Here is a 72,089-nt window from a genome sequence, read left to right as displayed (position 1 = left end):
TAAAGTGAAGTGCAGAGTTCATCCATTAAGCAAATATATCTTGAATGCCTACAATAAATGTTCCATGAAGGGTGATTCTTAAGAGTGGGAGAGGTCAGGAAGGTTTCCTGTAGGATGTGGGACTTTAGCTGGGCTTTAAACAATTTGTAGGATTTGGTTAGGTAGAAAGGATACTGGACTTCATTTCAGATAAGGTTAATAGCAGAAGTGTGAGAAATATGATGGATTGAGAGTTTCCTGCCTAGTATGTGGTCATGCCTTGGGCTTTGCAAACACTTTTGGTTTAGCTTTCTCAAACCTTCTAGGTCACCTAACCCCCACAAAATCCAATAAAAAAAGGTTAGGATGATAATTATCAGGGAGCTCATCCAAATAAATGACATCCTACTCAACAAATCATTTCTGAGTGTGAAATATGCTATTGTTTAGTAAATACTTTCTGAATTGAATATATATTAACCAGGATAAGAGAAAACTATACTACAGAGACAAGTAACAAAATTTGAAATAGGGAATATACCAACCCTAGCAATGAGCCTAGATTTCAAATTTCTATTTCTAGTTTCAAAATTTAAAAGTTTCTAGTGGCTTACCTGAGGTATTTTCTGAGCATAATTAACACATGTCTCTTTGAATACAAGAGTTGGGTAAAAGAAGCAAGGTTCCTTGAGTCATGAATGAAGCACAGAGTCTCAGAACCTAAGGGTTAAAAGGGACATAAGAGGTTACCTAGAGAACCTATACCTAAATAAGAATCGATAATCATCAACTGGCCATCCAGACCTTGCTTGAAGCTTCAAATGCAAGGGTATCTACTCCGTTCCTAGTGAATGGGAGCCTTCTTCCTATACCAGTCTCTTTTACTTGGGAACACCCCATTAGGAACTTTTTCCTTATATCAAGTCTAAATGTGCTTCTTAAAATCTCTTCTCATAGTTTCTAGTTGGCCCCTCGGGGGCCAAGCAGAGCAAGGAACTTGGTGGAGTGGAAATGAAGGGAATCTTTGAGAAAGCAACCAGTCCAGTCTTTGAATTTGTGGTGGAGGAAGAAAGAAAAGCTAAGCACATACTGAGTTTGGGATGAATTGTTTTCAGTGTTCAGAGAAAAGTCAGGTGTGTTCTTATGGTCTAAAATCCTATAGGAAAAATCATTCCAAGAGTAATGGGAAACTCTTAAAAATCACCTTCTGAAGAAGCAAAGAAAACAATTCTGATGAAGAGGAAAGGGGTGAATTGTCTAATGAGACCAATGTGACTTCATAGAGAGCTCATGAATACAGTTCTAGACCTGAGGTCAAGAAAACCTGGGTTTCAATCCTACCTTAGATATTTAGTTCTTGTGTGACCATGGGCAAGTCACTTAACCTCTCTTTTCCTCAGTTTCCTTATCTGTAAAATAGTTATAACAATAAGGACTCACTCCATGGCATTGTTAGAGTAAAATTAGATAGTATTCATAAAACCCTTAATGAACCTTGAACTATTATACATATGCGAGCTATTATTATTATTGTTAGAAAGCAAAAGCAAGGTTAATCATAGAGGATGAGTAAACACAAGGGTAACATGTTGTTTTGGAGTCCCATTCATAGTGAGAGTAAGCCTTTTGTTAACCTTGATATTCTTAGCCAGTTTCAACTTTTTCTGAGACTTAGAATTCCTTGCATTTTTATTATTTGTGTAACTCTGCTTCATTTAAATCCAATTTATCATCAAATCAAGACATCGCTCCATGATATCATTGGTCCTCCTCAAGAATTAGGGACAAATGATTACAATAGCATTTTTATCCCCATTTTACAGTTGAGGAAACTGAGTCTGAGAGGTTAGGTGATTTGCTCAGGTACATACACACATTAAATATTTGAGAGCAGGCAGACTGAGTTTAATCTTGGGAATGTGAAAATAATAACATTCTAGGTTATGCCCCTTCCCAAGTAAGTCTGGGAACATTTGAATTTGGCTCTTTTCTAGGGTATTTGAGTTAGTTCACTCACTGGAAACCAATAAGCATTTTGAACATTGATATATTTAATAACAGGCTTGAATGTGAATGGTACTTGATCCAAATCCAGTAGCAAGTGACAAAATCACATTAGAAAGGAAGCCACTGAAATGTGTGTGGAGTTGGAACTTTTCTGAAGAAAATCATGTCATTGTCTGTGTTTGCCCCTATTATTCCATGCTTCTTGGTTTAGATTCCTCATGTAATCTCTCTGTGCTCTTCCTGCTTGGTCCAGGAACTTATCTTTTTCCAGGAATTCTGCATAGCTAAAGTCCTCTGCCCAGTTTCCTTGCTCTGTCATCTAATCTAGAGACTTCTGCTGCATGTATTGGCCATTTCAGGGGATGGAGATGCACTTTTCTCTTTTCTTCCCATTCTTTTTCCTAGCATTCTTTTTCAGGCATGTATCTTTGATCCACATCATTCTGACTAATGGAGTCCTTTCATAATGGTGTTTGTCCATGCACATTTCCTCTTTTATCTTGGTGCCCTATTAAAGCTCAGGGACCTACTGGTTGTAAAGTGTGCTTGATAGATTCCTAAAATACGACACTGACAACTGAATACAGTACTCCAAATACCTAGAGGTGGCCTGATCAAGACAGAGGATGACTCTCTAGGGGTTTCTGTGAACAGCTCAGACTAGCTCCTGAGAGCTGGTTGTTAAACAATTGCGAGCATGTCTCTGCATCCTCTCCATTCCTCGGGACATTATATTTTTATGACCATACCTTAAAATTTCTTAACTCCTTTTGAAAAGTTAAAGTGTGTTTTATAGATATATTTTTTAAAAATCCCCAGCCAGCACGTGGAAAATGGAGAATATAGGTATTGTTTACTCTGATTGGCTTTATTTGGAAATTCCCTAGGTGTTACTCCTCAAATAGTATCTCACCCTTTTCTTTATTCTCTTCCTTCCTTGCTTCTCTCTCCACCAACTGAATTATTTTTTTGATGTGACAAATGGAAGAAGACGAGTTAGGGGCTTCTTAAAAAGATTTTCTCCTCTTGAAGTGATTCTCAAACCAGAAAGCTTAAGAATCACTTCATGAAAGACTCGTCTAGGACTTAAAGAATAATGGCGATGGAATGCGAAAGATAAATCTGGGGCATGTGAATGATTACATCATGTCAGAGTTGGAAAGAACCTATAGGTCATAAGGTTATCAAATCATAGGACATGAAATGTTGTAGCTTAAAAGAACTTTTAAATTTCTTTAAATTGAAGCATCTCATTCTAAAGATGAAGAAACTGAGTTCCAGAAAACTCAAATTATTTACCCAAGATCACACAATAAGTTGTAAAGCAGAATACTTTACAGTATTTACAGTATATGAATTCTAATCCAGTGCTTTTTCCAAGAAGCTATTAACTAAGATTCAGTCATCAGCAGGGAAGATATCAAAGGACATTAGAACTAGTGAACTTGGGGTATAAGGTAGATGGTACAGACAACTCAAGATGCAAAGAGCATAAAGGGATCTGAAGTGAGAATGTTCACTCCTAAGAATGTCATAGGTATTCCCTTTTTTTAACCCTTATCTTCCACCTTGGAATTAATAATATATATATATTGGTTCAAAGGCAGAAGAGTGGTAAGGGCTAGGTGATGGGGGTTAAGAGACTTGCCCAGAGTCACACAGTTAGGAAGTGTCTGAGGTCAAATTTGAACCCAGGACCTCCTATCTCTGGGCCAGGCGCTTAATCTATTGAGTCACCTAGTTGCCCCTTTGTTTCTCTTGAATGAGAGTATTCAGTTACTGTTATGTTGCCCAGTGGCCCAGATCACTGGTCCTAAGAGATAGGAAGCAATTCATAAAGTGTAACTCGGATGTACTCTACGAGGCTGGACAGGCTTTCATAGTTTAATAATCATTATATTCCCTTCTATGAGGTGTCCTGGAGGAGTAGAATAGTCCAGGTTCTGGACAATTTGCCATCACTATACCATCTCATTACTAAGACTTTTTTTTCTATACATACCAAAGCACTCATATCCAAGCAGCCTTCTCTCAAACTCTTGAATATATAGTCTGGAGGATGTGCCTAACTAATCAATGAATGGCTCCTTTGATTGTACTTTAGGGAACTCTTCTTCAGCACTGTGAATGATAGCACTTTGGGCTCAGTTTATCTCCCTAACCCCACAAGGTCCCAAACTGCCAGCTCAGAGGAGTCAGATTTGAATCAGTAACGAGTGGATTTAGTGGTTCAATTGATCATCTTTTCAGTCAATAGACAAATGATCTTGTCTGGAGAATTGTAACACTAGAGTCCAATGTTGTGAATTGAGTATTTGGAAGAAAGTTGCATTATTTCAGACACTTCCTAGCTGTGTGACCCTGGGCAAGTCATTTAACTCCAATTATCTAGCCTTTACCACTATTTTTACCTTCACACCAATGCTTTGTATAGATTCTAAGACAGAAAGTAAGGGTTATTTTTTTAAAAAAGAACAGAAGAAAGTTGAACTAAATCTGGCATTTCAAGTAATCTCTCAGCAATGTTGTTATTATTTTTCACCGAGAAGATATTTCTTTGATGAATCTGACCTATGAAATTGCCTGAGTACTTTGAATATTTCTTTTAGGGAAATTCTTTCTTCATGATACTCCCTAAATTGTTGGAGAAGCTACTACTAAGATAGTATAGATATTTACTAAATCCCATATCCAGTTTTCTTCCCTAGTTCACGTCCTATGACTGACAGTCTACAAAATACTGAATATTAAAGTTTAGAACTGGGTTCTTCTCACCATTGCAATTCTAAAGAATAAAAGGGCAAATGTTATCCTTTTTTTGGTTTGTCTCAGTCATTTGGTTCTAGTGTCCTAATGGATTTGGCTGGGCATTTTGTCCCCTCGTGTTTAAAGCCATGTGTATGGAACCCTGTGGAAATTGAATCAATATGTTTCTGATTCTTTCATCGTTAACTCATCAGAAGATTGTTTTGTAAGAGCTTTTTGATGTCTGAGAAGACTATGAGCCTTTTCAAATGGAATTTCTTTGACAAATTTTATTATGATCAATAAAGAACAATAGATGTAGAGTCAGAAGACCTGGGTTCAAACTCCAGCACTGCTGGTTACCTCTTATGTTGAGCAGATTTCTTCATTTCTTTGGGGCTAAGACTTTTTATCAATAAAATTAGGAAATAGACTAGACCTAGGAGTTCTTAAACTAGGGCCCATGAACTTATTTTTAAATATATATTTTGATAACTATATTTGAATATAATTTCAAAATCCTATAAATTTGAAATTCTATGAATTTTATTTTAGGTATTTAAGACAATTATTCTGAGAAAGGATCCATAGGGTTCAGCAGCCTACCAAAGAGATCCATGACACACAGAGAAGGTTAAGGATGCCTGAATTAAGAAATATTCCAGGACCTTCCATTTTCCATTCTTCCAGTCAAGTGTTTATTAAGCAATTACTATGTGCCAGTCAGATAATTGAGGATACAAAGAAAGACAAAAAACAAAACAAGAAAAATACCTTTAAAAACAGACCCCATCTTCAAGGAGTTCATATTCTAATTGGAAAGACAACATGTAAATACCTAGGGAAATATAATGTATTTAGAGAGTACATGTCAGAGGGAAAGTCACTAAGAACTGTGGGAGTGGAAAAGAATAGAATGTGGTATTTGAGCTGAATCTTGAAGGAATGAAGAAGTAAGAGGTAGAGTTAATAAGGGAGAGCATTCCAGGATGATGGTCAGCCAGTGCAAAGACAAAGAGATGGGACATTGAATATTATAAGTGCAGAATAGTGAGTAGATTTACATAATTGTGAATAGAGACTCTAGAATGCATAGTGGAGAATAAAGTAGAAGACCAGAAAAGTAGGAAGAGGCCAAGATATGAGGACTTAAAATGTCAACGAGAGCTCTTGACCCTGTAGATTATAGGGCACCATTATAGTTTATTGAATAAGAGGGTGACAAAATCAACATTAGAAAAATCTCTTTGACAGCTGAATAAGGATTGATTAGTGTAGAAAGCTTTGATTAATTAGATCAATCAGGCTAGTTGATCAATTAGGAAGCTATTGCAATAACTGCAGTGAGAGATAAAGAGGGCCTGAATCAGGATGGTGGTTGTGTGAGTGGAAAGAAGAAAATGTATATAAGATATATAGTGAAGGCAAAAACAATGACAGATTTTGCAGTCTCTGAGTGAGAGTTAGGAGTCAAGGATGACACAGAATTCACAAGACAGAGTAACTGGGTGATTGGTGGTATCATAAACAGTAATTTGCAGTTTAAGAAAGGGGAAGGAGGTATGAGCAGAAGTATATTTTTATGTTTAACATATTTAAAATATTTAACAATTAGCTCTTGAAGAAGAAAAGTACACATAACAATAAAATTAGACAGTCAACAAAACAGCGATTCAAGCCCCAATATATAGTGTTTCCCAATTTATGCATTATAAATGCTCACAATGAAGATTTAACAATTGGCTCTATCAAGTTAGCATGAACTGGATCCAACACATCCCTAGGTTTGGGAGAAACATAATAAATTCTATTTTGTATATGTTGAGTTTGAGATACCTAGAGAATATCTAGTTGGAAAACTCCAAAAGAGAGTTGGGATAGTTCCTCATTAGGGAATAGATATAGATACAGAAATCTAGGAATTATTTTCAGGGATCTAACTTGTGTCTATATACACACACGCACACACATGCACACACACACCGTCACACACACACTCTTTCAGGGATCCATGATTTTATTGATGTACACTTCTTAACATTCTTCCTCTACCACTGCAAATTGCAACCTTTCATATGCAATGAAGTTTTTGTTTTCACATATATTTCTTCAAATTCTTCACAAATCTACCCAAGACATGAAAGTCTTTCCTCTAGGTCTTTTTAATATTTTGTGTATTCCACTGCATAGGATTTTATTCCTCACTTATCCGAACATGTCTGATTCTTCTTCTTTTTCCTGGTCATTTATGTTCTTGATGTCTTTTGCTCAACTTCTTATGTGTCTCATATCATCATTCATGATATGCTATTTTCATCCATTGTTATTTGAGTCACCCATTATTATGATACCTTGAAAGTGTAGAATACCATGATTCACAGACATATTGTATCACTGGCAAAATACTAGTATTAAAATTTTGAACTTTTGCAAAAGAGAACACCTTAAATGCCCTAATCAACTTCCTAAATGTGCTCAAGGCTTGACTCTTACTATTCATCCATTCATTCAAAAAGTTTTATTAAGCTGCCTTCTGTAAATATTATCCTAGTCATTAGAGATACAAAGATAAAAGTAAAATAATTTATGCTCTTAGGGGTGCTTGCATTCATTTTGGGGAAACATATATCTGGATAAGTAAATATAAAATATATACTAAGAAATTTCTGATGGGGCAAGGCATTAACTAAGAATCCAAACAGACCTTAAATAAGAGTTCATCCACAGTATAAGACTTGAAGCAAATAGGAATTCTATGAAGGAGGTGAAGAGAGAGCTCATTTTAATGGGTTAGATCATTGTCCAACTGAAACACTTCTCTGATATACATATTAATGAATTAACTCAATGGGTTGATCATTCTCTTGAATATCATAATATGGTATGCTTTAACTAATTGGTTTTTCTTGTTAAGATCAATAAGCCAGTCTCTTTTAAGTGACGCTGAGAAGGTCTTACAGAAAATATCCTTAACTTTTTTGTGTCAAAGATACCTTTGGCAATTTAGTGAAGCCCATGGATCCCTTCTCAGTATAAAAAACATTGGAATAAAAAGGAAACAAATTCAAATACATCTACGTATCTATGACAAATTCATGTGAAGAAACTACCATAAAATGTTATAGGGTTTGTATGCCTGTGAAAATGGGAGCACCAGCTCTTCTAATTGCAATCACTTTCCCACTAGATCATGCTGTTATATTGAAATGACTTGGAATGGCAATGACTTGGAGTCACTAGAACTAATTCTGGTTAGGACCCACACTTGGAGAGTTCATTGAACTTCTCAAAGCATCTTTCCTTATCTGAGTAATAAGGATAGTGAATGCTTCTAAGGTCTGGCATAGAGTAGGATCTGAGTATATTTCTGTTCCTTTTTCCTTCCCCTAGGATGACCTAGATTCAAGTTCCATATCGGTCACTGACTGTGTGACTTTCAAATAATTATTTAACTTCTATATGCCTCCAGACATCTTCCTGGGAATTTTCTGGGCTGTCATCTACAAGACTGATAGAATTGCCACACTTGGAATTCCCCAGACTGAGCAAATTACAATTCTTCACATCTTGATATTTGTATGAAGATAAGGAAGAAAAGCAAAGGTGACACTTAAGAAAGCTTAGTCTATAAATCCTAAATCATAAGGTAAAAAAAATAAAGAGAAAGAGGCAAATTCATTAATGATGAAAAATGTATTTTGTGAATATTGATTAAATAGGTTTACACTACCCATTTTAGTAACTTCTTTAGCAGCTTCAGGAGTGAATTACATATCTTTGGGTTGGCCCTCAATGTGGAATCATGATTGTACATGAATGCCAATTTATATTCAACACTAGCAACATTTTTCACGTTACATATTTTTAAAACGGGTTTCCCCCCTCTTAGTTAAACCACTGGGAAATTGATGATGTATAAAACCACTTAAAAAACACAAACCAAGATGATTGAAAAAAGGATGCCTTGCTGTAACATTTATATTCTACATGTTGATTCAGAAAAGATGGCCACTCATTGCTTTGTGTTTCCCTTGTCCAACACATAGAAATAAAATAATTGGTGTTTTTGAAGTATTACTAACTGTTGTTCTTGTTTTTTAATTATTCTTCCTTTAAAACTTAAATACAGCTCTGATCTTTTACTTTCTTAAGAACATTTTCTAGGAAAAATATCATTATGTACTAATATTACAAAGAAATTCTGGGTTTTTACTTGTAAGCACCAAAAAGGAAATTTACATGAAAAGGGAGGGGGGAGAGGGAGCAGGGAGAGGGAGGTTAAAGCTCCTTACTGGCTAATTAACCAATCAAAATGAAAAGATGAAAGCGTGAAGACCTCAAAGTCCTTGTGTTCTGGGAAAAAACATAGCCACAGAATAATAGTTATAATGAATTTCATCTAATGAAAACCAGAAACAATGACCAATGGAAAGAGTAAAAACAGTTTTTGGGCAAAGTAGGTCACATTGCCCTAGGACTGAAAAATTCATTTGGCTCTTATTCTTCTACTATTGCTACCAAAGCATCTGTGCTTTCCCAGTGGCCTTGGGAAAATAATTTCTTCTTGATCAGTGATTTGCACATCATTCAGATTACTTTAGATAGGAGCAGACTTAACTCATCTTTTTGTCTTTATAACTCTCCAACCTTGAAATTTGTACACCATTAGCAGGAGGAACCAGAATCTCCACATATATTACCATAACCACCAATTTCATCCCATGTGATCCTGCCCATTGGAAGCTCTGAGCATTCAATATAAAATATATGATTTATTTTATTTTAATTCCTTGTAGACAAGGATGAATTGTTTGTAGTAGGTACTCAATTAACATGGGTTGAAGTGAATTGAAATTCTTTGCATTGAAAATATGGGCATTTATGAAAACTCATATTGTAAAGTGTCCCTCATTGAGCTTCTCCTGTGTGCAATGCCTGGGAGACTTAGCTTTACTATCTTGATTTCCAGTGTGGCTGCTTTATGAAGATTTCATAGAATCTTCTTTATCTCATAGACATATAGGTTGACCTAACCTCTGCTGGTGGACTTTTATGTTGAATTGACATGTTGATCCTCCTGCATCCAGTCTTTCCCAGGTTTTATCTATCCCATATTGTCATCAGGATATTTTTTAAAGACTGTCTTGCTAATATTTCCCTACCCATAAGCCAAAGATCATAGCTTTAGAGCTAGAAGAGACCTTACAGATCATCTAGGCTAACTCCCTTATTTTGTAGATAAGGTTCAAAAATAATCTATGTAAGGACAGTCAAATAGTAAATATTAGAGTTAGGATTGAAATCCAGAACTGTTGGGCAAGAAAATGGCAAACCACTTCATTATTTTTGCTAAGAAAACCCAAATGCTGTCACAAAGAGTCAGACACAACTGAAAAATGACTAAGTAGGATAAGACGTTTATCCCTGCCTTCAAAGTCTTGTAGGGGAGATAAAATATGTGCACAAATGGCTCTGATACAAACTGGAATATGATGTCCACAAAAGAGAGGTACAAAGTGCTTTGAGAGACTAAATACTCTGAGCTGTGGTAGAAATGATGCTTACAATGGACTGGGGACCTTATTAGATGACAGAGACAGCTGGTGGCACAGATTGAGTGCTGGGCCTGGGATCAGGAAGACCTGAATTAAAATCAGGACACAGATCCTTAATAGCTGTGTTGTCCTGGATAAGTTATTTAATCTCTATTTGCCTCAGTTTCCTAATATGTAAAGTGGGGATAATAACACCTACCTCTCAGCATTGTTGCGGGGATCAAATAAGATAATATGTATAAAATGTGTTTAGCATAGTGCCTGATATCTAGTAAGCACTATATAATTGCTTATCATCTTCCTTTCCTTTTCCTGCTTCCTACTAGCATCTTCTAACCAAAATTTTATGATTTCAGTGGGAAGAATAATACTTTGGCCTGGTGTGGTTAGGGAAAAACTCAAAGAAGATGGAATTTAAGCTGGACTTTGAATCATGGGTAAATTGAGAGTGTGGGGAGAGTGATATCTGCCATCTAATTGGATTATTTTGAATCCAGAAATACTAGTAACAGTTCGGAGCTGTCCACAGCTGAAGCTCTTAGAAATGGGGTGGGGCTAGCTCAAAAACTATGTATTTCAGGCATTGTTTTGTCCCAAGATAATCAAATTGGAAAATATATTATTTGTTTGAATTCATAACTTTTCAGATACCTGGTTCCTTAGATGCTTGTCTTTTCTTAAAGCATACTTATTAGTTTTGCCTTTTGTATCCCCATGTTTCTATATTTCCAGATCTTGATTGCCTTATGGATTTAGATTTAGATTTAGAGGTAGAAATAAACCTAAAGATCATTTAACCCATTGCTCTGATTTTAAAGATAAGGAAACTGATTCCCAGAGTGACTTAGTGACTTGCACAAGGTCATACATCAATATATCTCAAAACATAGAGTTCTAGAACTTCATCTTGCTCTTACATATTATTAAGCACCCTTTGTCTGAAGACTAATCAGTAAGGGACAGTCCTCTGTCACCTGTGAAAGTCCATTCTAATACTTCAAAGTTTTGAAGTTTCACCAGTATGGATATTTCCAATACTGACATAAATTGCTCCCCATCTATTTCTTGATAAGTAGGCTGCTGGAATTTCTGCGACCAATTATTGATCACTACATGCTAGTTATGAGCTTTTTGGAATTTACCTAGACTGGTCCTTGGAAGATGACCACAAAGTCCATCACTTGGCCCACACTCAAAACCTTTCTAATTTAAGAGAATTGGTAGGAGCTTGTACTCTGCTTTCATAGCCTTTAAGAACCTAACATCACCTCTAAGCACAGTAAGTAGTAGAGTCTGGATTAAAACTCAGTTCCTCTGATTCCATACTACACACTCAGTTATCTTTCCACTACATTGGTGTTGGTGAACCTATGGCATTAGTGCCAGAGAGGGCAACTCCCCTCCCCATTTATACCATGCCTGAGGACATTTCTCTCATCACCCACCCCTCTGCACAGTAGCCCAATGGGAGTGCTTCCTCCCTCCCCTGTCTGGCATAAGGGAAAGGCTCATATGTGACATGAGGGTTGCAGTTTGAGCACTAGGTCTTTAAAAGGTTCACCGTCACTGCACTAGACCATATTAAATTAGCTTGTTGGTACCATTATTTGTGCTAATGTTGCTGCCATAGAATACCAGCAAGATTCCTTTTAGGTGTAAAGGGGGTGGGACTTAAAATTCCTAGACTATTTCTGTGCATGTATGTGGTAGGAGTGGGGAGAGGTAGGATGGTGGTGTGCCGAAGCAGTAATGGTAATAAATTTAGGCCAGCTCAGCATTTCAAAATGCAAAGAGACTGAAGCGTGGAAATTCAGCTCTGATGCTATTGTTCCAATTGCATTATATTCTTCTCTTTCAGTTACAGGCAGTTTCAACTTAATGGGGCACAGCTGCTTTGCAGTGGTATTATCCAATGGGAAGCTGCTTTGCAACAGGTTAGAGCCATAGGGAGTCTTCCAAATTTTTTTGGAATCAGTTTTCCAGCAAAGAAAGAAAAGTTCCACTATTGACTGTTTTACTTTTATGCCAAAACACTTATTTCAGTCTTAGACACCTAGAATTTCTTTCTGAGTCCACAACCTTTTCTCTCACACTCTCATTTTTGTATGGTTTGGTTCAAATTTGTCCAAATATGATGGAATATCCAAGAGTACTTGAGCTGAAGAGTTTCATATATCTTACCTAGTCCAACTGCCTTATTTTACAGATAAGGAACCTGAGGACTAGAGAGGTACAACTCGCTTGAAGTAATACATCTTGTTAATGACAGAGCTGGGGCTCAAACTTAGCCATCCTGTCCTAGAATCAAGTATTCTTTCCACCTTACTGTGAAATTCAAATCTAATAAGTTGGACTTCTTTGAGCATTTTCATTTGGATAGACTTCCTTGAAGAGAGTAGCCAATGTTACGATGCGGGCATGCTTTCAGCAGCATTGACCAGTGACAAGGATAAAATATACTAGGGGAAAGAAATCCAGTCTTTCAAAGGGGCTTTTACTAATTTCTAATTTTTCAATCATATCTTTATAGCCAACGAACTCCCTTTAAAGTGACATCACTCAAAGAAAACCTTTAATAGTCCTCCTTCCAAAAAAAAAAAAAAAAAGGAAAACAAGTTTGTGATGAATAGAAGTATTGCTTTTTAAACCTGGCCTGGTTGTAATGTGGGCAGAAGTGCATAGATTAATTTCCGCTCTTTTATATGTCAAGGGTCCATGATTTCATCAATGTGTGTTCTCTATTGAAACAGTGGAAGCTAACAAAGCTCCATCCCCACCCTGTCTGTCTTAATGGATGTCTTTATGAGGCAGCTTAAGTGGTGTAATTCATAGTCATTAACCTGGAGTCAGGAAGACCTGAGTTCAAATCCTGTTTGAGAAACATCCTGTTTGTGTGACCTTGAATAAACCATGTAACTTATCCCAATCTCAGTTTCTTCATCTGTAAAGGGGAAATAAAAATAGCGCCTATGTTCCTGTATTGTTATAAGGATCAAATGAGATAGCATAGAGCAGTTAAGTTGCACAGTTCATGGAGAGTCATGTCTGGAGATGGGAAGTCCTGGGTTCAGATTTGACCTCAGATACTTCCTAGCTATGTGACTCTGGGCAAGTAACTTAAACCACACTTACCATTCTTTTACCTTGGAACAAATACACAGTATGGCTAAGGGTTTAAAAAATAAAATAACATGTAAAATGCCTTGCAAACCATATTAATGCTTATTATAATTATTCCTGAAGAATCATTTCAAAGGTTATTTGATAATGAGTTTTTTATCACTTGCCTAGGTCAGTCCTACCTAGTATCTATTCCTTGGTTCAAATCTTTTTTTTTTCTTCCAAACCCTTTCCTTCCATTTCAGAATCAATACTGTGTATTAGTTCCAAGGCAGAAAAATAGTAAAGGCTAGGCAATGGGGGTTAAGTGACTTGCCCAGGTACTCGATAGCGTCTGAGGTCAGATTTGAATCCAGGACCTTTAGGCCTGGTTTCCAATTCACTTAGTCATCTAGGTGTTTCTAAGTTTAAATCTTCTCCAGTGTATTAGGCTCTGCCAGAACTTACAGTTCCCTGGAATTGTCTCTGAGAATCATAACAACAGCAGTGACAATAATAACAACTAGAACTTGTAATACTTTAAGCAAAACATATTATTATTATTGTGTTATGACATTTTATGCTCACAATTATGTTGTAAAGGAAGTGATATTATTTCTCTTATACAGATATGGAAACTGAGGCCAAGAGAGGTAAAGAGACTTGTCTAGGGCAACCTTTTTAAAGAGGGGGCCAAAGGAAAGGAAATCCTCATATGTCAGTCTGTTTCTAAGGCAACACTTTCGAAGTTTCATTGAATTGTATCCTACTCATTATATTTGTTAGATTAGGAATAATGTTGAGTGGCCAGATAGAACATTTCGGGGGGCTGCATCTGGCCCCTGGGCCATAGTTTGCCCATCACTAGTCTAGGGTCATATAACTAGTAAGTGTCTAAAAACTCTAGGTCTCTTCTTCAGCATAGTGAATTACCCTCATAGGCATTTTTTTTTGGTGGATGGGGATTGAAAGAGAAGAGGAAATATAATTTGTACAGTCCAGTAGCACACTAAATGAATTATGACATCAAAGCACTCTAAGGTCTAAGACTCATCAGTGAGCCAGGAGACCTTGGTTCTAATTCTGCTACCATACAGCTATGGGACTGAGGTTTCAAGCACACAGACTCCCACAATACTAGTGTGGTCTGAACCACATGCATATATAATTGGGAAATTTTTAATGAAATAAATTAAATTATGATAGAGCATAAATACGTTAATATGTGGTTTTCTAAGTCAATATGCAGCAGGTAGTCTTACTTCTGGTGAGTTTGACATTACTTCTTTAGAAAACTGGGTGCTAGTTGGCATAATGGATAGAGTGCTAGGCGTAGAGTCTGGAAGATCTGAGTCAAAATCCGGTCTCAGTTACTAGCTATATGACCCTTTGGCAAGTCACTTAGCCCTGTTTGCCTCTGTTTCCTCATCTGTAAAATGAGCTGGAGAAGGAAATGGCAAACATTACAGTATCTCTGCCAAGAAAACCCCAAATGGGGTCACAAAGAGCCAGACATGACTAAAAATGACTCAGTAGCAACAACTATAGAACATTGAACAAATTGCAACCTTTTTGGGTGTCAGTCTAAAACAAGAATGGATTGAGAGAAGGAACATTAAACTAGATGATCTTCCAGGCTTATTTTGTTTTGTTTTTAAGACTCCAGGATATTTTGATATCTAGTGGATAATTGGGATGGTGTTTTTCTATGAAAAGATACTATTTGCTCTCCTAAGGAGATACAGCTATAAAGAAAGATTGAACCAAAGACTGAAAGCATTCTAAGTTAATTTTTTTGTTTTTCTTTTTTTAAATCTTACCTTATGTCTTAGAATTGATATCAGTTCCAAGGCAGAAGAGCAATAAGAGAGAGGCAATTGGGGTTAAGTGACTTTCCCAGGATCACACAGCTGAGAAGTGTCTGAGATCAGATTTGAATGCAGACCTGCAATCTCTAGACCTGCTATTCTATCCACTGAGCCACCTAACTGTCTCCAAATTAAGGTTTACTGGATAGAATGAAATGGGCTTGATTTTTCTCTCTTCCAGACCAATTCCCTTTTTTTCACCTTTAGTCAAAACAGGAACTGATTTAATTTAAGAGTAGGCTCCATCTTAAACCTGGCTGTAAGAGAGAAACCTTCTTTGGTTTGGAAAGCAGAGAGTCAGAAGAAGACAAGGAAAGCCTGCTTTGGGATTTAAGATGTTTGTTACAATATGACACCTACACACAGCCTCCTCTCAGCATAGCATCACTTTTTCCAGAGAAGAGGCATGGTGTCACCTGTCTATTTTTTTTTAACTTCACCCAATGACCTTCAATTAAGCTCCTATAAAGAAAGGCTACCCAGATGTCTTCACAGCAAAGCTGAGACATAAGACAAATAGCCCTTTGAACTATTAGGAGATGACTCATAAAAAATGGGATTTACTGTGAAGGAGAAGGAGGCAGACAGACAGAACTATATTGAAGCCACATCAACAGCAGCTGAAGCCTCAGCTTTTCCAAACCCTCCCCTTGTAAACAGTGGAGTTGCTTCATTTCCAGTGAGTGAACCCTGGACACTTGTCTTGCATAGAATGCATGACAGCTAAGCCAAGCAGAGGCAGAATTTTACAGGTTCTCAGACGTGGAATCTCAATATTCCGAATGCTATCCTCCTCCCATTCCCTCTAGCTGAGAAGTGTGTCCTTGATTGATATGGGAGAGAATATAATATACTGTTCTGTTTCTTTAAAGAAAATGATCAATTTAAAACCCGAACCTTGACCTGAGCTACCATTGAGACTGAAAGATAAAGGGGACTGGGGAGTAGAGAAGCCTTGCCTAGGATTAGGGAAAGAAGTGTGTAAATCATATTACTTACTATAAGAAAAAGAGGGATTCTACTTCCTCCTTTGCTATGTACTCAGCTGGGTGTGTGTGGGCATGTGGGAGTTGGGGAGAGACAGTATGAGTGTGGTAATGGAGAAAGTAAGAGTGTATGCGTCTGCATGAGAGTGAGGGCATTCACAGTGTGTACTGATTTATGGATGAATGCAAAATGTGGGAGTCAGGAAATGTAAAGTGGAAATACTTGAGAGGGGCAGCTAGGTGGCTCAGTGGATTGAGAGAGGTCCTGGGTTCAAATCTAACCTCAGACACTCATTTAATCCCCATTGTCTGGCCCTCATTGCTCTTCTGCCTTGGAACCAATACACAGTATTGATTCTAAGATGGAAAGTAAAGGTTTAAAAAAAGAAGAAAAATAATAAAATACTTGAGGGGTGTGTAAGAGACTGAACTATATTTTTCTTAAAGGCTAAGTTCAACCTCTGATGGACCCCAACAATTGGCTAATCACCAGAAGGATGGTGACAAGATGAAGAGGTTTTTGGCCATAATAACTCTTGAAAACTATCTCTTGAAATAGACTGTGATTTGAATTGTTGGAGAGGATGCCCACAGTGATGAAAATCTCAGAACCTTGAATTTTTTTAATAAGGTAACTTTTTCTCTAGTTTTCTTTGGCTAGTCTTTGGGAAATAAGGTATTTTCTATAGAATGTCTGCATGTGAAATGGACACCTGTAGACTTTTAAATTGTTCCCATCTTCTTATGCTGGTTGCAGAAATGACTCAGAGGGAATTTCACTTTGAAGACAAGAAGATGAAAGCCAGGTGCCCTTTCAACCATGTGAATGAATCAATAAACACTTATTAAGTTCTTACTTTGTACCAGGCACCTGGATAAATGCTGGGGATACATAAAGAAGCAAAAGTCAATCCCTGCCTTCAAGGAGCTTATGATCTAATTGTTGAACACCAAGTACTCTACTTTTTTCTTTATTTCTTCTAGTCTTTGACCTTAGGCCCTGGATTTCTAGAAGCCAATTAATAAAGATTTTTAAAACACTTATTATATGCCAGGAACTGTGCTAGATTCTGGAAAATGGTAGACACTTAATCTTGTTTCAAAAATCCAATACTAAGGAGATGGAGAGACTCTCAACAATCCTAAAATAAGATCAAAGTAACTGTGTCCAACAATCATTATGATCTGATATCTAAATTAATAGAATGACAACCTTGTGCTCTCTTTAGTGACTCTTCTTTCCCTTCATTTCCTGGGACAAGTGGACTGATATGGAACTTAGCAAAGTACACACTCTCTCTGTTCCCTGCCTTCAAAACCTATACTCAGATTCTCTAGGACTTGCATTAAAAAGAATCAATGAATGAGTATTATGCTGTTCATGGACTCAAAGTAAATTTGGGGGAAAAATGGAAATCTGGTTGAAATGTGATCTGCGACCAGTTCTTTGAAGAAGTTATTGCTGAAGACAATAAGAAGTCTAATAAAAGACTATTTTGAACCCATAAGTGATGTGCTTTGATTAGGTCCCATATTTCCTTGGAGAAGATCTATCTTTAAAATAAACCCCAAAAGTGGAAAGTTGAACTCAGGAAAGTACTGTTTTCCCAGGTCAAGGTGGAGAAATCTCCCTCCTATAGGCTAACTAGGTACATTTTTCAGGGCTCAATACTGCATTGTCCTTGCTTCAGGTTCCCCTATAGGCCCAATGTGAATTGTCCCACTGCTTATTAGATTAAGGAAGTCTGGCTGCAAATTTTTCCATTAGTTATTTCTTTCTCCTTGTCCTATGAATGGGGAATAAAGACCATTTTGTCCACTATCTGACTCCTTTCTGGGTATCTGAAGCAGGATGGATATAACTGAGTGGGCTTTTCCCAATGACAATAGGTACCTGGGGCTAATATTCAAATATTAGACAGTTAAGAGTCACTTTGAGAAGACAGGACAATAATAGAAAAGTACTTGGGCACCTGTCTTATCTTCTGATGTCACTGCCTCAGGACAGCAAATGGAACAATTGAATCCTTATTTGAGGAGACAGGCTTCTCCTCCCACTTTTGTCCCAGTGAAATAATTATGTGAGACTCCCACATTCTGCTAATGTATAGAGGAACAGTAGATCAGGCCCCCAAAGCAGGTTTTTCCACCTCCCAGGGGGTAGCTGAAGGCAGTGACTGCTTTGCCACCTACACAGGGCATAGCTGGCATTGACTGGGGAAGAGAGAGCTCTGACATTGGCGGGGAACTCACAGCCCTGTTCCAGGCATCCTCAAGAGCAGGGATCGGCAACCTTTTTGGCGGTGAGAGCCATAAACGCCACATTTTTTAAAAATGTAATTTCGTGAGAGCTGTGCAGTGTTCACAGTGTGCGCTCCTGTAACAGCGCCTGAAAAAAAATGGAATTTATGGCTCCTGCAGAAAGAGCCATATCTGGCCCTCAAAAGAGCCCAATATGGCTCCAGAGCCTTATGTTGCTGACCCCTGCTCAAGAGAAAAGCAAATGCTTCCCAACTGAATCTTAGCTATATGCATATATGCGTGAATATACATGAGAGAGCACATGCCCAGGGAAGACTGGGGCCAGGAGCCAAACTATAAGCATAACAATGTGTGCACCCTGGCCAGCCATCCAAGATGGAAAGGCAATGCACTGCACCTTTGAACATCTCTGTGGATACTTGGAGCCTGGAGAATCAGTGGCCTCCTGCAAACAAGAGCTATCAAAGTTTGGTTTGCTTTTGGTTGGACAGTTTCTGTTTGTCTGCTGGAGTCAAAAAAAGGAGTCACTAGTTCTCATCTGTAAGATGGATAAAGAGGGTTGGACATCAGGGAGTTACCTACTGAGGCACTAGATCCTTCCCTGGCAGTAGCCTGCCAGGAATTTTTTTAGAAAAGATGGCAATTTAAAAGTGTGTATGTGCATACATACGAGAGCCGGTGAGCCTGTAATGAATAGATGCCAAAGAGGAATAGTAACCCTTTGCTTCATTTCCTTTGGAACAGCTCAGCTAATTAACAGTATCTCCAGAGCCTCATCCCTACATTAACACTCCATGTAGGCAAACGGGGTAAGGAAGAGCCAGGAGAGTCATGAACCCCCCCCCCCCCAAGGATGAGATTGGTTCCATGTCTGACCCCTTCTGGGGGAAATGTATAGGACCTTCCATATAGAAAAGGGTTTGATGGAAGCACCCAAATGCTTCAATCTCCTTCTGGCAGCCTCCCCTTAGTCTTTCTCAATTTGAATTTTGACTTTTGAAGGAAGAAAGTTAAATTTAGGGGATGGAGGAGATTGCAGGGGAAACACATAGAGGATTGGGGTATTTTTTTAGCTTTGTTTCCAAATACAAGCCGTACACTCTCCTTCTAGTGCTCACCCACACTGGCAACCTCACAGCTTGAGAGCTGTCCAAAAAAGTGGCAGATCTTGGCTGAAACACACAGTCTTAATGTTTGTTTCTCGTTTGGAGTTAAACCCAGTTTATTACAATTCTCAGTGTGAAACGACTCAGCCTGCCAGACCAGGGTTCCATGGCTACCTTGTTGCGTCAAAGGCAGGACAGCACAGAAACGGAAACTTCAGGCGGGTGAATGTTGCCATCGTGTTGTAAATTGTGTCTGCCTTTGCTTTCCTTTGGGGCCCTATTCAGAAAAGGCCTGGTTTATTTTAGAAAAGAAAACAGCTAATGAGAAACTGAGTTTAAAAATAAAACACTGCCCTCTTCCTTTGATGGAATAATAATAAATGGGGTGCTAATCCCGAGTGAGGAGAAGCTTACTGTGGAGGATAGAACTTTGGCCTTGTAGTGGGGAAGACCTGGGTTCCAATCATACCTCTGACAGGTACTCACTGTGTGAGCTGTCACTTAGCCTTAAAATGCACTAGGCATATTTATAAGCCTACAAACTCCAGAAGAATTGTTCATTCATAGCCATGGAGAATTCTTCCACATCCATGAGGAGTTCCTAGAATTGATGAAATCAGGAGAGTTGACCTCCCCTTCCCCAAATGATGCTCCATGCCAAAGTAGAAAAGAAATACCCGAATAATTAAGCTACATTTTTAGAAAACTTTTGTTTACCTAATCAATCATTAATTGACTGAAAATTTCCTTAATATGCTGGTAAATTTTCCTCCTAGGTATCTTCCTAAGCTCTGCTTACTCACAAAGTGGTAATATATTTCTAGGACAATTATTTCTGGTACAGTCAAGGGAACCTCTTAGGATAGACTAAAAATATACAGACACAAAATAAACTCAATGAAATATAGACCAAACGTACTGACCAAAAGATTCCTGAAAATCTAAAAATCAATAATGTCTATTTTAAGTGTTTTTGCACATAGTAGGTACTTTAATAAACTTGCTTATGTTGATTTAATTTTGGAATCATAAGGTAAAAGAGGTCATAGAGATTGAGTCTGACCTTGGTTTTTTTGTTTGTTTGTTTGTTTGTTTGTTTGTTTTAAACTCTTACCTTCCATCTTGGAATCGATTCTATGTATTGGTTCCAAGGCAGAAGAGTGGTAAGGGTAGGCAATGGGGGGTCAAGTGACTTTCCCAGGCTCACACAGCTGGGAAGTGTCTGAGGCCAGATTTGAACCTAGGACCTCCCATCTCTAGGCCTGGTTCTCAATCCACTGAGCTACCCAGCTGCCCCCTGACCTTCTTGTTTTACAGTAGAAGAAACTGAGGCGCTTTCAATGGTGCCTTCACTGACTTTGTGGTCTATTATTCTGACTTTTATCTAGAAAAACAGACTCAAAATTCCAAGTAAAAATTCATTTAATTGTATGTGACTTGCCTATTGGTAGCCTCAATTTTTAAAATTAAATTTTATTTTTTTCAAATGAAGATCTGCCTTTTCTTCTTCCCACTTTCTCACTTTTCCCCTTTCTCTGCTTCACGCCACTGAGAAATCAAGAAAAATAAAATTCCCTGTTATAAAAATGTGTAGTCAAGCAAAACAAATTCATGCATTGGTTATTTCCAAAAAGAATGTCTCAATTTCTATTCTGAGTCCGTCACCTTTTTACCTGGAGGTGGATGGCTTATTTCATCATGAATTTTCTGGAATTATGGTTGGACATTGGGTTGACAAGAATTCCAAAGACTATCTCTCTTATTATCTCATACTTTCCATCTTAGTAACTACTCTAAGACAGAAGGGCAGGGGATAGGCAAAGTAGGTTAAGTGGCTTGCCCAGAGTCACACAGCTAGGTATAATAATTAAAAGGTGGCCTGGAGGCTAAGTGCCAGAGTTATAGGATACCTAGGAAATCTTGGACAAGTCATTGCATTAGGCCTCAGTTTGTTTTTTTTTTTCATTCATTTCATTGATAAGCTTAATGTTCTTTCTAGTTCTTAGCTGTAAGAATTTGAACCAACAATAATCATATAAGATCTCATAAATTCCATATCTACATAATGGTATATACATATATACTTATATAATGGTTCAGGTTGGGTATAGGAGATATAAAACCCTATATATTCTCCTCCCCTAATTTTGAATTCAGAGTTATTTAGATCATAGTTTCTATAGTTTAAGAATACGTAACTGAAGAATGTTGCTGGCTCTGGGGTGTGTTTTTACGATTGCCCTAATTTGAAATGACAATAACTAGATTGTTAGTCTGTTAAAATATTTCATGAACAAGCCTATCCCCAGATTCCAATAGACAGTACTATTTTCTTGGTCATCTCTACTTTGCGCTGTCTCCACTCTGGCCATTGTCCTTATCTCTCTCCTTTAGCCCAATCCTGAACTCTGCTTGTAGAATGCCAGGATCTGGGAGGTGAGTTTTGCCTCATCTGCCCTGGAAACATGCTGCACTACTTTCTGAACATCTTCTTGCCTTCCTCTCTGCCCCTTTTACTTTCTTCCTCTCCTTTTTTTGTGATATCTTTCTCTATTATAATTTAAACTTCTTAAGATTATATTGCCTGATTGTATTGGTATCCCCAGGGCATATACAATGCTTAGCTCTCAATAAGAGCTTAATAAACACGTAATCTCTATCTATCTGCTCCAGTTAGAAAGCAGGTTGGCAAAATATGTTTTGTGCCAATGTATAGGGGCTGAGGTCGACATGATAATCACGAATAAATAAAGAGTTTGCATTCTGTTGGTTTCTTTCTCCAGCCATCCTGTATACTTAAAACAATTAAACTAAGAGCTAGTGAACTGATTAAGAATATGGAACTGAAATTTTTTAACATTGAAACCTTGTTTATTGAACCTATAAATGGGGTTTATGTTCCCAACGTTAAGGGCTGCTTTTGGGTTTATCAGTCATCAGTAATACAAGTAAATTAGGATTATTGTATATTAACCAGTAATAGAATTTAGGCATAAAACTATACACAGACTACACAATACATATACACAAATACATATAATATATATATTTATGTGTGTGTGTGTGTGTGTGTGTGTGCATACTTGTCTGTGTGTCTATGTATCCAGAAACAAAAGATACTATGAGTCCAGGGTCTTTCCATACTTCAAGATCAAAATTCAATAAAGAATCTAAAAGTCAAAACTGAAAGAAACTTCAGGTTTCACTTAGTCCAACTACCTGCACAGGAATATTTCTTTTTTATTATTAGTTTATTGATTATAATAATAAATTATTTTAAATCCAATAATATACAATTCATTTATTATATTAATATTTATTAATTATAACAATTATAATAACAAATAATTATTATATTTAACATTATAATACTATTATTTATTATTATTATTAGTCCAACCACTCACACAAGAATATTTCTTTTTTTCTTTTTCTTTTTAAACTCTTACCTTCCATCTTAGACTTGATACTATGTATTGGTTCCAAGGCAGAAGAGAAGTAAGGGCTGGGCAATGGGAGTTAAGTGACTTGCCCAAAGTCACATAAGGAATATTTCTGCTAGAGTGTACTTCAAATTTTTCAGTCTAAAAAGCTTTGGTCCTTGAATTTAGTGTTCTCATATACACATGAATTTATAAATAAGACTATTATTATAAACTCAGAATGAGTGAGACATTGCGGTAATTCAGGAAAAATAGTTGTTGTATTTGAATGGCCAGAGCTTTCTAGTTCAAAAGCTGAGTTTGGTATAGTCCTTTGGAAAGTCAATAACTCTCAGAATTAATCAGCTGGATCATCTCTCCTATAAAAGTTATAAAATTTTCATAATGTTAACCTAATTGTGGAGGTGGGACAGTTGAACTATGAGACAGAAAATATCAACTTGATGCCTTATAGGTATCAGATCAAAATGAGCAGAGAGAGCACAACCATTTGGACTGGTGTCTAGACTGCCTTACTGTATTATAATATTAGAATTGGAAGGAAGAGAACAAGAGTACAGGGAACCCCCTTGTCTATTTTTAGCTAAACAAATCAAGAACTTAAAGTATCCCTAAGTAGGGGTACTTTAAGTTCTTGATTTGTTTGTAAGTCACTTACTAGAAGAGTAAGCTCACACCTCCAAAGGTCACTGCACCCCCCCCCCCCTTGGGCAGTGATAGGCAAATTGAAAGACTGTGATTGGTTTCCATAAAGTGGGGGAATGACAGGAAGTGGCATCAAGAAAACTGCTTTAAAAAGGCCAGCTCGAGGATTCAGTGAGTCTCTCTGCTGTTGGTGAGCCTGACTGGAGGAGGAGACTTTCCCTGGATCCTGTGTTGGCTTGCCGAGGTGAGTGGAGTGATTCCTTCCTTGGTTCTTTGGTGAGGAGACCCTCTTTGCTCATTGACACTTCAGTGGCACACTCCCTTCAGTGTGAGTTCTGGTGAGATTCTTTGGTGGTCTTAGCCTCATGTGCACTGAAAGTTCTCAGAGGATTCTTCAGCTTCTCCTGGCTCTTCAGATATTGGCTTCCTAAATAGAACTTTGGATTCTGGTGAGATTCACTTTCAGATTTGCATTTGGGGTCTAGAGATATTAGGATTAAACTTAAAGTATTTTGTAGCTAGGTAGTATTTTCTGTCTCTTTATCTACATTTTTCCACTTTTATTCTTTCCACCTCTTTGTAAATAAAACCCCTAAAAGTCATTTTGAATTAAGCTGTAATATTTTTAAATCGGTGACCACAATATTACTTTAAGAATTCCCATATTTAACATAAAACCTAAATTTAAATTCTTATAATGTGATTATCTGGGTGGCTTTCCTTTATGTCTGAGTTTTAGGTTTCTCTGTTGTCTGGATACTCCTGGGAAAATTTTGATCATTAGGGTATATGGTGAATTGCCCTGAGTCTAGGTCACAGAAAACATTGAAAGGTTTGTTTAAGCACTGCTCTGAACCATGAGATCAGTGACAACTTCATTGACTACATCATTTGAGCCCTTACCTATTTTCTGGGGAATAGATGTGTCAGAAGTTATGGGATCTTGGCACTCAAAGTTCCCAGAAGCCAGACACATAATATGAAATGTTGATTCTTACCTTTTCCTTTGCTTCTTTCTCTTTAAATATTTAAAGAATAAAATTGACTATCACGGAATACAGGGAATGGAAGTTAAACTGTTGACTACATCTACTCAAACCACATCACCAAGTCCATTCATTTTGAGATGTTTGGCCATATGTAGAATAATCATGCAAATGATCAATTCAGCCCAAATCACTCAATTTATTTAATGTTTTGATGCCACAAGGATAGTTTATGAAAATTCTTTTGTCTTGCATCCATACTCCTAGTTGTTACTTCTGTACATGTTTGAAGACAGTTTATAGCATTCATTGAGAGGATTTGACAGTATTATTGTTGGTTTGTTGTTTCAGTCCTTTCTGACTCTTCTTGACCCCATTTAGGTTTTTCTTGGCAAAGATAATGGAATCATTTGCAACTTCTTTCTCTACCTCATTTTGCAGATGAATACCTCAGGAAAAAAGGGTTATTTGACTTGTGTGGGGTCATACAGCTAGTAACTGAAGCTGGATTAGAACTAAAAAAGATAAGTCTTCTGACTACAGACCGACATTCTATCCACTGAGTCAACTATTTTTATTTATTATTTATTATTATTTTCTGTCTCATATTTTATTTATAACACTTTGACTATAATAATGAAATAATGCCCTTTTCCCTTTTATAGTTGCTTTTTTTTATTATCACAGGGTAAGGAATTATATCACTATTTTAGCTTAGCTTTTATGATGATGATTTTGATGATTATAAAAAAAGGGAATTAATTGCTACCAGTATCTTTGAATATTTGTCCATTATTTGGAAAAGTCACCCCTTCTTCCTTTTTCCTGAAATGTAGCTCTTCTTTAGTTAGATTTTTAGGGAATAAAATGTGTGGAAACTAGTCTTCACTATTAATTTTTTTTAACTTATGAGAGTACTATTAGACTTTTTTCTAGGCTAAACATTGTAGAGTTCACAACTTTTAATTCTCAGTATATAATCCTACAAATTAGGTAGCTTTATTGCATTTTTCCATCTTTGTTTCCAAGCTAGAAAGAATAGTGAAATTCAGGAGCTAATAAATGAGAGAAAATTACATTGAATAGAAAAAAAGTATAGCCCTCTAAATATCACTAAGCTTCCTTCAAAGAACAGTGTAGGCTATATTTCTTGCACAAGACCTTTCCTGATTCTCTACAGTTTTTTTAGCATTTATTTCCTCTTGAAATTATCTCATATTCTTTTTTAAGTAGTTTGGAATCATTTACTCATGTATGCACTATCACCATAGTGGAGCGTATGGGGTGTTTGGGAGGACTAGTATCTCTTGTGTGTGGGCTTGCTCACACTTTTGGAGTCCAACTCTCAACTGTAGTTCCAAGAATCTGTAGTATGCACAGTTGTCACAATCTGGTAAAACCATCTTAGCAGATGGACTAAACCAAATGGAGGGTAACCAACAAGCCTCAGACTTCTCAGAGAGTTAAGAAGAATGTGAAGACTTCTCAACATATCCTTTTGATGCTATAACCTAGTGATGAACTCTACCCTACTAAATTTGTATAATACATCTGAGCTTGGATTTAGCTCTTTTCATTGATCTCTTAACCTCTCCATTTGCCATTGAAACCTTTTCACAAGCTTCATGGTGAAGCCTTTTCTGTCCTATCTTAAGGTTGTTTTTGTATTCCAACCCAAATTTGGAATGTTACCTTATATCCATTTCATATGTATTCTGGGTAAACTTAAATGTATTTATGCAGTTTCTCTCATTGAAATATAAGCTCCTTAAGGGCAAAGAATGTCTTCACACCCCTAGCCATTAGCAAGCACCTAAACCATAACAAATGCTTTATTATTTATTTTTTTTCAGTCTAGCAAGTCCCACTCTTCTAGACCTTATTTGGAGTTTTCTTGGTAAAGATATTGGAGTGGGTTGCCATTTCTTTCTCTAGGTCACTTTATAGATGAGGAAACTGAGGCAAACAGGATTAGGTGACTTGCTCAAGATCACTGAATTTAAACTCAGGTCTTCTTAACTCAAGGTCCAGTGTTTAATAAATGCTATTTTTGATTAATAGGTATTTAATAAATGCTTATTAAGTTAGTTATCTTATTAATTCTTATTGCCTTTTGATGATTCTGGAAATCAATAATAAAAGTTCAGTCTTTGAAGTCAGAGAAGCTGAATTCAAATTCCCACTCTGTCTCTTACAAATAGGTCCCATTAGTACAAATAACGAATTTTCTGAAGTGATCAAATTATTCAAATTCATAAACATATTTCCATTGGGCTGGAAGCAATTAACATATTTTACATAATTATAACTTCAAATAAGACAAATTCAAATACATGCAACCATGTCAGGATATTCACTATTCACATTAATTGGGAGTTAACTATATAACCATCATGACTTTAGGCAAGTCACTTTGACCACTCCTTGCCTCAGTTTTCTCTTCTGGTAAAATGAGAAGGTTTGTTGAGATAGTATAAAATCCCTTGAAGCTCTTTGTCTGTGATTCTATAATCATATTTCTGTCTTACAGAAAAGAAGAGTTCAATATCCCATGATGAATACTCCTGGAGTTCAGATAAAATCCATTTCTCTTGATTTCTATGCAGTGTTTGAGAGTAAGAAAAGGAAGATAATTATTTTCCTTATTCTTTTTTTTTTTTGGGGGGGGGGAGCATGTTATGTAGACAGAACATTACACCTAACCCAACTTAGTTGCAAAACCTGAAGAATTTCAACAAAATTCTCACTGATAATATCAGCCTAGTAAAGGAGAGATCAAAGAATGGAAGCCCCAAATGAGGAGGCTCCTCCTTTTGTTTATCTTATTGCAAGCCAGTGTTCTCTCATAGTTTCAGCATTTGGTTAATAGTAACAATAACATAACTATTTGACATTTAGATATCAATTTAAAGTTTGTGAAGCACTCTGCATACTTGCTCTATTATTTATCTGAGAAAATCAGGAGAGCTTCTCTCTGAACTTTTAAAGTAGGGCAAAGATTGCTGCTACTTCTCTTGTCATGAAACCTATGGAGTCATTCTGGTGAATGGACCTGGAATTATCAGGGTGTGATATTGGAAATCTGGGAGTCCTTGAACTAATTTTGAGGTCTCTGATCTAAACTTCCTGTAGACATTTAGGACTCTTTCAAAACTACATTTCCCATGATTCCTCTTGCATAATGAGGTGGACAGGAAGTGTGATAACACAGACAGAGGTATAAAGACTCAGGACTTGATTGGTACGCTCTCTTTCCTGCTGAAGCAGCTTGGTGGGTGGAGGTATGGCTAGGCATTTTAACTAAATCTTAATAGGCACATGGCTTCATTTTTCTAAATGGCTTTCAATAAACCTTTTGAAACCATGATATTTTTAATTCTGACCCTCTATATTTTACTTGTAACAAAGGTGAGATAGGGTAGGAGAAGAGTTCCTTTAAGAAAATCTAATCACTTCAAGAAAATCTCTCTCTCAAGAAATAGATTATTTAAGAGAGATGATTTGTGTTATGAAAGATTCTTTGCTTCACAAAGCATTGACAAGTGGCCCTCTGGAATTAGGGAGCTCTCTCATAGGAAAAATGGCATATAATTCAATATACAAGAAATATTTGAATGTAACTTTTTGAATGACATCTATGGTGTTAACTAAGTTAGGCTCTCAATGAGATTTGCTTTTTCCATTTTTATATAAAGTCTGTGAAAATAATATATATTCATTACTATCTTTGGTTAACAAGTTAATGGAGAGTTCAAAAGAATTCTCTCACAATGTTGAATGTATTTTTATTCATTTTATAAATACTGGGGAGACTGTCCTATAAATGCAGTACCTAGAGATAAAATAAAAGCAGAGGAAGTTATCCTGAGTAAAATTTCCATGATTGTTTGAATTTTTAATTTTAAGCAAGTCAGTTACAAAGTTACAAACTTGTTTTCAGATCACCAAACACTTTTTTTTTTGTCTTTGAGGACAAGCTATTACTTCTCTTCTAAATTTTCTCTAAGATAAAGATCAGTAATTTCCAGGTTCACTTGGCATTGTCTTTAATCCCTTCACATCCATCAATCAAAATATATTTATTAAGCACCTTCTATTTACCAGGTATTAAGAACTCTAAGATCACAAGAAAGAATTCCTTCATTTAAGGAGTTTGTAATCTCTCTGGGGAGGAAACATGTACATGTGTCATTGTATACAGAATAAATACCATCCTGGCTATCCTTCTCTGGTTATCCTTCAATTTGACTATGCTCTCTCTCCAATATGTAGTTCCCAAAATTGAAGACAATAAGTACTCCACATTCCATCTGACCAAGATCAAGTTATAGCAGAACTATTTCCACAATTATTCTCAACACAGTGCCTTTCTTATTGCAGTCTAATATCAGTCCCATTAGCTCTTCTGTTTACTTTTATTATTTTGTGCCAACTTCCTCATCTGCAAAATGGAGACCATGACCTATGTTCTTGTGTCATATTAATGAATCTTGTAAGAATCAATAACATAAGAGAGGGAAAACAATATTGCTATTGGAGGAAGAAAGCTAAATTCTTTTACCTGGGTGGTTTTTTCAAAATTATTTTTTGTTTAGTTCTGCTGTTTTATAAAAAGTTTAGGGAACTCGGTGTGCAAAACCTCTCCATCATTACAAGTCATCATTACTTTTGTAATTTATAGTCTCACAAAATCACTTGGAACATTGAGAAGTTAAGTGTGGGGACAGCTAGGTGGCTCAGTGGAATGAGATCCAGATCTAGAGCCTAGAGTTCCCGGGTTTAAATCTGGTCTTAGACACTTCCCAGCTGTTTGACCCTGGGCAAGTCATTTAATCCCCATTGTTTAGCCCTTACTGCTCTTCTGTCATGGAACCAAAAATAGTATTGATTCCAAAACTGAAGTTAAGGGAAGAGAGAGAGAGAGAGAGAGAGAGAGAGAGAGAGAGAGAGAGAGAGAGAGAGAGAGAGAGAGAGAGAGAGAAGTGACTTTCCCCTACTCCCATATCTAAAATGTATCAAAGGTAACATTTGAATCAAGGTATTCTTTATGTTCGACACAGTTCTGAAATGGGCCCGAGGTACTGAAGATATTCAAGTGTAAATGGTTGGAGAATTGACTGTGTTCCGGACTAGACTAGCAGAAGGTGCAGAAGTTCAGGGCTGTCTGAATTCTCTAGTCTCTCTGGAAGGAGCTGGGCATTTTCTTCTTTAGGTTGCAGGACCAGGGGAACTCATCTGTACTGCCCAAAGATCAGGCAGCAGATAACCTCCCAGAAAAGACATGATAATAGAGGCCTAAAGGGAAAGAGCTGGTTTCATCCCAAGCTTGTGGAGAAGGTACTCTTTCCATAGAAGCTAGAACACAAAAATTATAAACAGGCAATAGCTCCAGGAAGGATGTGTCCCTTCTACCAAATTATGATTAATGACCTGCAAATAAAATAATAATGACTTGGTGTTTATACAGTGTCTTATATTAAGGACAACTGAACAATTGAATCCTGCCCATTATACCTCAGGGTCTAATTTGCAGCACTTTGCATAAGGATTACTGTCTTTTGTTCTCAATGGTACTATTGGAACATAGAAGGGGGGTGGGTGGGAAATAAATCTCCCTTTCACTTGGAAGCATCTGTATTTTAGAGAAAGTTCCACAATAGGGCAAATTCATGTAATTCATTATTATTTTCATATTAGTACTTGGTAGTTGTGCATTGTTTTACTTTCAAGGAATTGGAAGTCAGAATTGAAGGCCCTTTGTGTGTTTGCACTCAACAGAGAGAAGAGCCTATTCACTAGCCAATGGACCACAGAGCAGTCCTATGCCAGGATGATCATCCATTGGGCATTATTGCTTCATTTGAGGTGTGGCTCTGGTCAGCAACAGCCCTCATTGAGTATTATCTCAGGTCTGGAGCAGTGGCCACTTGGATACTGTGTCTACTGACTGACAGCATCCTAAAGATTTTGTAACCACGATTTCTCTTCTGAAGCCTACGATGCTAGATAATAGTGAAATTCAAAGAAGGATGAACAAAACTAATTTCAGGCAGATTTTTTTTTCAGCTAAATTTTTGGTATATATGGGGAGTGAGTTGGTGTAAACTTTTTAAGAGTTTAAAAAATGATTAATTTTAAATTTAAATTAATTAAAATTAGTTTTTAAATTGGCTTATATTTATTTCTAGTATCAACTCTATTGCTTATAGTCAAGTGGATTTGAACAGAGCACTTATCTCCTCTGAGACCAAGCTTCTTCATTTGTAAAATGGGGATATTTAATACTGCTTACAGGGCAATTGTGAGGCCCAGATGAGATAATACATGTGAAATTTCTTTGTAATCATAAAATATTATGGAAAAAGGGGTTATTCTGTGACAATGGATGCTCGGGCAGGAGTCTTAGTTTCCCCAAGACCTCTGTCATCTGTGCTTAAGGAGGTATATTAATCCTGTTGGGTCAGGAAGGAAGAAGTTAGCATAAATGAAGGGGAGAACCTGTCTAGTCATTCTCCAGAGAGCAGAAAATAAAATCAATCTGTAAAATGAGCTTGTCCCTGAGGGGATGGGCAGGCAGGGGAGTACCAATCACTAGTGATCTTAGTCTTGGCCTTTCATCGGAGCTTTTCCCTCACAGTTGCCTGGTACAATGACCCCAGCTTTACTGCCAGACCTTAGCTGGGTCGTGCCCCAACTCACGCTCTACTAGACTATATGCTAGCATGTATAGTAATCACAAAAGAGACAACACCATTCTGTGGGGACAGTAACCATCATGTATAGTTTCTGACTTTGTATGTGGTTCTGCCTAATCTACCATTTCTCCTCTATATTGTGAAGAAGGTCCACAAGGACACTTCTCATGCCTTTAAAATAACCCATTCCTTCTCTAGAATCCTGGGGAGTGAGGAAGGAAACAAGAGAGTATTAAGCACCCACCAACTAGGTACTGTACACTGTTCCAAAGTCCAGACCCACTGGGGGTCCACAGAGAGGCATTAATGTAGAAGTCAGTGAAGGCTTTTAAAACAGCACATTTGAGCAATGATAGATGGGTTTCCAAAGGGTTTATATGTATTTTTTCTCATTTGAGGTAAGGATAAATAGACTCATTTTTCTGGGGGGTTTTTGGGGTGTGTGTGGGGGGAGTCCAGGGTAGCGGGTAGACATGATTTCAATTGGTTTTAGGGAACTCCTGGTGACGAAATGACCTTTTTCCATAGAGAATGCAACAATTTGGAAACTTTCCATCATAAAGTGTTGCTTCCTGGAGGACAATGAGTTTAAGTGACTTTCTCAGAGCTACACAGCCAGTATGTATTAGAAACCTGACCTGAATACAGATATTCTTAACTCTAAACCCCACTAGTTATCCACTACCAATCCCACCTCCATCCCAAGTTTCTCCTATCTCCATTTTTACACATTTGGAAACTAAGTTTCAGAGATACTCGGTGATTTGCCCACATAGTAACTAAGCAGTTAGTCCAACAGTAACAAAAGCATTGGTACACATCGAGATAGTGAAATAAAATATTAAACAATTAGAATGCTGCAAGAACTAAGAGTTACACATACAAAGGATACAAAGGATGCAAATACAAGGAAACAAAATAGTCCATCCTCTAGAAGTGTATGTTTTAATGAGGGAAGGTGACACATAAGAGGGAGTTGGAGAGGGAAGGTGGAAGGGAGGGTTTGAAGCCAAATGCATGCAAGTTGTGAAGAAGGGCTGACAACATACAATAAAAGCTCATCAATCAAAACTACTAGGTTAGGAATGTGGAATCAGTGTTGGTGGAAATGAGAATGATGACAGAGTGTGGTCCGCATGGTAGGGAGATAGCCTGGAATTATTATTGTTACTGAGTTGTTTGAGTCTGTCTGATCCTTTGTGATCCAATTTGGGGTTTTCTTGACGAGGAAGCTGGGAAAGGGATGCCCAAAGTGCTAAGTGACTTGCCCAAGGCTGTATAGTTATCTAAGATCTGATTTGAATTTACAAAGATGAGTCTTCCTAATTTCAATCATGGTGCCCTATCCATTCTGCCCAGAAGTGTTATTGTGAGTATTTATTAGTTATGTGTATACTCAGAGAGTTAATATTAATTGTATACTCATAAAGTACATTATATTTCCCAGACTAAAAAAATTAAACAGCTAAAATTAAAATAAAAAATACAATCAAAAAATATAAGACATATAATACCAATTTTTTGAGTTGTTGAAGTATGATGTAGCATGATTTTCTGACATATTAATATCCCATCTTGAATATACTTTTCTATTAAACCCTTACCTTCTGTCTTAGAATCTATACTAAGTATCCCTTCCAAAGCAGAAGAACAATGAAGGCTACGCAAAGGGTGGGTAAATGCCTTGGTCAGGGTCACACAGTGAGGATATGTCTGAGGTAAGATTTGAACTCAAATCCTCCTTTCTCCAAGCCTGGTCCTCTGTCCACTGAATCACCTAGCTGTGCAAACACTTTTTTTAATTTTTATTGTCATTCAAAACACTTCCATATTGATCATTGTTGTAAGAGCACACTCATACATAACCAAAACCCCAAAATAAAACCATAAATATGCTGATGTGAAAGACAACTCCAACAGTTCTTTCTCTGGAGGTGGATAGCATTCCCTATTTTAAGTCTTTCAGGATTGTCTCAGATAATTGCATTGCTGAGAGTAGCCATGTTTTCACATACAATCATCATATAATATTGCTGTTACTGTGTATAATTATCTGAGACTCGATTTGTTCTCCCAGTCTTGCTTATTTTGCTCTGCATAAAAATTCCTGCAGATTTCTCCAGCTTTTTCTGAAATCATCTTTGTGCAAACACTTTTGAAGATGTCATCTGTGATGTAAAACCAAGCCCTCAAATCTACACCTGTAAATGGTGACTGATATATGCACAAACTATGTCAGTGTTCTCAAATGATACAGATTCTACAGGTGGAAGAGACCAAAAAACCTGCTTTTGGGAGAGAGCCACAACAATGGGTAATGGAAGTTCTTTGGATAGATTCTGAAGCCTGTGTAGACATTCTATAACTTGCTTTGGTCTGCTAATCATGTGGTTAGGAGAATACTTCAGCTGGCACTTTCAAAGAGTCTTAGCTAGCTTTGACCTCATTATCTTTCCTTTGATGGATCTCCCTTTGGGTTGATCTCTCTCACTGATGGAAAATGGTGAGAGATAATGCCATGACAGGGACTGATGTGTTTCTGTAAAAATGGAGCTTGGTCCCTTGGCTTAAATATTTGTTGTTTTCCTTTCAGGTAAAGAAGATTAATCTGGAGGTTCCATTCTTGTGAATTTTGAAAGGTCAAGAGAGTGAGTCTCTAGGAGTCCAGGTTTCCAGGAATCTGCGTTCATGCTGGATCTTTCATGCCCTAAGGATCAAAGAGTGTGACCTTTGGAACTTAGTCTAGTAGTAAGTGGTTGAGACAATCTTGCAGCCAAAGATGCTACCCCTAAACATGAAGTTTGGTGGTAACAAAGAATATGTAGCAGCCATGCTAGGTCTGAGCTCATTCTTTCCTGGGATGGAGGTAGTATGAGGAAAGAGTACCTTTAGGAGATTGGGGAGGAATGTTTATATTTTTTGTCTCACTATATCTTTTAATAAATGCATCTATAAAAGTTAATTGGGGCAGCTGGGTAGCTCAGTGGAGTGAGAGTCAGGCCTAGAGACAGGAGGTCCTAGGTTCAAACCCAGCCTCAGCCACTTCCCAGCTGTGTGACCCTGGGCAAGTCACTTGACCCCCATTGCCCACCCTTACCAATCTTCCACCTATGAGACAATACACCGAAGTACAAGGGTTAAAAAAAAAGTTAATTGATGTTAAATGGTTAAATAGAACTGGGGTTGGGGAGTATATGACCTGAGGAGGTCTGAACCAATAGCATTAGAGAAGATATATCTTAAGCCTACATTCCCAGGAGCCTGACAGACAAATATAATCAGCCTTCTTCTGGAATCATGAGCCAGAGAATATGCTTACTCCACAGAACATGGGGACTCTTAATGAGTCTGCAAGAGAATACGCAATGCTTGTTAAGGGCTCAAGTCAAATCAGCTTAGAGTTTAGGCGAAAGGATCATATTTATATAGGATCATATTTACTGTTCATTTGTTTCAGTCATGTCTGACTCTTCTTGACCCCATTTGTGATTTTCTTGTCAAAGATATTGAAATGGTTTGCCATTTCCTTCTCAAGCTCAATTTATAGATGAGGAAACTGAGGTAAACAGAGTTAAACGACTTGTCCAGGTTCACATATCTAATAAGTGTCTGAGGCTGAATTTGAGCTCTTCCTGACTTCAAGCCCAGTGCTCTATCTGCTGTGCCACCTATTTGTATAAGTCGTATAATGCAAAAGAACACTGGAGCTAGGATGCCAGGGAGCTGAGTTTGATTTCCAGGTCAGTCACTATCTACCTTTATTACTTTGATCAAATCACTTAGCCTTTCTGGGCCTCATGTAATAGATAGAAGCATATCTGGAGTTCAAGTCCAGTCTCTGATGAAATTTATATGTGTGACCTTCTGCAAGTCAAGTACCCCCATCAACTTTCTATGACATGCTACAAATAGGTAGCAGCCATTGGGTCAAAATATACATAAAGCACAGATGGACGGGTAGACAATTCAACTCATTTTAACAGCCTACTAAGATCTGGGGATCCAAAGACATAAACCCTATAACCCCTGCCCACCAGTAGCCTGCATTCTATTTCAGGGCAGAAGAAAGGAAGCATGATGGCTGTGGAATATGCTGTTAAAGATCTTGGCTCTTAATTTCTTTAAGGTCTTTCAATGTCCTTATTTCTTTGGAAAGGATAAAAAGAGAAAGAGAAAGAGAAAGGATATAGACCATCCCCCTTCCTTCCTCTCGACTCTCTGATGCAGTTTATTTGTAATTGGGCAAGGGGGTGTCTAGGTCAGTGTGACAGCCAATGTGGAGGGCTATTACAACACATTACATAAATAACCCTACATAATTGCTACCATCCATCAATTTGTTGAGATTAGTGGTGATAGACACTGCCAGTTTCTTGGAATGAAAACTATAGCAGAGCACAGCCCATACCGTCATGTTCACTAATCAATGCCAGTTTTTAAAGTCCTTTTTTTTCCAAAGGAGAGTAAAATTGTTCTTCTACAATTGTAGCCATTGGTTCATTTGCCAATTAAACCTCTGATATTATTTCCTTGTGTTTTACTTCCATGTTTTTGGAGTGCCTTTTACCCTGTCCTGCCCCTTTAAAACCCTAAATGCTATAAATCAAGAATAGAGTTCTCTTCTCTGCTTTCTCTTTTGCAGCTTATATGGAGCATGTGCTGACATAGCAACCCAGGCCAATTATGTTTTCTGACAAATATACCATTCTAATACAGAGTCACATCAAAGGATCCTTATTATCATCATTGTAATTCTTCCAACAGTAACTCCCCAGAGAAAGAAGAAAGTCAAACTTAAATGATGTCTACCCAGCCATCACGAAAGGAAGTTGAGACTTTGCACATTTCTCATTAATTTGATTAGTGGAGGCAAGCTAAACTAGAGAATTCAGGTTCCCAAGTGGTTTGGAGGGCCTGCAATTTTTGAATTGTCTGTCTACAGTGATCAACATAGTTAAACCATGTCTCCATTCTCCAATTCATTCTGTGGTTCATGAGCAGTCAGAAAGTGGGTTGGAAAAATAGAGTCAACTTTATTATAGTATGAAAAGTGAACAATTGAATGAAATTCTGCAATTTATGAATAATTTTCATCTTCAGTTTTTGCTTCCCCACTAGTTCCTCCCTTTATGCCCACAGTCCTGAACTTCTATAAACGTGATTTCCTATCTTGAAATGCCTTTTCCTTGAATTAACCATCCACTCTACCTGTTGTCCTATAATACTTCCTCTTTTGTGGCTAAACTTGTAGGAAAATTAATCTACACTATCCACTTCTACTGTCATAGCACCCTCTCATTCCTCACCATTTTATATTCTATTATCTATCCTCATTGCTTTTTCTGAAGCAACTAGAGGTCTCTAAGGTTGTTAGTTGCCTATTAGTAGTCAAATCAAGTCTTGAATCCTCCTTTGATTTTCTGTAGATTTTTTTGAGACTAAGAGTCTGGAAAGTTGGGTTTGAATTCTGCTTCCTACATGAATTTTATGACTATAGGTATGTTGGTCCACTTCTCTGAATATCAGTTTACCCATTTATAAAGCAAGGATAATGATATATATATATATATATATATTTATATATGTATAGATAGTGATGTAAAAGTAAACAAAATATTGGTTTGTGAGAATGAATTGAGATAATGTACAGAAAGCACTTCATGTATACTTATGTCCCAATCAATGTGAGTAATAAAACCCTTGAAGTAGTTATATTATTCTAATTCATTCTGCATATTTCCATCGGACTAGAACCAATGACCATATTTTATATGATTATGACTTCAAATAATCCAAATTCAAATTCATGTGACCACTTCAGGGGATACATTATATACATGAAGAGGGAGTTAGGTGTAACTTAAAGTTTTATGGGGGGGGGGTTCAAGAAGTATTAGTACAGTTTTAAATGTCAACGGCTTAAATCTAAACTAAGTCTTTTGGAACATTCTATATAATATGAGTCATTATTGTCATTAGTTGCTTTGAATACTAGCTATTGTGATTAATATCATCTTCTTCCTGACCCTTATGCATCAGTGTCCATCACACATACCCCAAACTGAACTTATCATCTTCTTTCCCTAAACCTGACCTTTTCTCTTCCCAACATCCATATTTGTGTTTGGTTGAACCACTCTCCTAGATATCAAGATTCAGAAGGTAAGAATTATCATTAATTCTTTCTTCTCCTTCACCTCTCTGCTATAATTCATTGTTAAGCCTCATTGATGTCCTCCATAAAATGTCTCATATCTATCTATTCTTCTCCACTGTTACCAACCTAGTTCAAAACTTTAAGTTACACGAAACTCTCTATTAATGTACATAATGTATCCCCTGAAGTAGTCACATGAATTCAAATTTGGATTATTTGAAGTCATAATCATATAAAATATGGTCATTGGTTCCAGTCCAATGGAAATATGCAGAATGAATTAGAATAATACAACTACTTCAGGGGTTTCATTACTCACATTGATTGGGATATAAGTATACATGAAGTGCTTTCTGTTCATTATCTCAGTTTATTCTTACAAACTAATATTTCATCACCTCTTTCCTGAACTCTTGTATAGCTTTCTAGATGGTTCCTTTACTATTCAATAAATCAGTTGCCGTTATAAGTAATCATTTTGCATCAGACATTGTGCCAGATGATTGAGATTTCCAAGAAAAAAATAAAAAAAAACAAGAAAAAAAACAGTCTGTCCTCAAGGAGAACATTCTCATTTTTCTAGACATGAGCAATAATTTATAAAAATTCACAGAGGCAGGGAGGTTGGAACACCTCATTTGAATAATGCTTTATAGTTCAATTTAACTGGAATACATTTGATAAGAGACTGAATTTTAAGTTTTCATTGTGCTCGATGATGTTGGTAAATTTATGATAAAAACTAAAAGTTCCAGTTTATTTCTGGTTTGAACTGAAAGTTGTGTTTCACATTATTTATGGGCCATTACTTCATATTGGAATGGCCTCAGCTCTATGGGCAAGTCAACTGGATGGAACTCCAATTTGGGTTGCTTTGATTTGATGGTGTGTTCCAGACAAAGCTGAGATTAATACTGCTCCCCATAATATATTTGATCACCTGTGGAAAGGTCATCTTTTCCCACTGGAATTGTATCTTTTGGTGGGAACTACTTGTGAATTAACTACAGCTGAATTCACAGCTTTCCTTCCCAGATTTGCCAAGTTCCCGAAGAGATTACGTAGACCACTCTATTAGTCACAAATACTTTTGTGGATAATTAGTAGGAAATGAAAGGGTCCAGGGTAGTTTTTGTCTTCCTAGAAATCCTTAGAAGTTCTTTGGGAGAAAAGGGAAGGAAAAATCTTTAAATTCTCAAGCTGAACAACATTGCTATTTTTCATGTAAAATTGCTGGTTAGAAACAGGCTATAAAATGTGTTATGTTCACCAAATTATCATTTGGGACAATAAATATCATATGCAACTTTTTTTCTGGGTAATGTAAGGTACTGTTGCTAGTGGTGTTCCTTCTTGAAGTGGACAAGGGTGTGACTTAAAGGGATAGTCAGGTTATGTTCTACAGCCCTTTCCACTTTGATTGCATGTTATAGTAATAATACCTTACATAGCAGCATGCCTTTTCAAAGCACTTTTATGTAGAATATTTCATTTAATTATTACCACAGCACTTTCAATCATCATCACTATCCCCATTTTTCTAAGGAAGAGACTGAGACTAAGAGAAGTTAAATATTTTGTCCAGGCTTATATAACTAGTGAACTGAAGAGCTGGGGCTAGAGTTCAAGTCTTTTGGCTTCTGGTTTCTTCCTCTTCCTTGTATACCAAATAAAGCTCAAAGTTGCCAGAAGAAATAAGAGTTCTTAGAAACAACAATTCTAGTACTCAATAGGAACCCCACAAAATGGTCCCCTCAAACTAACTTTTAAAGATAGTTATAGATGAGGGATTATGATGGTGAGACTTCAGGGAGAGATCTTGGACCTTGAGATAAGGCATCCTGGGAGAGATACCTTGAGATACTGCGTTGAAATTCATCTGGGTAGTTACCAAATGGGAGGTGGAGAATGTGGGGAGGAAGTATTTGTTTAAATGAAAATTTCTTGCTCACTAAATTTAGCATTCCCTACATTCTGAAGAGTTACTATTACAATCATCATCTCCTAATTTTGGTGGGATGCATAGTGTCACTTGTCTCAATCTAAGGTTCTTCTTGGACAATGGGCTTTATCCACTCTAACTCCAGCTCTTACCCAGTCAAAAACTGATTGAATGAGGCATTAAACCCCTACAAATTATTACCCTGGGGGGCAGCTGGGTATCTCAGTGGATTGAGAGTCAGGCCTAGAGACAGGAGGTCCTAGGTTCAAAGCCAGCCTCAGACACTTCCCAGCTGTGTGATCCTGGGCAAGTCACTTGACCCCCATTTCCCACCCTTACCACTCTTCCACCTATGAGCTAATACACAGAAGTTAAGGGTTTAACAAAAATTATTACCCTACTTAGTGCAGGCTCACATACTCACAGAGAGAGGAGTACCCTCATTTCAATCCAATACCCTTTCCCTTTTAAAACAACAACAAAAAAGGTGTCTAGTATTTGCAAACCTCTATGCTAAGAGTAAAAAAGAAAATTCACAGTGTCTGCCCATAGAAGTTTATAGTCTATCAGGAAATGTACTATAACTTGCTCAAATGAATGTAAAACTAAATAGAGTAGGCTGAGAGTGAGATATTAAAAGTCCTTTAAGAAAATTTGAGGACTACCCTTACCACTCTTCTGCCATTGGCTCCAAGGCAGAAAGTAGGGGTTTAAAAAAAAAAGAAAAATTGAGGAGTGAAGCAATTCCAATTGAGGATCAGAAGTCATTGTTGAATTTGACCTACAGATCAATGACCACTGATGACCCTCAGCAGTGAGGTCATTAGCCATTACTTAGGGATTCTTCTGTTATATGTCGTTCTTGCAATCACCAGGAAGTGCTTCTATCTACACATCTCACCACACTTTAAAAAAGTTATTTAGAATAGAGTTAGATCTATCAGAGGAAGCAGATATGTTCATGGTCTATAAGGAAGTAAAGAGAAAAAAGGAAAAGTAAGCAACATGGCCAATTGTCTTAACAGTGAAAATTTTCTGAGCTTCAGACTTTTAAGACCAGCCCATGTTAGTAACCGCATTTTAACTGACTTTCCTCTCTTCACTCCATTTTTGAACCAGCCTACCTTCCTCTCTAGTCTCCTCTTGTCATCCTTTCCTCCTCTCTCCTTTCCTCTCCTTCTCAATACTTATTATCATCATAAATTATTATATAAAAAGTCCTAAAACTCCTTATCCAGCAGTTTAAATCAGAATTTTTATACCCAGGATAAATTTAATAGAGGAGAGAGAAGACCCAGAGAACAGTCCATCCCCATAGAGTCTAGCCCATACTCTCAACATTGTTGAAAATCCCTGATTCTTTAACCCCCGGGGAAAGTGGCAGAGCAGAGGCTGAAATCATACTCCAATTTGAGGCTATTGGCAAGATATACTAAAAGTGAATTGTCTCATAGTGACAAGATGGGACTTTGGAAGTATCATCTTGGGGCTTGGTGATAGAGCAGTGGTGGTTTTACCATATGACTATGGGCAAAAGACCAGAAAATTATTGCTAGGGATAATTCCCCCTATTTCCACCATGTCAGTCTCCTTGGCAAAAGGTCCCACCATCCCTTCATGAACTTAGTGCATTTATTATTGGAGGTATAAAGATAAAAAGCAAAGCAAAACAAAAAAAAATCCTAGTACAGCTCCTAACCTCCGGGAGCATCAATTATAAGTGATTTTATGTCAGCTACATCTATAAATATGACTGAAGCCTGGGTGATCCCGTCATTTTAGTGAGCTTTAATGATCACTGCAAAAAGACACGTGAGCACTTCAACAACAGCCACCAGTACATATTGCAAGTGGTATAAATGCTTAATTGGCCCTGGAGTGATATGTGTCTTCAGCCAAGAGGAGAAGTAACCTGAAACTAGCATTGGGTGGACTGGTTCTATTTCTATCTCATTGAGAGCAAATGGAACAAAAACAAAGCAAAGATAACTCCTATAACTGAAGAGAGATGGACAGAAAATGATTTGTTTTTTATCCTTTTTTTCCTTCTTAACTTATCTTCTTCTATAGATGATATGCCTAATCTCAGACTCCCAGACAAGGCTTTAAAATTAAGTTGTAATTCATTTTCATTTCTCTGATCTTCAAAAGGATTGGGTGTGTGAGACAACTCAGCACACATCCATCACCACTTTTGGAAAAACACTTAATCTCGCCCTTTGCTCCATTTGCATCTAGGAGAGCTCAGTGACTATGCTGACAAGGGAAAGGCCTCAAGGTCTTCTTCCTCACTGAGGCTATATGGTCCCCAAGAAATAGGCCTCAATCCTGGTCATTTTTTATTAATTTTTTTCCCATTTCAAGTTTAGAGAGTCTATAGAGTCTCTGATATTGGTTGGATGAGTGAGAGACAGAAATCCAGGCATCATAAAACAGACTAGATGTTGCAGCCAGGATGAGGAGCTATCGTAAGGAGTGACCTTTGGGGCATTGGAGGCACTCACCTGGCAGTCAGGCAGCATACAGACATGAAATCGGTGGGAGCAATACTAAGTAAGAACTAAGCTAAGTTTTGAGTGTATACTACTTTCCAGAGACCAAGGTGATGTTAGGGAGAGTAGGCCTTGGTAGTATCATGGAAAGTACTTTGTTCATTTGTTCTTGCTCTCTCTGTGAAGTAAATATGCCTTTGAAAAAGCTTAATAAATCAGATCTTGTCCATAATACATTCAACTACTTTGATTTCTCACTTATTTCTTCAGAATATGAGTGAGATCAGAATAACTCCATATTGTACATAAATATCTGTCTTTGTGAATTTCCAGCTCTGTTGAGTAACTCAAAAGCTCAGATGCATTTATTTGCTTGTAAACTTCTGGGTAACATTTAACCCATGACTCTACGTGGTCTATTCCATATGTGGAATTAATTTGGTGTGTTAAAAAAGTTCCCAGTAGGATATGCTTATATTTAGTGGGAGAGCATGAAATTCAGCTCCAATTTCTGACCCTGGATCACATAGCATGGGATCCTCCTAATCAGTGTGTATCAGCATTAGGCCTTTGGATCTGCTTTAGAATCCTCACATCTGCATCATTTTATTAGAGTTCCATTATTGTTTTGGTATGAAAGGAACATGGGGTAATCTGGTGAGGCTAGGAACCATGATAAAGCTGTAACTTGAATGACACTTGACTCCCAAGAATAACGTGCTTTTGTGGCCTTGTACTTAGTCTTCAAGTACCTGGATTACATATTGACCAGCTTTAGTGCTATTGCAGGTCAAGGTGAAAGCTGACTCATCTGGAGATTAAGGAAAAGAAAGCATCCCAGAAACCTGGGTCACTAGAGCTTTTGAACTCTTGGGCAAGTGAGATGTTAAAATGCACCATCCCTTTCTCCCCTTGACAATCAATATTAAAGAGCTTCTGATTTCAGAAACATTCCAAAAGAATTGCTATATCATTGAGGCTGAAGGGAATGAAGACCTCTTCCTAGCGGAGGGGAGAAAAGGAGAAGCACTTAAGAGTCAGAGCATGGCAGATTGGAGAGATGGAAGGGATCTAGAGGTTGTTTGGTTCAACCTCCTTATTGTGCCTATGAGGAAACTGAGGCTCAGACAAGTAAAAAAATATTTATTTGAGGTCACACAGGCAGCATATGGCAGAGCCCGGGTCTTTACTATTAGCTCTGCTGATGGCTGAATGTATTGTTCCTACATAATGCAGGCTATGGCTCCTAAAAATGATTTTTTAAATGTTGCAACACACTAAGGACAGAGATATCCATTTTTAGTTATTTCCTCCTCTTTTCTCTGATCCTACACTGAGCCACTTCTTATAAATGATTCCAGGCTTCAAATTAAGATTTCTATGATGCTCTCAATATATAGTTTATGGTCCTAGAGATAAAATGGTACACAAGCCAAAGGGCAGATGGAGAAGCAGAACAATCTGGTTCTGTGATTCATGTGGTGAACTGTTCTTGTCCACTGGATCCCCAATTCCCTGGAGTACTTGACAAAGTATCTGCATGCTCTTAGAGAAATTAGGAATCCTTTAGTGGTAGTACAGAGAGTAGTCTGAACAGAGGTGCAGCTACAACAGGAGAGGGAGTGCTCTCTCCTCCAGAAAGTATGGTTTATGAATTGGGTGGGGGGAAGTTAGTCCCTCACAGAAGAGCAGGGGTATGCTAGAAAAAGCTTGAACCAAGTCAGATGATGAGAGCTGATTCTTAAATTATTCTTGTGAGCATTTGAACCTTGGAAAGTAGGACCCACAACAAATCAAGGCTTAATTTATTGTTCCATTGATTTTCTAGACTTAAGAATATGATGGAGAAAATATTAATAATGCAGACTAAACTGAAAAGTATACATTTCTCACTCCCCCAATTCCCCAGAGCTGGCTGTTAAAAATTTACAAACCCACTCCTGAAGAGGGGTGTCTTAGGGGCAGGACTTTAAGGGTAATAACTTGGGTCTGGGTGAAGGAGTGTGGTTATACCACCATACAAACAGTTCCTAAGGGGACAATGAGGCATGAGACTTGTGAAGGGATGGCAGTCTACTTCTGCAGGAAGGAAATGTGCCTGCCCCAGATGGTTGAACCCTGGAGCAAAGGCCCAGTCAGCTGCCCTGGTTATGGCCTGGACACTCCCACATTGTGACATTTTGGTTGGGCAACCAAAACGAGCACTTCTAAAAATGCTCTAAGCACAAATCTTGTTACAGAGGAGATGCTGATCATGGGAAATAGCATTTCTGAATAAGACACATTGAATATTTAGAATGTGTGTGGATTTGTTTAGATATAAAGTCCTCACCTGTACAAATGTATTTTATATGTGTTAATTATGACAAATGGCAGCTTGGCTCTGTTGTTGTGTTCTTTTCTTGCTAATGACAAAAGCCATAGCTTAAAGAACTAGAAGGGATTTTCCCCTACTCGAGCAAGATTAATTAATTCAGTTTAGCAAATATTTATAGGTAAAGTCCTGAAAAAACAAACAAACAACTCTTCTCTATCTGGAAAAGTGGATATATTATTATTTTAATCACTAATAGTAACAATGGCAATAATTTACATTTATATGGTGACAAAGTAAGAGTGACCACTGGGGTTTGGGGTGTATTGTGAGATAGTAGGATAGTTTCTGAGTCTTGAAGGCATAGGCTTCTTTCTCCTGATTGAGCCCCAACATTGATACTTTCTTGTAGCGTTTTCCTTGACAAATCACTTAATGTCACAGCCTCACCTTCATTGTCTGTGAAAAGGGGATAATCATGGTTGCACTTATATCTGAATGGCATGTTGGGAGCAATGCGATTGGCAGATCTAACCATAATTCACTTGACCCACACAAACTTTTTTTTTTTTTAACAAAGTAGATCTGATATGATTATCCTTATTTTAGGAATGTGGAAATTGAGGCTTTGAGAAGAAAAATATCTTGCTTAAGAGAACTGGTTTCCTAATTGAGGAATACACACATACACACACACACACATCCCATACCAATACTGCTTTTTTTCAGTGCATTCATGTAGATCAGTCCTTGAAATATTTGAGGAAGAAAGAGTTAACAGATGTTTCTGGTGGAGTATATGTTCTCCCAAGAGCCATATATGATATAAAGATCATATATATGCATAATACATATAAAATAAAGATAAAGATAATAACATAAAGATAAAGAATTGTTCTCAGGGTCAGCAGAGATTTTAATACATATTGGCTTTGTGATCCCTAGGCAAGTCACTTAATTTGTCACCTCCACTAGGCAATGATCTAAGACTGAGTTACAGAACAGGTACTACCCTGCATTGGTAGAAGGAATTTCCTCACGGGGAGTTCCCTGAGCCAGTGAAGTCTCAGTCCAAAAAGAATGAACTACAATAAACTATGACCAACTTTATAAGCATTTTCCTGGTTTGCTGCTTTGTATAAGGACTGCAGAAAATGCATAAGAAGTATAAAAATGAAACATAAGAAAGTTCATGATAAAGAAATGCATAGTGAGATGGTATTTAAAAAAACCCATCAGAGAATTCTATAATCATAGGGAATGGGCCTTTGATGCCAAGGAAATGAAAAGTTTCTTTGGAACACTTGTAAGAGAGAGACCAAAAGAAGCCGAGAAAGAACTCCAGGAAGTTAGTGGTAACTCAGTGGATGACTAAATAACTTTCCCAAAGTCCTCCTGGTACTCCTTTTGCAACACTTAAGAAGAAAAAAAATTGACTTTGTGGTGAAGCTGCCTCCAAAACCAGTCAAAAAATAAAATTGGTCATTCTCGCTTCCAGGATCTGGGTAATTCCAGCAGCTGCAGACAAACTCAAAATGAGACAGAGGAAAAAATACACACACACACACACACACACACACACACACACACACACACACACACACATGCAACCTGAAAAACAAAATAAAATAAAATTCCAGGCTTTATCCAGACCTTCTATATTTGGTAGAAATTTTCCATCTTGGAACTTGGCTTCCATAGTGTGTTCGATGCTTCTGCAGGTTTTCTGACTGGGGGAGTCTCCCCAGGCTTCCACCAAGCACAGGAAAATGTCTCAAAGGCTTTAAAGTGTGAAGATAATCTTGGAAGACAAGTGTGAATGTAGCTCCCTCACCACAAGGAATTTGGGCCTGTCCAAAATCAGAGGGGGCTTAGGAGACTGATTACCATTTGGAGAGATTGCAGTTTACTCTGAAATAATACCCCTGAGACTCCTGACAGCTTTGCAACAGCTGTTTTCCAGCCCAACCTGCTGCCCACACCACACCCCTCAGATTTCTTCCCCTTCTCTTTTCAGATGGATTTAGATCTGTTTGAGAGGAATGGAAGACCAATGATTTCTAGGAGGAAAATGGAACCCACAAGACCTTAAACTTCCTCTTTCCCAAAGGAGTCCCAGGCTTGTTAGAAGATGAGATTGATATGTCCTTTTATTTCTCTTTGAGTTCTTTGTGGGCTAATTTATAAATTCAACAAAGCTCCAGTGTGGAGGAAGGAAATGTAAAGTCTCCTCCACTGTCTCTCCCCTCAAGAGAATATTCCTAGAACACACACTAGTTATCCTGGAGAAAAGAAGGTCAATGGGGGAATATACTATCACTGATCAAGTACTTAAAGGGTTAATAAAAATATCTCCCATTTAAATAGACTTTATGTTAGAAAAGCACTTTTCACATGCCTTCTTTTAATTCTCATAATAATACTAAGGGACAGTTTCTATTATACCTGTTTTACAGATCCTAAGAATCATAGGAATTAAGTGATTTGTCCAACGCCACATTACATAGATAGTAAACTTGAGCGTTCAGATTGTTGTATTCTTTGTATTTGGATCCCTAACAACTAGCACAATGGATGACACAACGTATTGAATAAATATGTTTGATTGATTGATAGGGACTGAAGCAGTATTTGAACCGAGGTCTTCCTAACTTTATGTCCAACTCTCCATGACTATCATGTGCTGCTTCTCAAGTTGTTTTACAGATGTTATCTAGTTATTGTATATACCCTTTCAGGATTAAAGGAAAGAGACTCAGAGTGCTTCATGAGAAAAGAAGATTGATTAAAAGGATAGACTTACGAAATTTTCTTGAAGGGAAATCCTTAGTATGGATTTTGGAGGAAGGATGTGGACTTTTCTTTTCTCTGGAAAGCTTAAAGAATAAAATGAGGAACTCGCTCTCCTTTGCCCCCTTTCCTCCCCAACCTCATAATGTCAGGGTGATGCACTCCAAAGGCTGTCAGAGATAGGGAAGTTAAGTAGTTGCGTTTCAGGCTTAACATTTGGAATTTGGGCTTAAGCTATTTAGAATTAGAATTTTGTAAACCCTTTAATTTTTTTTTTAAGAAAATCTTTCAGTGTGAGGGAAGGAGAAAAAGGTAAGTTGGAAAACCTAAGCAAGAAGTGGAGGGCTGTTGATATTGGACAGAAATCTTCATTGGAAACTTTGTTAAATGGGACAAAATAGGTTGAGGAGTCATAAAAAATAGGTTCTGTATTTTTATGAGTAGGAATACACTAGAGTGGAAACAGCTCCATGTTTTTCTGGTTTGAAAGCTCCCAAAATTCTATTTGGAGAGATTGTGTAGGTGGTGAGGAAATGGTTGTGTCTTTGACCTTTCTTCCCCAGATTCCCCAGTTCCTTTACTCTGCCCTCTTGTAAGCTTGATGGGTCCAGAGATGGGCAGCAGCATATTCTTCTTCTTTAGAACCTACTGCCTCATCCTTGACCTCACTCCAGGTAGCCAGAAGGAAAGTAATTAGGGGAGGGGAGAGGTTGCATCTCCTCTCATTCCCCCTAACTTGATCCTGCATTGCTCTTAATGGGCTTCTGCTCTTGGGTAAGGATCCTTAATATAGTGATCCCTCACCTATCAGGGGAGTTGCATTCAGAGACCCCCGTGATATGTGGAAATCCATGAATTTTTTATACAATATATATATATACATACATATATATATGTATGTATATATATATATATATACCTGATACAATGAAGTCAGGATAAGTGAACCCTGATATAGTGAGGGATGACTGTACATCTAAATGCCAGCTCAAGTCTCTGAGTGATAAGGAGATGATAAAATATGGAGCAGGATTGTCACTGTTCTTCCCCACAACTGTCCCACTGGAAAGAGAAGGAAGCTCACTATGTTGTTTGTAGGATAAAAGGTGGGGTATGCTCAGCTGGAGGAAGCATCATGATGAAAATATAAAAGTAGAACAACCAGTAGATCATTAACACACACACACACACACACACACACACACACACACACATTTCTACAGGATATCAAGGATGCTGACACTTTCTTAATCAATAGGAAAGAATCACAGTTTGACAGATGAGATCTTGTAAATTTCTCTTTGACTAAGGGCTTCAGAACTAAGACCAAGAAAACTGAGTTCCTTTCTCCATCTTATAGGATTTGGGGAAAGTCAGAAAATATATCCAATCTTCTCATTTTGCAGTTCTGCAAAGGACTTCAGAATCCATTTAATCCAGCTCCCTCATTTTACAGATGAGGAAACTGAGCTCAGAGAGATTACCTAGATCAAAGTCACACAGGTAGTCAGCGCCCCAACTCAAACTCAGGTCATCTGACTCCATTCCAGTCCTCTATAAATTATACAATCTTGTTTATTCCATTCACTTTTTCATGAGAGAAATGTTTTCCCCTATTATAGAGAGAGCATCCTTCCATCCTTCTGAACTTCATTCTAAAGTTTGATGAGGATGAGTGGTATGGCTCTGAATAGATGAGGGACATACTACTACTAGCTCTTGTTCTATGAGAACAAGACCATCCTCTCTAATAAAATGTCTTCACTGACTGACATCTGATTATTTCCCATCAGATATTTCATAGACATCTAGAGCTCAGCATATACAAAGTAGAACTCATTATCTTTTTTCCTAAACTTGTTCCTCTTCTTAACTTTCTATTTCTGGGAAGAATATGAGTTCAAGTGAAAGGATCTTCAATACAAAAAGCATTTTTCAGCACCTACAACCTTTTAAAAGCTTTTATTTTCTATCTTAAAATCCATAATAAATATTGGTTCCAAGGCAGAAGAGGCAATACATGACTTATCCAGGGTCACAGAGCTAATAGGTGTCTGAGGCCGAACTTGAATCCAGGTCTTCTTGAATCCAAACTTGACTCTCTATCTACTGAGTTTAGCTGTCCCAAGTACCTACTATGTTTAAGGTAGTATGTTAGGACGTAGGGCTAAAGAAATCAAAATGAAAATTAGCTGCTGCCTCAAGAAACTTGCATTTTATTTGGAAGGACAAGGGTGTCAGTATCCTTCTGTTTGCCCAAGGTGACAGCCTTAGACTACTCCTTAACTTCTTCATCCACTCCTATATCCAATTAGTTGCCAACTCTTACTGCCTTCACCTTCACAATATTTATCTGGTGCCCTTTTTCTATTCGAACAATACCCTCTTAATTGAGTCCCTTATCACCTATTGCCTTCACTATTGCAATAGTTTTCAACTATTTAAAAAAAAACACCACCACCTTATTTTTTATCTTAGTAACAAATCTGAGAAAGAAGGGCAAGGGCTAGGCAAATAGGGTTAAGTGACTTGCCCAGGGTCACACAGCTAGGAGGTGTCTGAGGTCAGATTTGAACCTAGGTCCTCCCAACCCCAGGCATGGTATTCTATCTAATGTGCCATTTAGCTGTCCCTGAAATAACTTTCTAATTAGACTCCCTGATTTCAGTTTCTTCCCTTTCCAATCATTCTTCCAAACCTCTGCCAAAATCTTCCTAAAGTATGTCTGAACTTGTCACTTTCCACCTAAAGGGCTATAGTAATTCTTCATTTACTCTAGAACAGGAGATCTCAAACTTTTTTGGAGGGGAGTTAGAGGAATAAAAAGGGGAAGATCATATTAAATTAAAAAGGTTTTGTACAAACAAAAACAATGCAATCAAAATCAGAAGGGAAACAACAAACTGGGAAAAATCTTTATAACAAAAAATTCTGACAGAGTTGTAATTATTCAAATATACAAGGAACTAAATCAGTTGTATAAAAAATCAAGCCATCCCCCAATTGATAAATGGGCAAGAGACATGAATAGGCAATTTTCAGATAAAGAAATCAAAAGTATCAATAAGCACATGAGAAAGTATTCTAAATCTCTAATAATTAGAGAAATGCAAATCAAAACTCTGAGGTATCACCTCACACCTAGCAGATTGGCTAAAATGAGAGCAGTGGAGAGTAATGAATGTTGGAGGGGATGTGGCCAAATTGGGACATTAATGCGTTGCTGGTGGAGTTGTGAACTGATCCAACCATTCTGGATGGCAATTTAGAATTGTGCCCAAAGAGCAATAAAAGAATGCTTGCCCTTTGATCTAGTCATACCATTGTTGGGTTTGTACCCCAAAGAGATCATAGATAAACAGACTTGTACAAAAATATTTATAGCCATACTCTTTGTGGTGGCAAAAAACTGGAAAATGAGGATATGCCCTTCAACTGGAGAATAGCTGAACGAACTGTGGTATATGCTGGTGATAGAATACTACTGTGCTCAAAGGAATAATAAACTGGAGGAATTCCATGTGAACTGGAATGACCTCCAGGAATTGATGCAGAGTGAAAGGAGCAGAGCCAGAAGAACATTGTACACAGAGACTGATACACTGCAGTAAAATCGAATTTAATGGACTTCTGTACTGGCAGCAATGCAATGACCGAGGACAATTCTGAGGGATTTATGGAAAAGAACGCTACAACATTCAGAGGAAGAACTACAGGAGTGGAAACACAGAAGAAAAACAACTGCTTGAACACTTGGGTTGATGTGGACATGATTGGGGATGTAGACACGAAAGGACCACACCAATGCAACTATCAATATTATGTAAATAAGTCTGGATTGATGACACATGTTAAAACCAGTAGAAATGCCCGTTGACTATGGGGGGGGGAGTTTGAGGGGGTGAAGGGGAAAGTAAATACATGAATCATGTAACCACGGAAAATTTTTCTTAAAAAATTTGATAAAAATTAAAAATATTAAAAAAGGGGAAGGAAGAAAAAATTTATTAAGTGCTTATTATGTGTCAGGCACTTTGCTAAGGCTTTACATATATGATCTCATTTTATCCTGAGAAAAACCCTGAGACATATTATTAAAATTCCTATTTTGGGGGGCAGCTGGGTAGCTCAGTGGAGTGAGAGTCAGGCCTAGAGACAGAAGGTCCTAGGTTCAAACCTGGCCTCAGCCACTTCCCAGCTGTGTGACCCTGGGCAAGTCACTTGACCCCCATTGCCCACCCTTACCAATCTTCCACCTATGAGACAATACACCAAAGTAGAAGGGTTTAAAAAATAAAAAAAAAGAAAAAAAATTCCTATTTTGTAGTTGAGGAAAATGAGGCAAACCTGTCTAGGATCACTGACACACTTAGTAAGTATCGGAAGCCTGCTTTGAACTTGGATCTTTTGACTCCAGGTCAGGTGCTCTATCAATTGTCCCACTCTTAAGAATTGTTTTTACACATAACCCTAAAGAGCTTTAGTTTATGTGGATTATATACATATATATATATGCATATATATATATATAATGTGGATTATATGTCTACTTAATAGACATTAACTATGTCTATTAGAAATTAAATTACAACTGAGAGCATTTAAAAACATTTATTAATTGATCTAAAAATAATAACAACCCATAACATGCTGAAAACATATTTTTATGAAGAGTTACTCTATTTTCCAAAACAAAAACAATTTAGTAAAAAGAATGTCATTGTTTTACATATTTTTTGCAAATCTTTCTAATGTCTGGCTTAATAGAAGACAGCTGGGTTATCTATCCTATTCTACATTTAATCTGTCATGATATGTTGTTTTGGTAGAAGTACATGAAGAAACTCTGGTTACACAGATATATAATTAGAAAAGGGATGAGTATTTTAATGGTAACCTCTTTGTATTTGTCTGAAAATAATTTTTGCCTCACTGCCCCTCTGAAAGTATCCTGTGGACCTCTCGGGGTCCAAAGACCACACTTTGATAATCATTGTAAACTTCTTTGTTTGGCATTTAAAAATTCTTCCCACTTTGGATCAAGGCAAACTTTCCTGATTTATTTCATATTACTCACCTTCATATGCTCCAGGTAAATCGGTCTATTTGCCATTCCACAATACTCTTACCTCTTGCCTCTTTGGCTTTGTCCAGGTTACATGATACCTGGAATATAGTCTCTACTTCTAACTCTTAGAAATCTTAGCATCTTCTTCATGTCTCAGCTCAGGTGCCTCCTCCTAGAGAAAAATTGTTTAGTCTCCTGATATGTGCGGTATTCTCACTCCCCTAAATTATATTATCCACATTTATCTGTGTTTCATTGGTATATTTCTCAAATAAAATGCAAGTTCCTTAAGGATATAAGTTACTTTTTTTTTTTTTTTTAATTTTAAACCCTTAACTTCTGTCTATTGACTTATAGGTGGAAGAGTGGTAAGGGTAGGTAATGGGGGTCAAGTGACTTGCCCAGGGTCACACAGCTGGGAAGTGTCTGAGGCCGGATTTGAACCTAGGACCTCCCGTCTCTAGGCCTGGCTCTCAATCCACTGAGCCACCCAGCTGCCACCTATAAGTTACTTTTTATTCTGGTTTCTCTAACTTTAGCTCCTAACAGAATACCTTAAATATAGTAGGTGCTTAATAAATGCTTGTTATGGATTTAAAGATCTCTTGAATTGAAGAGGCAGCAATGATGGTTCATGGAAATAGAATAGGATTAAGCCATAGCAAAACTTATCTACTCTAGAATAATACTGGCAAGTCCAGTCAAAATCATCAAAATCTCTGGAGACATGGAAAAAGCAGTGGAGCAGAAGAAGTCAGCTCTGCCACCAAGTTGCTTTGTGACCTGGGAAAAATCATTTCCTTTTTCTGGGCTTGTTTTCTTCTCTGCAAAATAAAGGGATGAAACTAAATGATCTCAAATTCATCTTGCAGTTAAAATATTCTATGGCTTTATTTATTCATTCATCCATCAAATAAATAATTAATTTAAATTACCATATATTACTTTCAACTATATTGGTTGCCTGCATTAAGTTTTAAAAAGTTTGGTCAATAGGGGACTTTGAGGATGTTTTTTAAAAGGCATGTAAGAAAGATGTACAACTAATCCATGATTGATTCGGATACAAATGAATACTTGTAGAAAGTAGCAAAATGATTGGTTCTCATTAGAGGTTTAAGTAGATTAGACAATTCTTTATGATTTTATTGACATTATCAATCTACCTAGATAATTTTTTTTACTTATCTTTCAGTCTAACCTCTGTGGTAAACAGCAAAAATTCCAAATTAATGAAGACCTAACTAATAAAGTTAAAAAAATTTTTTTTAAATGAACAAGCATTTATTTTCTCTCCCTCTTGTCCTTGAAGCTTTGCTGTTTAAGATACTTTGGCAGATATTGAATTCGTCCCAATAAAAATGCTTCCTTCAGAAGGAATCACTAAACTGTCTGAGGGACTAGTAGAGTCACATACAGACTGACTGATCATTCATTCGTGCCTGACTCTTCATGACGCCATGGACCCTAGCACATCAATGCTACCCATGGGCTTTTCTTGTAAAGATGCTGGAATGGTTTGCTATTTCCTTCTTCCTTGGATTAAAGTAAAGAGAAGGTTTAGTGACTTGCCTAGAATCACACAGCTAAGAAGGATTTGAACTCAAATCTTCCTGACTCTAGGCCCAGTGCCCTTTCCATTGTGCCATCTAGTTGCCTCCCACATACAGATAGCATATTTGTATCATGCCTCAAATGAGCATTAGACAGAAACATTTCTTTTAAGACAATAGGCAATGCACCAAACCAAGTGTCCAGGCCAGTGAATTCTGTATTAAATGTGAGGGAAGTTTGTAGTACTAGAACTAGCTCAATGAATAATAAAGAATTAATATCCTAAGACTGATCATCACAAAGGAAGTGGAAAGAGAATGCTGCATCTCATCCTTGGCAACTGTTGCTAACAAGCAATAGAAGTGTAGATGAATCAATCCTAAGATGTTCATGGCAGCAATCCATTATATTTGCATAGTTTTACCATTGTCAAAGTACTTCCACATACATCATCTTTTTTTAAAAAAAATCTCATCAGCTCTCATGGATTCAATTATTGTCTTGATACTGATGAATCATAAATTTCTGCATCCAGCCTTAATTTCTCTCCTGAGCATCAGATCCACATCACCAAATGCTGGCAGGACATCACAAGCTAGACATCCTTTATAAGGATCTAAAACTTAACTTTTACCCCCTAAAATTCTCTCTCTCTCTCTCTCTCTCTCTCTCTCTCTCTCTCTCTCTCTCTCTCTCTCTCTCTCTCTCTCTCTCTCTCTCTCCTTTCTTCTTAGAAGAAATGTTATGTATTGGTTCTAGGCAGAAAAGCAGTTAAGGATTAGGNTGTATAAGAGACAGCTCTCTCTCTCTCTCTCTCTCTCTCTCTCTCTCTCTCTCTCTCTCTCTCCTTTCTTCTTAGAAGAAATGTTATGTATTGGTTCTAGGCAGAAAAGCAGTTAAGGATTAGGCAATGGGAGTTAAGTGATTTGCCCAGGGTCACACAGCTAGGAAGTCTCTGAGGCCAAATTTGAACCCAGGATCTCATGTCTTTAGGCTTGGCTCGCTATCCACTGAGCAACCTAGGTGATCCCCATTATCTTCTCTCTTAAACCTACCCTTCTTCAAAACTTATTTCTATCAAAGGCCCATCATTCTAGGCACCCAAGCTTACAATCTTACATCTTTGCCTCTTGATCTACTTCATATCCAACCATCTGACTAATCTTGCCTTGTCTCCTTCTCTATTATCGATTTTATTTTTCCTCTTCTGTTTACTTTCACAGCCATTATTATAGCTCAAGCCCTTGCCATTTCTTATCTGGGTTATTTCAAAAAGTCAAGTGTCTCTTCTTGTCAACACATCTTCCATACAATTGCCATTGTCTGACCATACCACTCCTGTTCTCAAGAAGTTTTAGTGGTTTCACATTGCTCTCAGGATTAAATATATACTCCTTTGCTTGACATTTAAAGCCTTTTATGATCTTACTTGAGTTGACCTTCCCAGGCTTATTTCAAATTATTCATTGACTGGAACTTTTCCCTATTCCTTACAGAGAAATTGGTCTACTCACTGTTGCTCATACATTACGTTATTTGTTCTACCTCCATATGGTTGTGAGGCTGTGCCTCATGCTTGGAATTCTGAACCAGCTCCTCTTCACCTCTTGGAACCTCTAGCTTCCTTCAATGATTAGTTCAAGTGCTTATCCTATGTGATAATTAGAATTGTTAAGGTTTCCCAAGTTGTTTTAAAGTTTATAATGTATATACTTTCTATTTACTTATCTGAATAAATGTTGAATACTGCCTTCCCTCATTCAATCACCACCTTCTCCTTCTTGCACAAGAAATCAATGGTCTTGTGTGGAGGCAGCACATTGACTCTAGAGTAGTGATGGCAAAACCATGGCATGGGTGCCAAAGACAGCACGCAGAGCACTCTCTGTGGGCACATGGCCACCCTCCCTGCCCTCCCCCAACCAGAGTTCATTACTAGAAAGGCAGAGGGACCTGCATTGGGCTGCTTTCCTCCCCCTCTCTCTGTGCCTGATGACATTTTTTTTCACATTTCTGCCCCTCTGCTCAGCAGCCCAGTGGAAGCACAGGAGAGGTAAGGTGGGTGGCTCTCAAGTGGCTGAGCTGGAGGGGAGTGGGCTGCTCAGGCCACTCCTCCCCCCCCTCCCCCCACACTCACTGAGGACATTCCTCACTTCACCTTCCCCTCTGTCCAGCAGCTGAATTGAAGTGCTTTTATCCTTCCCTGGGAGGGGTAAGGTGGGCAGGGTGTACCTGGCACTTGGTGGGGAGAGGAACACAGCACGCAGTCTCTGGGGGGGTGGGGTATGGCACTCAGTCTGGGGGGGGGTAGGGTGGGGGCAGAGTTCAACATTTCATCTCTAAAAGGTTCGCCACCTCTGCTCTAGAACTACAGGAACTAAATTTAAAACTTTCCTTTGGTTTCTACTAACTAGATGACTTTGAGCAAGTCACTGAACTTTCCTGAACCTCAGTTTTCTCATCTATAAAATAACTGGTTTGTACAAGAAAGTCTTAGAGGTTCTTCTTAACCCCAGATCCATGTTGGTGAACCAATGACATACATGCTGGGATGGGCTGCTTCCCTCTCCCTTTCCACATGCACCTGAGGACATTTCTTACTTTGTCTGCCCCTCTCCTCAGAAGCCCAATGGGAGTGCTTCCTCCCTCCCCTGTCTTGGGTAAGGTGGGGGAGTTCACATCTGGCATGAGGGTTGTAGTTTGAGTACTTGGTCTCTAAAAGGTTTACCATCACTGCTCTAGATCTTTGATCCATTATGAAGCAAGGTTTTTTGTTTTTGTTTGTTTGTTTGTTTTGTTCCTGGCACAATTAATTCCTGTTACATAGTAGGCATTTAATAAATACACAATAGACTTATTGAATTGAATGGAATAAAATAAAATCTCAATAATTTTCTATGAGGAAGTTAGGACATACTTAAAAGCCCTCATTTTACAAGAAAGGAAACTGAGACTTAAAGAGATGAAATCACTTCCCCACTGTTTAGCTAATAACTGACAGAACTGGGACTAGAACTTAGATTTTCTGAGACCTAGAATTTTTCACTTTCCACTAAACCACAACTGTCTCCAAGATGTATAAAATGCCAAGACTCACCCCTAATATAAAGCCAGAGAACTCTCCCATTCTTTTCCCATAGTTGGCATACTTCTTTTCAGCAAAAGCTCAAAATATTTTGGACTCATGCTAATCATTTTTAAAAAGAAGAGAGGGAATAAAATACAAATTTGAGTGTTGCAAACAAATCCTTTCAGCTAATAATTGTGAAATAGCATTGACCTAGCCAGTTCCTGTTTTCATTTTCCACAAATCTATTCTGGTATCATTTTATTCCTTTGAAGTTGATTTAGCAAGTTCTTGATGATGAAAATGGAAGAAGAAGAGAGAAAAAAAGAAAGAGAGAAAGGAAGACTTCGTGTTATTTCTAGTAATGATTCTATCTTATAATTATCTTCCTAGGATATCTTGTAACATTTTACAATTATAGGAAAATAGGTACAAAATTTAAGATGGAAACTGCAAAAGATTAAATATTTAAACATTCAAAAGCAACATTAAACAATTAGGAAACCCAGCCTTTCTTTTAGTTGGATCAGTCCTAAAGCTAAAGTATGTAAAAAATACAACAAAAAGCTTAATACATAACTCATCTCTCTCTCTCTCTCTCTCTCTCTCTCTCTCTCTCTCTCTCTCTCTCTCTCTCTCTCAGATGTTTAAGAAAGGAAGGAAAGACAGAATAAGAGAAAGAAATGAGACAGACAAAGAAGCAGAGATAGAGGAAGAAGAGATAGAAAGAAGATAAAAGGAGAAAATAAGAGAAGAGAGAAGAAAAAAAGAGAGAAATGAGAGGAGAGGAAAGGAGAAGAGTACATCTACTGTTAAACTGATCTGAATTTATGGCACCTAATGTGTACTTCTGTAGGTTTGAAGGAGTTGGCATAAAGAAGTGGGGGAAATGCTATGAAAAGCCGGATACTATGTAAGGAAAATACCACAATATCAGAGTGAGATTTTCAAGATAAAAATCTGACAAAAAAATTCTTTCCTTGTGCTAGTAATAGCACTTCCAAATGCAACAAATGGAAAACATTTACCTTTCACTGTTTCTCCTGTGTTTGCTTTTGACATTATAGTCAGATCAGACCAACATTACAACCAACTCTCAATTATTCAGTGTTTGACTGTGATCTACAGATTATCCATGGTCCTTTGCCTCTCCTTTCTGCTGCTTTCCTTCTCAGTAATTTTTCTTATTTTTCTTCTTATGAACTCCCAGAGCCATAAAATGTCAGAGCTATAAGAAACCTTAAATACTCTAATCCCTTCATTTTAAAGAGCACAAAACTCAGAGCCCAGAGAAAGGAAAGGACTTGGTCAAGAACACACAACTAGGCTATAATAATGTTGAGATTTATGCCTAAGACTCCTGACTCTAAGACCAGCCCTCCTTCCATTATGCCACATAGAAATAAGATCAGTTGGCATTGTTCAGTGAGAACAGTTCTAGTTTAAAACCAGTTGGACTGAAAGAGCTCAAACCATGCTAATGTCATTTGGGGATTATGTAAAGCTCTTTGCAAAACTTAAAGCATTATGGCAATGTCACATATTCTAGTTGTTCCTGCTGCTGTTTTTATTATTATACATCCATGCCATCACTAGCCTGTTATTTTGCATGGAGACATTAACTGTGTCAATAAATTTTATATTATATAGCACTATTATATTGCTATCTTTTAAACCACAATTAACAGGACAAATTAATCAGTAGACCACCAACACTAATATTGGTCTCCCTGCTTCCATTTTCTTCTCTCTTAGATCTGATTTTTGAAAAATTGCCAAACTTTTATTCTTAAGGCATAGGCTTGACCACACGATTCCTCTGTTCCACAAACTTCAGTGGCTTTCTTTAAGAACTAATGATAAATTAGTTCCTTTTTGATTTTCATTTCGAAATGCCCTTACCTTCTGTTTTAGACTCAATACTGAGTATTAGTTCTAAGGCAAAAAAGTAATTGTGGTAAAGGGACTTGCCCAGGATCACACAGCTAGGAAGTATGACCCTGGGCAAGTCAATTATTTCCAATTGCCTAGCCCTTGCCACTCTTCTGTCTGAGGATTAATACAAAGACAAAAGGTAAGGGTATAAAAAAATTAAAATAAATTAATATAAATAAATAAACTAATAGGTCGCAGAGACCATAGAATAAGTACACTTAATAAATAAATGAATGCTGAATTTTCTAAGTGTCTCCTAACTACCTCTCTCTCTCTCATTAATACCCACCTGCTACCCAAGTATTTATTATCTTATTATCTTCCTATAACTCTTGTAGGGTCCTATTTTGATAGTTAACTCTTGGTTTAACTTTTTGTGTGCATGTGTCTCATCTTCCCAACTGAATTTCGACATGCGAGGGGCTGACTATCTTATAACTTTGAGTTCTTTTCTTTTTTTCTTTTTTAAATTTTTATTTTGAATATTTTCCCATAGTTACATATTTCATGTTCTTTCCCTCTCCCCCCAACCCCTCAGCCCCCCTTAGCTGACGCGCGATTCCACTGGCTTTTACATGTATCATTCATTGATCAAGACCTAATTCCATATTATTGATAATAACTCTGAGTTCTTAATGGACAAATACTTCATGTTCACAGGAGATGGTCAGTAAGTAGTTATGGACCCCTAAAAATGCTTTCCATTCATTCCATTTCCCAGAATTCCATCTTCTAGTGTCATTGAGTTTTTGTTGCATCTGGCTATTTTCACATGGATATGAAACTGGATCATTCACACGGGCTATGAAACAAGTTGGAATTTCAGTATACAGTGCTTTAGCTCTTACACTCTATCAGGCCACATACTGAAGGAGTACTGGAAGTGCTAGAATACACTTGGAATTAGTTAGAATACCTCCAAACACACATGCACACATGCACATATTACTTGGGGGAAATGCGATGGAAGACTGCAAGACCTTACTTAGTTTAACAGTCAGAATGCTTTTGATACCTCACATACTTTGGAGAAAAGCTCTCTGACCACTTCTAACACAGGGTGGTGGGTGGCCCAGTCTGCTCTTGGGGCAGACACTTTTCTATAGCTCCTAGTGAAGGGGCGCCTGTCTGCCACATTGCTAAAATAGGCCCCTGCTGTATGTAGGTGAAGGGACAACTGTCTGCGAAAACCAAGGCTTGGCAAACATATGTTTGGCAAGCTCTCTCCCCATTTAACACATTCGTGTTCACAGACAGTCCTCCAAAGCAAAGAGGAAAATAAAGAGATGCCAGACAAACACATTCTGTTGATTCACTGGAAATGTGAAGCTGGGGCCAAACCAGTCCAGTGAAATGTGTGTGTGTGTGTGTGTGTGTGTGTGTGTGTGTGTGTGTGTGTATGTGTGTGCACGCATATCTGTATGCATGTGTGTGTATTTCCTCCAAGTGAGGGTAATTACCAATGTGCCATAAAAGTAGTGGTTTCATGACCCCAGGGCTACCTCCCAACATGCTTTGAGGGCTAGTCCAAATTAGGTCTGGTGGAATTTAACATAAAGGGAGGGACTTCATTCCTGAGGTGGGAAAAATTTGCTGTGGATTCCATAGAATAAACTAGAGAGTTTAGGGAATGTGAACCACTAAAATTAAATGAGTTTTCCCCTCTCTTGTTTTTTATCATTCTATCTCGTTATTATCCTCCATCATTAGTAACCATATTCTCCCAAGAATGAGATATGATTTCAGAGATTGGTACAATTCATCTTCAAACAATTAGACCCCCCAAAATTGGTACCCAAAAAACCTCAAAAAATTAGACCCCCAAAATGAGAAGGGTAACTCAAAGGCTGATGAATAGAAACATGATACAGATAAAAATGAAGACATTAACATAGAATTGATGAGAATGTGGATGAGTAGTATCATAACAGATATTACTGAGGATGTGTAGAAACAAAAAAGGTGGGCCAGTTATGGAGCAAGAACAAGAGATGATGGCTGGACAGCCTCAGTGGTGGAGTACCTCTAACATGAACAAAAAGCAAGCAAGATATCAAAGAACTGGGGTGGGGGGAGGCTATGAGGGACTGTGAACAATGACAGTGGAATGTCCTCACCAATAAAATCCCACATCCTTTAGAAGGTCAAGTATCATGCATGCCATGATATTGTTTTATATGTCTCTTATTGTCCCCTACTGAGTTTCACAAAATTAACTAAAGCCAACTTTCTAACACCTCTATAAGTCAAGCAAATTACTCTAGGTATAAGAATAAGCTTTATTCTCCCATTGGTGGAGAGAAAAGAATACTCCCTTAGCACCTCTTAAGAATCCTGCCTTCTGCTAGCAGTTTCTATAGTCTGAGTTAGGAAGTGGGGGAGGGAAGAAATAGTTTTTAAATTGTTTCAAAATTGGCATAGAAGGATTGAAGTAGCAGAAGAAAAAGGATATATTTTATTCCATATCTGAAGATTCTATAAGGAAAATAAGTTAGGTAAATTCTCAAAAATAGAATTCTTGTAAGGAAAGATTGCAACCATGTTTGCTTATCTCTAGCCTTTAGTGACATCTTTTTTTTTCTCTATGATTTTTTAAATTTATCTCTAGAGAACCAGCAATCACAAGTTCTTTTGGTGTCCTGGAATGTTGTTTTACTAGGCCTTGAGATGTAAAACCATTGAGGGATAAAAAGAAAGATCCTATAATCTCAGTTTATCTTAGATTTCAATTCCATTATTCATACTTCTTCTATATTTCCTACACTGAATCTTCCTTTTTCTTAATAGAGCAGGAGTCTTCCTAATTTGTTTCCTGTACTCTTTTGACAGTCTAGTGAAACCTATGGATCCCTTCTCAGAAAATATTTATGAATAAGATAAGATAAAATATACAGCATTACAAAATAACCCAATTACATTGAAAAAGTTATAAGAAAGAAAAAAAAAACATCAGAGATCCCAGGAGGAAACTTTTCTCCCCATCATATATTATTATCATTCCAACTTTTATCCCTTCTTTAATCTTTCTCTTGTCCTTTTTATCTCTCTAATTGCTTTTTAAAAACCTTTTTTGTTGTTGTTATCCTTAAAATTCACAACAAGGCTCAGCTTATTCTCAGAATTAGCCTTCTAGACATTTTTTACAGGACCACGTCACAGAAACATGTTTATTATCCAGTCTTAGCTATCTGCCCCTTCTGTCATTCTGTATGCCTTTCTTTTTGAAATTTAAGTCAGTCAGTGAGGTGCACGTATGAGACATTGATTTCTTTTCTTCCTTAAGGGTAGGTATCCTTGCTGACTCTGCTTATAGCAGGTTCCAGTCATATAGCTTCTAGCAAAGCATGTTGGGACTAAACATATGAAATATCATCTGCATTTCCTGCATTTCTTTCTCTGTGAGTATGATGATTCCTTATTTCCCCATTGTGAAGACACTTGACATTTAGAACAGGTTTAGCCAAACAAAAGAAAAATTAGCCTTGCTCATATTTATCATGATTGTTATCTTTATTACTGGTAACGCCCAAAGTTTTCCTAAAAATGATGGGACAATAAAAGGAAGAATCGAGGATGATATAAGCTCCCAGAAATCCCAGGCTTACTTGGCTTGTGATATATGGAGTGCTATGTGGGGGGGGGGATTGGGGGTGGCATGTATGTCTGAGAGGAAGCATTTATTAAGAATTCACTGTGTGCCAAGCACTGTCCTAAACTCTTTAAAAATATTCTCTCTCTCTCTCTCTCTCTCTCTCTCTCTCTCTCTCTCTCTCTCTCTCTCTCTCACACATACACACACACACACACACACACACACACACACACACACACACCAGTTTTCTTCTGTTCTTAGGATCTTAGATTTAGAACTAGAAAGGAGACTCTAGTTTAGGGGATCTTAACTTTTTGTGATATGGATCCCCTTGACAATCTGAAAAAACCTAAATGAAATCTTTCTTAGAGTCATGTTATTAGATGTATATTAGTTTATAAAGAAAAACAATTAAATTGAAATAATTATTAAGATATTTTAGAAAAGAAGTTACCAGACTCACAATTAAGAATCCCAAACCTACTCCATCCCATCCATTTTGAAAGTGAGGAGACTGAGTCCTAGAAAAAAATCTAAGTGACTTGCTCACGGTAAGTCAGCCAGTAAGTAGCAGAATCTGGATTTGAAAACAGGTCTTCTGATTTTAAGTACAACTTGTTTCCTCCCCATTTCTTTGGACATGAGTTCTCAGTATAAAGAGGTCTCCTGCCAAAACTGAAAAGACGAATCAGAAGTCAAACTGTATTAGAGCAGTTAAGAAAACAGCAACAAAACAAATAGGAGAGCAAACAATATGTAAATGATTAGACAGTGGCTGCAGAGGTGCTAACTTTCTTCAGGCAAAACAGACTGTCAGCCTTAGGACATGATTCATAATGAATTCATGCCAATTTCAGCTATGATGCTAGCTCACTGTGGCTTTTTGTAAGGAATCAAGCATATCAATGTAAAGGGATTTTAAGAAGTGAATATTTAGAAACATCTGGACAATTGAATTTTTTCCTGAATTTCTTTATCCATTCATCAAAAAAAAAGATTTATATTTGTTTTCATAGTGCGTGGTGCTGTGGGGGAATAGATTTTAAAAAGCATAATAGATGAGACAGTTATGAAAGAACTATAATATTGTTTGAAAGATTGGAAGTAAAGAGATAATATAAATGGAAGATTACCGTATAGCTGCATAGTACAGTGTAAGTAAGGAGAAGGAAATGGCCAACCACTAGAAATCTCTGCCAAAAAAAACCTCAGATGGGGTCATGCAGAATTGGACACGAATGAAAAATGACTGGACAGCAATAATGTAAGACATCAGTGACTAGTCAGGTAAAACAAGGGAAGCCTCAGTATAGGCTGAAATTAATTGAGAATCATTTTTCCTTTGAATATTTGATTCCATACTGTGTGTGTATATGAGGGGGGGAAGAGAGGAAGACAGAATTATAGAAAGTCAGGAGAGAGAGAAAGAGAAAGACAGAGGGAGATGACAACAGAGACAGACAGAAAAGGGTACCGAGGAAGATCTAGACTTTGCCTCTCTGGACCACAAATTGTAACACTATATGAAAGGTCTAACCATTAGACCCTAACAGATTTAAGCTAATTATAAAATAAACAGAATGGGGAAAGAAGCAAAAGAAACACTCAACAATAATGAAGGAAAGAAAGTGAGTACTATGCCCTGAAGAGGTTTATAATTGTCTTCTGCATCATTTTTAATCACATGCAGTGTTTTTTTTTCTTCAGCCAATCCATTGACCTTTGAAGCTTGGTTTATGTTTGCTGTGAATAGAGGAGGGGTATCACCTCTCAGAATCTATCTCACTTCTACCCTAAAGAAAATCAGAATGAAGGGTATAGTGGAAATAAAGAGTAGGAGGAGGATTTGTGGTCAGGAAAGGATGGTTTAAAGCCTGGAAGCTCCTCTTAAAGCAGGTCAATTTTCATCTTGGGGCCTCAGTTTCTTATCTACAACACTGGTAGTATCTACACTGGAGGGAATTTGTACTAGGTGACTTCCAAGAGGAGCTTAACTAGCTTATCTTACCTCTCTTATGCTTACTACCTGTGTAGAAGTCACTTAATCTCTCTGAGTCTTAGTTTCCCCATCTGAAAATGAAAGGATTGGACTAGTTGTTCTTCAAGGTCCCTTTCAGATCAAGATCTATGACCCTAGAATACCTAAGACCTGTTGTGGTTCAAAAATTCTCTGCTTTTTAGTTTGTCAAGGAATATTTCATTGATCATAACTCTCCCTTTGTCCCATCAACATTCATACATTGTACCAATGGTTATCACAGTATATAAATGGGGAATCAATCAGTTGATAAGCATTTCTTAAATGCCTACTATGTGCCAGATATGGTGCTAAAGAATGAGCATCCAAGGATAAAAAGGAAATAGTACTTGCCTGCAAAAAGTTTATATTTGAAAGAGGAGCTTAAATTCTAATGAAGATGAAGCACAGGATACTGATAGAACCTATTCTGGACATTAAAGCCACCTATTATCAAAACCAGGGAGAAAAACTCATAGGTAGACATAATTCTGGGTTATTTAGTCCAAACCTCTCATTTACAGTGGATAGAGCATGAAGACTTGAGTCAGGAAAGCTTGAATTCAAATCCATCCTCAGACATGTACTAGCTTTGTGACTTCAGTTAAGTCACATAACCCAGTTTGCCCCAGTTTCCTCATCTATAAAATGACCTGGAGAAGGATATGACAAATCACTTCAGTGTCTTTGCCAAGAAAACCCTAAATGGGGTCACAAAGTATCAGACATGACTGAAACAACCTAACAACAATAACATCAATAACAAATTGAGACTCAGAGAAGTTAGTAAGCATTGGATGGATGTGCCCACTGAATAATGCCTTCACCAGCTGTATTCCTTCAACCTTGCCCCCCCCCATATCATTTTAGAGAGGAGGCAGCAGTAAACTGAAGCAACTTGCATCCAAGTCAAGAATATGTTTCCTCATAAATCTTGAGAAATATAGGTGATCAAAGATGTCACAGATGGAAAAGCTTCCAGAGTCAGTGGGTTTGCCAACATCTGGTTGGGATAGCTCCTGAGGGAGTAATTGCAAACACCAAGGGCAAAAACAAGCAGAAACTCATCTCTGGACTTCACATCACCATGTGCCAGGTAAGTGAGTAATAAAGGCATCATCGGCCATGATTTAATCGTGCCTTATCCGGATGAGCTGGCATGGATTACTAAATCTTGGTTAGATGAAACTGCCAACCCAGTGTTGGCCCAATACAGAGCCCACCTGGTCATTTGATTCCACCTGGATCAATGGAATAACACTTCAGAGGAACAAAAGGAAACCATCATTTGGGGAGAGAGATGACTCCCACATTTTCTAATTTAGACTTGGAAGTGGATAAGTTACTCTTTCACTGTTTCTTCCTTTTTCATTTTTTCTTTCCTTAAGTGGAGAGTGAGAGAGGGAGGGAGAGGAGTTGCTTCATCCCTTTTGGTTGTTTTTACTCAATTGGGAATGACTAAATTTTGGGGATTTTTTTGATGAATCAAATAAATATAAGTAATGTGTTAATGCACTTAAGCTACTTTAAGATCTACAAAGACTTTTCTATATATACATTATATCAAGTGAGTCCTATAATAACTTCTTGAGGTCATTGCTATGGTTATTATTGTCTTTTAAAGACAAGAAAACTGAAGCTATGAGGCTTACCTAAAACTAGACAAGTAGTAGGGGCAGAGTTTGAAAGTCAATTCCAAATTGTGTTCTATCTACTATAGCACACTGATTTTATTCATACAAATAGTTTGTGTACCACAAAAAAGATCTGCATTGGAGCAGATTTTCTCTCTTTTTCTGACATTCACTGAGTCAGGGACACAGATGGTTTTACTGACCACGGAGGAATAGGGTCCTAATTGTTTATATTAATAACAAATAAGAATAAAGCATTTACTAATTGCTTTTTATGTGAAAGCACTGTGTTAAAGCACTAGAAATACAAATAGAAAAAAAGCAAGATAGTCCCTGTTCTCAAGGAGTTCACCTCCTAATGGGGAGACAATACAAATGAAAGTATTCAATGGGGAGACATTACAAATGAAATTATTCAATTGCAAGTCATATAGATGGCCCTTTAAGAGTATAGCAGCAAAACATGCTGCTTCTTTAATGTAATTTCTATTGATGAAATCATCTCAGTTTCTGATGTTGAACCATTTGACCGAAAACCTTATTGACATAAATTTTCTTTTCCCAGTCTTCAGTAGATGCAGTTGTAGTACCTCTAAAGGGCAATTACTGGGCTATCTGTCCCTGGGGTAATCTACATAATGTGATACAATTTACAAAGAACACACATGATTTTATTTGGTTCTTACAACTATGTGAATGAGTGCTAGTATTATTATCCCCATTATAGACAATTACATTATGGGTGTAGGGAACTCCTGGTCAAAAAGAATCTCTCTATTAATGCAGGCAGTGAGTGTTTCTATAATTTCTACTATGAGAGAGTTGCCAAGACCTAAAGGACTTGAAGTTTAAATATCTTGACAAGGTTCACACAATCATATGTGTCAGAAGCAAGACTTGAACCAAATATTTTTGGCTCTAAACCCCTATCTCTATCCACACTCTATCTCCAATATCTTTATTATGACAAAAATTAGTCTCAAGCCTCTTGCCTTTGAACTTTGATTTCCTGAGAATCAATTCTTTAGTATTAAATAAACCACAATTCTGTAGTGCTTTATAGTCTCCAAAATGCTTTCCTCAACCCAAAGAGACAGATAGTTCAAGCATTGTCATTATTATTGTTATCATATTATCTGCACTTCATACATACTCTAAGTAATTGACACTCAGTTACAGACCTACCAAGTTAACAATAACCCATTAATGAACATTTTAGGGGTCTGGTTATTTAACCACTTTTGAATCCAAATAAATGTATTTTCATCTCTTTATATGTCTCTGTCTTAAAAACAAGATTAACATGAGACACTGTCAAATACAGTGCTATAATCCAGGTAGACATATAGAGTATAATGGTGGCTGTTGTTGGTGGAGGTCTTTTGTTTTTAAAGAGGACTAATGACATTGTTGGGTGATGTCTTGACTTGTATGTGAATTTGGTTTAAACGAGGGAGAGTTGCACAAAGTTGTCAGCCTCACTCTCTCTTCTGGAACCATTGAATTCTAGTGGCAAGACAAAAGTCAGGACAGTTGGCAATGACCTAGGATTCAGTGGATGGCCTTAGCCTCTTTGATGTCTGAACAAACTCTAAGCATCCCATAGCACCTGCTTGTATTGTCTTTATGGTTGTTGGAATAAGTTGTTCTCTTTTGCCCATTCCACTGAGGAAGTCTTCACATACTTGGAATAGACAGACCCCTACCCACCTCCCAATAAATTTGAGGCCTATTGGTCACCCTCAATCTGGTTTAGTCTGTCTCTCAAAACATGGTCCCATGATCCCATTTCTTTGGCATTTCTCTGATATTCTAGTCTAGTAATCTTGTAATAAGAAGAAATTATGAATCACCATCATAATAGATTGTCTAGTCTGACTTATTTCTGATGAAGTCATGATGGTTTTTAGAGATTATTATTTCATTTTCTAAGTTCTTTTAAACTACTCCTTTTATAATATGTTCTAGAAATTTTGATAGGGATTAAAATCAAACATACCAGATTATAGTCTGCAGAATACATGCTCTTTAGTTAATATTGGGGCATTTGTTCACTACCATCCTATAAAAAACTCTTTTAGTCTCCATGATTTTTCAAGGAGCATCATTAGCTCAATAATCATTGCTACCAGGTTGTTGGTTTTTTGTCTTTTCTACACTCTTGAGACGTAAGTTATCCAAATATGGTGACTTAAATTCACTAAAAGTAACCAGGGAAAGAAGAATATATCAAACTATCTATAATTTTATGAGAAATGCTCTAAATCACCATTGATTAGAGAAATGAAAATTAAAACAACTCTGAGGAATTAATTTATATCTAGTTGATTGGATAAGATGATATAAAAGGAAAATGATTAATATTTGAGGAGATGTGGAAAAATTGGTTCACTAAGGGACTCTTGGCAGAGTTGTGAACTAATCAAACCATTTTGGAGAGCATTTTAGAACTATGCCCAAAGGGTTATAAAACTGTGTATACCCTTTGATTCAACAATGCTGCTTTAGGTCTGCATCCCAAAGAGATCAAAGAAAAAGAAAAATCTCTATATGTACAAAAACGTTTATAGCAGCTAATTTTGTGGTGTCAAAGAATTGGAAACTGAAGGGATATCAATCAACTGAGGATTGGCTGAACAAGTTGTGGTCTATAATTGTGATGGAATACTATTGTGCTTTCAGAAATGCTGAGTAGGATGGTTTCAGAAAAACCTGGGAAGATTTATATGAACTGATGCAAAGTGAACTGAGAAGAGGCAGGAGATCATAATATATAGTGACAGCAGTATTGTACAATGATCAGCTATGAGTGACATTTCCAAATATACAATGAATCAAGATGATTAGGAAGGACTTATTAAAAAATTCCACCTATCTTCAGAGAAAGAACTGATGGAGTCTAAATGTAGATTGAAACATATTTTTAAAAACATTCTTTTCTTTTCTTTTTCTTTCATCTGTGTACTCTGTTTTTTATTAAATGTATTTGTTACATTTAAATACCCAGGTAGCTTCCTCTCAGAGAAAGCATTATTTGACAAAAAAGATATTTGTAAATAAAACTATATTGTGTTTATTTTTACTTATCAATTTTCTCTGGAGTAGACACATACAAGTCATTCCTCAAACAATATTTCTGTTGCTGTATATAATATTCTCTTGGTTCTGCTCATTTCACTACATAATTTCACATGGGTCTTATCTTTCCATGTTTGTTTGTTTTTTTAGAAACTAAAATAAAAATCCTTACCTTCCACCTTAGAGTCAATACTGTGTATTGGTTCTAAGGCAGAAAAGTGCTAAGGACTAGGCAATGGTGGTTAAATGACTTGCCCAGGGTCACACAGATAGGAAGTGACGAAAGCCAGATTTGGACCCAGGACTATCTCTAGGTTTGGCTCTTATTCCACTGAACCACCTAGCTGACCCCTCCATGTTTTTCTCTAATTATGGCAAAATAGTATTCTGTCACAATCATATGCCATAATTGGTTTAGTCATTCCCATTGATGGCCTTCCCTTCAATTCCCAGTTCTTTGCAACCACAAAGAGAGCTTCGATAAATTTATTTTTAGAACATATATAGGTTCTCTTCCTTTTCCACTGATTGCTTTAGGAAATAAATCTAATAGTTACGATGCTGGGTCAAAAGGCACACATAGTTTTATAACTTTTCAGCAGAATTCCAGACTGCTCTCTTTCTACATGGCTAATGTGGCATGTTTTGCATGACTTCGAATATATTGTGTTGTTCATTAGTTTCAGTACTATTCAACTTTGTGACTCCTCCTGGGGTTTTCTTGGCAAAAATACTGTAGTGGTTTGCCATTTCCTTCTCCAGCTCATTATGCAGATGATGAAGCAAGGTAAACAGAGTTAAGTGACTTGCCTAGGTTCACATAGCTAGTAAGTGTCTGAGGTCAAATCTGAACTCAATAAAATAAATCTTCCTGACTCCAGGTCTGGGACTCTATCTACTGTATCACCTGGCTGCCTCAATATAATCTATATCAAATTGCTTGCCTTCTCAAAGAGGGAGAGAGGGAATCTGGAACTCAAGCACATAAGGATATCTATTTCACCTTGTTTATAACTTTTACTTTCTGTATTTGTATATTCACATCTGATTCCAAAGTTTCCATTGCTGTCTCTCTTACTATTATAACCTCAAATTACATGTTTTTTCCAGAGATTTTCTTGTACCTGTGTCACTTACATATGACCATATGTTATCTAGCTGATCAGATATATCTATATCTGTATCTGTATCTGTATCTATATCTATATCTATATCTGTATCTGTATCTATCTGTCTATCTATCTATCTATGGAGAGAGGAAGTTTTCTTTCTCTTCCTCTTCTAATGCCCTCATGGTTAGATTAGCAAGATTCCCAGCAAACATATTTTTCCTGGACCTTATATCTCATCCCTCACCAAGGGCCCACTGTGCCTATATTTTATGCCATGGTTTAGAAATCCAAATCTTTTTTGTTGACTCTATCTTTACTTTGTTCTTTACTTTGTGATTATGATTTTTCTCATCTGAAGTCCCAATATCAAGTCAGCATCCATGATGACAACATCATCAACACCACTAAAGTAGTCAATTTCTTGTCCAGGACTTCATAACTCTTAACAATGCTTTTAAAATGCTTTCTGCATGAATCTTAAGAAGTAGGCCATGGTCTTCAATGCCAAGAAGCACTCTCACAATTCCAAATACATACCCAGGAATGAATGAATGAAAAAAGATTTAACGAGTATTTGCTATGTGTTGAACACTATGGTAAGCAATGGAGAAACAAATATAAAAGGAAGACAATCTCTGATCTCAAGAAATTTTTGTGCTAATGAAGTAAGGCTGCACATAAAGGAGATTTTAGTTGCTTGTCAAATGCAAAGAAAGGTCCAGGAGACTCTTAAGGTATAGTAGCAAAACTGATGGCAAGGCATCTTTTAAAAATCATTTCCATTGATAAAATCACATTCACTTCTGATGTTGAACCATTTCATAGTGCCAAGAACTTTGATGTTGAGAACTTCCTTTTTTAGGTCTTCAGTAGCTGTAGCTGCAGCAGGTGAAGAGAAAATTGCCAGGTTACACTGCCTTAAGAATTGCTTTCCTGGACACTGGCGATGCAGGGTAAGCTGGAAGCAGGGCTTGAGATTTGGAAATGGGTGGATAGCTACTATTCTCAGAGCTGTTGGATTTAGAGGTCAACAAATGCCAATCTTGACAAACTTAACCCTAGGTTATCAAACACTACTACTTGTCTCTTCTACTGGCCATTCCTGAGTGATCTCCCTCCTGGAACATCTATGGGTCAATGTGTTCAACTCAAGCTTCCTCAAGAAAAGTCTTATACCTATCCAGCTTCTAAAATTCACTGGCTTTTCTTTCCTTTCATTTCAATGTCACATTCCTCTAACATTTACTAGCTATATGACCCTGGGCAAGTCACTTAACCTTTGTTTGCCTCAGTTTCTTCATCTGTAAAGTAGGAATAATAATAACGCCTACTTTGTAGGTTTTTTGAGAGGATTAAATGAGATAATAATTATGAAGTGCTTAGTATAGTGCCTGGCATATTGTAAGCACTATGTAAATTTTAGCTATTATGCCTTTTACTGAAAAGAATTTCTCTGATTTGATGCATCTGAATTACTTAATATTCTGTCATTTAGTAATTGTCACCCTAAAACCCCCTCCCAAAGAGATGAGATGCTTTCGTTTTTGGGTGCTTCATTCCAGATCTTAGTCCTCTTTCTTTCCCTCCCCATCTGCTACATGTTCCACAACCAAAAGTTGAATTTTTTTGGCGATTAATTTACAAAGAAAGAGAAAACAACAGAAACAAAAAACAAAGATTGTCTACAATAAATCTAAATTATATAAACTGTCTCAATAATGTCCTAAACAATCCTAAAGTATCTTCCCAAGGATATTTGACCCTTTGCCCAAGAACATGCTATTTCTTTTCAATACACCACCCTTAAAGAAAAGTGTGTAAAAGTGTAAAAGAAAAGCCAATGTAAGATTGGCTTAGCCAATCTTTGCATGAAATTCAGGTATCTATATTGCAGTCTTAGGCCCACTCTGATGGCCTCAGAAAGCCTCTTGATTCAGAGTAGTTCTCTAGTACTATCTTCC

Source organism: Gracilinanus agilis, chromosome 1 (genome assembly GCF_016433145.1).
Source record: "Gracilinanus agilis isolate LMUSP501 chromosome 1, AgileGrace, whole genome shotgun sequence".
Lineage (NCBI taxonomy): Eukaryota > Metazoa > Chordata > Mammalia > Didelphimorphia > Didelphidae > Gracilinanus > Gracilinanus agilis.
Note: the sequence above shows the minus strand (reverse complement) of the source record.